Below are 58,781 nucleotides of genomic sequence, written 5' to 3'. Positions count from 1 at the left end.
AATCAGAAAGCTGATGATAAAAGGAACCACTTGTGGAATGAGACAAGAATTTGGCTTGCACCTAGAAATGTGTAAAATCAAAACTGGTTTTATTTCATTGAACTAGACATTGAGATGATTTAGGAGACTGGAGTGAAAGATATGCCTTCCACATGTCTCTTTCTGCTGTTGCTTTCCCACTCTGGCTGCCACTACTGCCTTCTCCTTCTGGCTTTCAACTTGGCCATCATTCTGTCTTCTCTATGGTGATATCTGGACTTGTCTACACACAGAGCTGCCCAGCCTAACTAGAAGTTATTTTAAACTGAGCTGGTTAAACCAATGCAAAAGGCACATTTATTCTGCTTAAGAGTGGCATATCTTGCTTTATCTTAAATAGATTAGGAACAGATGTTAGCTAAACAGAAATAAGTCACTCTTATCTGAAATAGGGGTATGTCTACACTACGGAATAAGGTCGAATTTATAGAAGTCGATTTTTTAGAAATCGGTTTTATATATTCGAGTGTGTGTGTCCCCACAGAAAATGCTCTAAGTGCATTAAGTGCATTAACTCGGCGGAGCGCTTCCACAGTACCGAGGCTAGAGTCGACTTCCGGAGCGTTGCACTGTGGGTAGCTATCCCACAGTTCCCGCAGTCTCCGCTGCCCATTGGAATTCTGGGTTGAGATCCCAATGCCTGATGGGGCTAAAACATTGCCGCGGGTGGTTCTGGGTACATATCGTCAGGCCCCCGTTCCCTCCCTCCCTCCGTGAAAGCAAGGGCAGACAATCATTTCGCGCCTTTTTTCCTGAGTTACCTGTGCAGACGCCATACCACTGCAAGCATGGAGCCCGCTCAGGTAACCGTCTCCCTATGTCTCCTGGGTGCTGGCAGACGCAGTACAGCATTGCTACACAGTAGCAGCAACCTCTTGCCTTGTGGCAGCAGACGGTACAGTACGACTGGTAGCCGTCATCGTCATGTCCGAGGTGCTCCTGGCCACGTCGGCTGGGAGCGCCTGGGCAGACATGGGTGCAGGGACTAAATTTGGAGTGACTTGACCAGGTCATTCTCTTTAGTCCTGCCTGCAGTCAGTCCTATTGAACCGTCTTATGGTGAGCGGGCAGGCGATACGGACTGCTTGCAGTCGTACTGTACCATCTTCTGCCGAGCAGCCATGAGATGTGGATGGCATGCAGTCCTTCTGCACCGTCTGCTGCCAGCCAAAGATGTAAAAGATAGATGGAGTGGATCAAAACAAGAAATAGACCAGATTTGTTTTGTACTCATTTGCTTCCCCCCCTCCCCTGTCTAGGGGACTCATTCTTCTAGGTCACACTGCAGTCACTCACAGAGAAGGTGCAGCGAGGTAAATCTAGCCATGTATCAATCAGAGGCCAGGCTAACCTTCTTGTTCCAATAAGGACAATAATTTAGGTGCACCATTTCTTATTGGAACCCTCCGTGAAGTCCTGCCTGAAATACTCCTAGATGTAAAGCCACCCCCTTTGTTGATTTTAGCTCCCTGAAGCCAACCCTGTAAGCGCCCCTCCCGGCGTCAGAGCAACGGCAAACAATCGGGCATCTGAGAGTGCTGTCCAGAGCAGTCACAATGGACCACTCTGATGGGGCTAAAACATTGTCGCGGGTGGTTCTGGGTACGTATCGTCAGGCCCCCCGTTCCCTCCCTCCCTCCATGAAAGCAAGGGCAGACAATCATTTCGCGCCTTTTTTCCTGAGTTACCTGTGCAGATGCCATACCACGGCAAGCATGGAGCCCGCTCAGGTAACCGTCACCCTATGTCTCCTGGGTGCTGGCAGACGCGGTACGGCTTTGCTGCACAGTAGCAGCAACCCATTGCCTTCTGGCAGCAGACGGTGCAATACGATTGGTAGTCATCCTCATCGTGTCCGAGGTGCTCCTGACCACGTCGGCTGGGAGCGCCTGGGCAGACATGGGCGCAGGGACTAAATTTGGAGTGACTTGACCAGGTCATTCTCTTTAGTCCTGCCTGCAGTCAGTCCTATTGAACCGTCTTATGGTGAGCGGGCAGGCGATACGGACTGCTAGCAGTCGTACTGTACCATCTTCTGCCGAGCAGCCATGAGATGTGGATGGCATGCAGTCCTTCTGCACCGTCTGCTGCCAGCCAAAGATGTAAAAGATAGATGGAGTGGGTCAAAACAAGAAATAAACCAGATTTGTTTTGTACTCATTTGCCTCCTCCCCTGTCTAGGGGACTCATTCCTCTAGGTCACACTGCAATCACTCACAGAGAAGGTGCAGCGAGGTAAATCTAGGCATGTATCAGTCAGAGGCCAGGCTAACCTCCTTGTTCCAATAAGAACGATAACTTAGGTGCACCATTTCTTATTGGAACCCTCCGTGAAGTCCTGCCTGAAATACTCCTTGATGTACAGGCACCCCCTTTGTTGATTTTAGCTCCCTGAAGCCAACCCTGTAAGCCGTGTCGTCAGTCGCCCCCCCTCCGTCAGAGCAATGGCAGACAATCGTTCCGCGCCTTTTTTCTGTGCGGACGCCATACCAAGGCAAGCATGGAGGCCGCTCAGCTCACTTTGGCAATTAGGAGCATATTAAACACCACACGCATTATCCAGCAGTATATGCAGCACCAGAACCTGGCAAAGCGATACCGGGCGAGGAGGCGACGTCAGCGCAGTCACGTGAGTGATCAGGACATGGACACAGATTTCTCTGAAAGCATGGGCCCTGCCAATGCATGCATCATGGTGCTAATGGGGCAGGTTCATGCTGTGGAACGCCGATTCTGGGCTCGGGAAACAAGCACAGACTGGTGGGACCGCATAGTGTTGCAGGTGTGGGACGATTCCCAGTGGCTGCGAAACTTTCGCATGCGTAAGGACACTTTCATGGAACTTTGTGACTTGCTTTCCCCTGCCCTGAGGCGCATGAATACCAAGATGAGAGCAGCCCTCACAGTTGAGAAGCGAGTGGCGATAGCCCTGTGGAAGCTTGCAACGCCAGACAGCTACCGGTCAGTTGGGAATCAATTTGGAGTGGGCAAATCTACTGTGGGGGCTGCTGTGATGCAAGTAGCCCACGCAATCAAAGATCTGCTGATATCAAGGGTAGTGACCCTGGGAAATGTGCAGGTCATAGTGGATGGCTTTGCTGCAATGGGATTCCCTAACTGTGGTGGGGCTATAGACGGAACCCATATCCCTATCTTGGCACCGGAGCACCAAGCCGCCGAGTAGATAAACCGCAAGGGGTACTTTTCGATAGTGCTGCAAGCTCTGGTGGATCACAAGGGACGTTTCACCAACATCAACGTGGGATGGCCGGGAAAGGTGCATGATGCTCGCATCTTCAGGAACTCTGGTCTGTTTCAAAAGCTGCAGGAAGGGACTTTATTCCCAGACCAGAAAATAACTGTTGGGGATGTTGAAATGCCTATATGTATCCTTGGGGACCCAGCCTACCCCTTAATGCCATGGCTCATGAAGCCGTACACAGGCAGCCTGGACAGTAGTCAGGAGCTGTTCAACTACAGGCTGAGCAAGTGCAGAATGGTGGTAGAATGTGCATTTGGACGTTTAAAGGCGCGCTGGCGCAGTTTACTGACTCGCTTAGACCTCAGCGAAACCAATATTCCCACTGTTATTACTGCTTGCTGTGTGCTCCACAATATCTGTGAGAGTAAGGGGGAGACGTTTATGGCGGGGTGGGAGGTTGAGGCAAATCGCCTGGCTGCTGGTTACGCGCAGCCAGACACCAGGGCGGTTAGAAGAGCACAGGAGGGCGCAGTACGCATCAGAGAAGCTTTGAAAACCAGTTTCATGACTGGCCAGGCTACGGTGTGAAAGTTCTGTTTGTTTGTCCTTGATGAAACCCCCCGCCCCTTGGTTCACTCTACTTCCCTGTAAGCTAACCACCCGCCCCTCCTCCCTTCAATCACCGCTTGCAGAGGCAATAAAGTCATTGTTGCTTCACATTCATGCATTCTTTATTCATTCATCACACAAATAGGGGGATGACTACCAAGGTAGCCCAGGAGGGGTGGTGGAGGAGGGAAGGAAAATGCCACACAGCACTTTAAGCACAGCACTTTAAAAGTTTACAACTTTAAAATTTATTGAATGACAGCCTTCTTTTTTTTGGGCAATCCTCTGTGGTGGAGTGGCTGGTTGGCCGGAGGCCCCCCCCACCACGTTCTTGGGCGCCTGGGTGTGGAGGCTATGGAACTTGGGGAGGAGGGCGGTTGGTTACAGAGGGGCTGCAGTGGCAGTCTGTGCTCCAGCTGCCTTTGCTGCAGCTCAACCATACACTGGAGCATACTGGTTTGGTCCTGCAGCAGCCTCAGCATTGAATCCTGCCTCCTCTCATCACGCTGCCGCCACATTTGAGCTTCAGCCCTGTCTTCAGCCCGCCACTTACTCTCTTCAGCCCGCCACTTACTCTCTTCAGCCCGCCACCTCTCCTCCCGGTCATTTTGTGCTTTCTTGCACTCTGACATTATTTGCCTCCACGCATTCGTCTGTGCTCTGTCAGTGTGGGAGGACAGCATGAGCTCGGAGAACATTTCATCGCGAGTGCGTTTTTTTTTTCTTTCTAAGCTTCACTAGCCTCTGGGAAGGAGAAGATCCTGTGATCATTGAAACACATGCAGCTGGTGGAGAAAAAAAAAGGGACAGCAGTATTTAAAAATACACATTTTATAAAACAGTGGCTACACTCTTTCAGGGTAAACCTTGCTGTTAACATTACATACATAGCACATGTGCTTTCGTTACAAGGTCGCATTTTGCCTCCTCCCACCGCGTGACTACCCTCTCAACCTTCCCCCCTCCCTGTGGCTAACAGCGGGGAACATTTCTGTTTAGCCACAGGCAAACAGCCCAGCAGGAATGGGCTCCTCTGAGTGTCCCCTGAAGAAAAGCACTCTATTTCAACCAGGTGACCATGAATTATATCTCACTCTCCTGAGGATAACACAGAGAGATAAAGAACGGATGTTGTTTGAATGCCAGCAAACATACACTGCAATGCTTTGTTCTGCAATGATTCCCGAGTACGTGTTACTGGCCTGGAGTGGTAAAGTGTCCTACCATGAAGGACGCAATAAGGCTGCCCTCCCCAGAAACCTTTTGCAAAGGCTTTAGGACTACATCTAGGAGAACCGCAAATGCCAGGGCAAAGTAATCCTTTCACATGCTTGCTTTTAAACCATGTATAGTATTTTAACATGTACACTCACCAGAGGTCCCTTCTCCACCTGCTGGGTCCAGGAGGCAGCCTTGGGTGGGTTCGGGGGGTACTGGCTCCAGGTCTAGGGTGAGAAACAGTTCCTGGCTGTCGGGAAAACCGGTTTCTCCGCTTGCTTGCTGTGAGCTATCTACAACCTCCTCCTCATCATCATCTTCTTCGTCCCCAAAACCTGCTTCCGTATTGCCTCCATCTCCATTGAAGGAGTCAAACAACACGGCTGGGGTAGTGGTGGCTGAACCCCCTAAAATGGCATGCAGCTCATCATAGAAGCGGCATGTTTGGGGCTCTGACCCAGAGCGGCTGTTTGCCTCTCTGGTTTTCTGGTAGGCTTGCCTCAGCTCCTTCAGTTTCACGCGGCACTGCTTCGGGTCCCTGTTATGGCCTCTGTCCTTCATGCCCTGGGAGATTTTCACAAAGGTTTTGGCATTTCGAAAACTGGAACGGAGTTCTGATAGCACGGATTCCTCTCCCCAAACAGCGATCAGATCCCGTACCTCCCGTTCGGTCCATGCTGGAGCTCTTTTGCGATTCTGGGACTCCATCATGGTCACCTCTGCTGATGAGCTCTGCATGGTCACCTGCAGCTTGCCACGCTGGCCAAACAGGAAATGAGATTCAAAAGTTCGCGGTTCTTTTCCTGTCTACCTGGCCAGTGCATCTGAGTTGAGAGTGCTGTCCAGAGCGGTCACAATGGAGCACTCTGGGATAGCTCCCGGAGGCCAATGCCATCGAATTGTGTCCACAGTACCCCAAATTCGAGCCGGCAATGTCGATTTAAGCGCTAATCCACTTGTCAGGGGTGGAGTAAGGAAATCGATTTTAAGAGCCCTTTAAGTCGAAATAAAGGGCTTCATTGTGTGGACGGGTGCAGGTTTACATCGATTTAACGCTGCTAAATTCGACCTAAAGTCTTAGTGTAGACCAGGGCTAGGAGTCTCTACACTGCCTGTTACATCCATTCAACTAAACTGGTGCAAGTTTGTGTAGAGACAACTCCTTTATCCTACTTTCTTTTTCTTCCCTTTATCCTCTTTCACTCCTTGGGCAGATCAATATAATGGCAGGGACACACACAAAAACGAGGGCACTGATATAATGTGCCCTTTTGGGAGGGGGCACAGTGGCACTAGTACAGACAGCAACTACATTATGAGATTTTAGGACCAGGTAAGTAACTTTCACATCAGTAGGAATTGGTCCTTCTGAAGACTACAACCCAGAATGCATTTAAATGCATTGTGTAGTCTCTTCCCTGCCCCCCAACACAGCACTAATGGAAGTGAGTTGTTAGCATTTCACACCATCTGCAACAGTCTTTTATCTAGGGGTGTGTGCTAGGTCAGTCTCTGTCGTATCGAGTTTTCCAGTTACGTTCCACATTCAGGTTTCAGAGAGGCAGCCGGGTTAGTCTGTATCAGCAAAGAGAACCGAGGAGTCCTTGTGGCACCTTAGAGACGAACCCATTTATTTGGGCATATGCTTTCATGGGCTAAAACCCACTTCATCGGATGCACGCAGTGGAAAATACAGTAGGAAGATATACACAGAGAACATGAAAAAATGGGTGTTGCCATACACACTATAACTAAACCAATCCATTAAGGTGAGCAATTATTAGCAGGAGAAAAAAAACACCTTTTGTAGTGATAATCAGGATGGCTCATTTCAAACAGTTGACAAGAAGGTGTGAGTAACAGTGGGGGGTGGGGGAATAAACATGGGGAAATAGTTTTTACTTTGTGTAATGACCCATCCACTCCCAGTCTCTATTCAAGCCTAATTTAGTGGTGTCCAGTTTGCAAATTAATTCCAATTCTGCAGTTTCTCGTTGGAGTCTGTTTTTGAAGTTTTTTTGTTGGAGAATTGCGACTTTTAGGTCTGAAATTGAGTGACCAGGGAGGTTGAAGTGTTCTCCAACTGGTTTTTGAATGTTATAATTCTTGACATCTGATTTGTGTCCATTTATTCTTTTGCGTAGAGACTGTCCGGTTTGGCCAATGTACATGGCAGAGGGGCATTGCTGGCACATGATGGCATATATCACATTGGTAGATGTGCAGGTGAATGAGCCTCTTATGGTGTGGCTGATATGATTAGGTCCTATGATGGTGTCCCTTGAATAGATATGTGGACAGAGTTGGCAACGGGCTTTGTTGCAAATCAGACATCAAGAATTATAACATTCAAAATCCAGTCCGAAGAAGTGGGCTGTAGCCCACGAAAGCTTGTGTTCAAATAAATTTGTTAGTCTCTAAGGTGCCATAAGTACTCCTGTTCTTTTTGTGGATACAGACTAACACGGCTGCTACTCTGAAACCTGGATCTCTAGTGCTTACCTAAAAGTCACTGAGCTGGCCCTAAAAAACTCCATATCGTAGCTGGTACTAGCTCAGCAGCTTTCTTGTCATAGTGATGGGCAAAGAGACCTATTTGGCAGGACCAATTCAGAAGCAGCAGGCCTGGCAGCATGACTGATAACTGCAGAAAGAAAACTGTTTGAAAATCAGACTGAGTAGCAAGCTTCCACCAATATGTTTCTCCAAAAGGAAACTCAATAGCACATTGTCAAGCTGCTCCAGCTAGCCGGTCTGCCCCCGTCTCTGACACATTCTCCAGAATTCTGTAATGAGTTCCATCTGGAGCTTTCTTAGGCTGCAGATGTTCTGATTAATCAGTCTCCAGTACTGACATCACCCTGATAGCCGTCGGTATGTCGGATTCTTCACTTTGGGAGAGCTCGCTCTTTCTGGCACCTATCACCATCACATTCCCTTCTCCCTGGTGACCACTGAGGCACATAGTTCACCATCGAGTTCATTTGAATTAGTAGCTCAATAGAGAGAGAGAAAAAGACAGAGGATGCTGCTGCACAATCAACAGTTGAGAGGGGTCCAAGAATATGGCATGACACTGATCCCTGTGCAGAGGGCCAACACAGGGATAATCCCCCACTTAAGACTTCAAAGTAATGGTTAAATGAGACTTAAGTGTTGCACAGGCCTGCTGCGGGCCTTCTGCACAGGGGTGAAATTCACCCACTGACTACAGCACAAGATGAAGGCTGCTCAGTACCCTTGTAATAAATTCCACTTACTGAAGCTTTGCAACACTAGTAAGGACCCTGTTTTCTTGGCCTATGTAGGCAGTAGTGACTTGGGAAAAGTGAGATCAGAACTTCTGCATCATTTATGTTCCTTGTGAGTGAGTTAAGCAGGAACTGGAAGCACTATACCCGAGTGGATGGGGAACTAAATAGGGTCAAACTAAGAAGCCCTGGGTTCAATTCCCAACTCTGCCACTCGTCTGCTGGATGACTTTGGGCAAGTCACATCTCTCCTGGTACCTCAGTTTCCCCATTTGTAAAATGGTGATAATGATACTGATCTCCTTTTATAAGGCACTTTGAGCTGTAAACATGAGATGAACTAGGTTTTATTATTATATGTCTGTCCCAGAAATCCTGTCTATGCTTGGAGAAATTACTGCCAGACAGGGAAATTGGGCTCTTCTCTGCACGTCTGACACAGAAGGGTTTTAGGTGCTAATAAATCCCTTATATGCATAGGTGCTAGAACTAGGAATGCTGGGGGTGCTGCCATACCCCCTGTCTTGAAGTGGTTTCCATTATATACAGGGTTTACAGTTTGGTTCAATGGCTCTCGGCACCACGACTATAAAAATTGCTGCAACACCCCTGCTTATATGGTACTTTACTGCACGGGAGATGCATATTGTAGGTTGGAGGAGGCTATGCCTCCCCAAACAGCTCCACATGGCCCCACTCACACTCCACCCCGAGGTCTCCTCCAGCTTGCCGCTTTCCCCTTGGCCCCAGCCCAGGCAGGCTGCTTCTCTTCCGGGGAGCGTGCTGGGGCTAGGACGGCCGCAGCCACCCTGCAGCCAGGCCTTGGGGTGTCTGGGACTGCCCAGTGCTGAGGGGCCTCCAGGTGCTGGGGCCATGGCGCCCAGTGCTCCAAGGCTGGGGGAGCTGGGGCCATGGTCCCTCGCGGGACTGGCAGCACTGGGGCTACCCAGCCTGTGCTCAGAAGGAGGGGTTGAGGGGGCTGGGGCTGCAGACACGGCACCCAGAGCTAGGGGGCGCTGGGACCACCCACCCAGTGCTTGGGCCACCGGCGCTTGGGGGCTGGGGGCATTTGGGTGGCCCGGGGCTGGGGTGGGGTGTGGCTGGGCTCCGGTGTGGGAAGAGGGGCAGGCTAGCATCTCCAAGCCCCCGGTTCACCCGCCACCCATGCTTTACTAATACTAACTCAACCTCACAAATTTCCTCATTCAATGGGAGTTAGGCACCTAAATACCTTTGAGGATCTGGGCCCTCGTCCCTAGATTAATAAGAGAAATGGCTAGAATGCTGCTAGCAACAACTGTGTTTAAATGTAGCTGGAGCTAAAATAATTCTGATCCCATTGTGAAAAGAACTTTGGTTCTAATCATCTACACACTAAAGAGAATAATCATAAGAACATAAGAACGGCCAGACTGGGTCAGGCCAAAGGTCCATCTAGCCCAGTGTCCTGTCTTCCGACAGGGGCCAATGCCAGGTGCCCCAGAGGGAATGAACAGAACAGGTAATCATCATGTGATCCATCCCCTGTTGCCCATTCCGAACTTCTGGCAAACAGAGGCTAGGGACACCATCCCTGTCCATCCTGGCCAATAGCCATTGATGGACCTATCCTCTATGAACTTATCTAGTTCTTTTTTGAACTCTGTTATAGTCTTGACCTTCACAACATCCTCTCACAAGGAGTTCCACTGGTTGACTGTGCATTGTGTGAAAAATTACTTCCTTTTGTTTGTTTTAAACCTGCTGCCTATTAATTGAATTTGGTGACCCCTAGTTCTTGTGTTATGAGAAGGAGTAAATAACATTTCCTTATTTACTTTCTCTACACCCGTCATGATTTCATAGACCTCTATCATATCCCCCTCCTTAGTCGTCTCTTTTCAAAGATGAAAAGTCCCAATCTTATTAATCTCTCCTCATATGGCAGCCATTCCATACCCCTAATCACTTTTGTTGCCCTTTTTGAAACCTTTTCCAATTCCAATATATCTCTTTTTGAGATGGGGCAACCACATCTGCATGCAGTATTCAAGATGTGGGCGTACCATGGATTTATATAGAGGCAATATGATATTTTCTTATTATCTATCCCTTTCTTAATGATTCCCAACATTCTGTATGCTTTTTCGACTGCTGCTGCACATTGAGAGGATGTTTTCAAAGAACTATCCACGACTCCAATATCTCTTTCTTGAGTGGTATCAGCCAATTTAGACCCCATCATTTTATATGTGTAGTTGGGATTATGTTTTCCAATGTGCATTACTTTGTGTTTATCAACATTGAATTTCATCTGCCATTTTGTTGCCCGGTCACCCAGTTTTGAGAGATCCTTTTGTAGTTAAGTTGTGCGTACCCTGTGAAAAATGTCTAGCGGCACCCTTGTTCTTTCCTACCATTGTAAATTATAAAGAAAATCAAACCAACTACTTCCCATCCTAACTTTTAATGAAATGCCACAGTGATAAGCATAAGGAAAAGCAAATACATTGTCATGAATGGGAAATGGCTTTTGGAAAGTATTGTAAGATTTGATGCATATAACTGTCTGATCACTATGAACTCAAACCAAGTTCCTCTGTAGAGTATATGACCAAGTTTCATACTTCAGCCTGATTTTTCACTTCATTGCACCTTGTGTGGTGCTTCTCAGCTGTGCAAAGAGAGAATGTAATGTTACCATTCTGATTTGGTAGCATTTTACACTCATTTTAGTATAAGTATTAAAATACACTACCAGGTGCTAGGAGCTGAAAATTCAAGCCCCTTGGTAGGTACTTTCCCCCCCTTCCCTCAGTTCTCTGGTGACACAGGCAGTTAGTAGTGCACAATCACTGTCTAGACTCCAGTACTTCCTTCTTAAGAACACTGTCATAAGTAGAAATAGATGGAATACTACAGCAGGAAAGAGCACACAGTTTTAAGGAATTAGAACTGGTAACATCAGAAGCCTCTCTGTGTTAGCCTCATGGGGCCCCAGCTTGAAGTCCTTACTTAGTCCAAACTCCTATTGCAATCAAACTGAATAAGGAATTCCAAGATTTAGACTTCCCATCCCCAGTATAAGCTAGTCCTCTGTTGCTGAACATCTTGGAAAATGCACTCTCAGAACTATCATTTGTGCACTGTCCCTTCATATAACAAAAGGGTGAACACATGGGACCAACCCCACATAGAAGTGGGTATGCAGGTGTATTTGGACTCTCTTTAGTAAATACTATTCAGATCACTCATTTTTCAAGCAGATAATCAAAAATGCACAGGCTCAAGTTTAAACCAGTGGAAAAGAGCTCTTTTATCAGATTAAATGCTAGGAAATGTATAGAAAGAATGTCTGAGTCTTACTAATAGACTAGCTATGAAGCTTAATGATGGGTTGTAATAAAACAATCCATGCTCCACTTGTGGTTATTGTGTATGTAAGGTCACATTTCTGTATTTCAGTTTGCACAACAGCACAGATACAAAGGGCCTTTCCACTTCACCACATCAATTTGAAAAGAATGAGCAGAGCTTTTGTATTGTTTTGTAAGGCAATTACAATTTGCTGGCTGCTAAATCAGATTACAGTGTTTCCTGATGAAACCCTCATTGTAAGCATATGAAATCTAATTGATACATTATGGTTAAAGACTAAGGTGATGTTCTAAAATACAGCATGAGCTCTGCAGCAAACATTAGTGTGCTCACAACACCATCTAGTGTTAATTTTTGGCAATGTAGCTAGAAAATGCCTCTAGTCTAGACCAGAGGTGGGCAAACTATGACCTGCCCAGCCCTTGAGCCCCCAGCCCCTCCCCTGCTGTCCCCCTTCCCCCACAGCCTCAGCTCACCATGCTGACAATGCTCTGGGCGGCGGGGCTGCGAGCTCCTGACGGGCAGCGAGGTGGCGGGGCTGCCAGACATGCTGCTCTGAGCAGCATGGTAAGGGGGCGGGGAGCGGGGGGGTTGGATAAGGGGCAGGGAGTCCTGGGGGGCAGTCAGGGGACAGGTAGTAGGGGGCGGTTGGGTAGGTCAGGGGTTCTGAGGGGGGCAGTCAGGGGGCAGGAATTGGGAGGGGGCGGATGGGGGGCAGGGGCCAGGCTGTTTGGGGAAGCACAGCCTTCCCTACGCAGCCCTCCACACAGTTTTGGAACCCTGATGTGGCTCTCAGGCCAAAAAATTTGCCCACCCCTGGTCTAGGCCCAATTCAGCCCTCTTCCTGTTTCTCTTTCCCATAATTGCTAAGAGCAAAATAAGCCTCAACATGTGAAGTGATCCCTCTCTAAGAGATGATATGACATGAATAGCATTGTGGTGGGGCAATTATAACATGTCTTTTAAAAAGGACAGTACAGTTTATTGGAGATAATTACACTTTAGTGTATGGCAAAGTGCAATACAATGTTTTGAAGTATCCTCACACATGGAAGTTCCTTTGATTGCAAATGTCCTAATTAACTATATATACGATTTGGGATGTGCCTCTTATGTTTTATTGGTGGATACTAAAATAATAGGGGGGAGAAGTTTTGAATGTGTTCAGGGGATTGTCGTCCTCTGCAAGAGGCGGGAATATTGTAGAAAAAGCACTGAGAAGGGGGAGAACGGAAGAAACTAGCAAGAAAAAATAATGGATTGGTTGATTAAGGATAGTAAAATGAAAAAAGATAAAGTGAATAAAAATCATCTTGTAGTAAAGATTGTAAACTCTGATCCTACAAACACTTTGTAAGTGTATGCTTAACGTTACTACTGAGTTAGCCCAAAGACAACCTTAAGTCTGGCATTCTTGGAGTGCTTGGCTTTGTAACTTTAATATAGTTTTTGTGCATGTAACTACTTACACTGCAGTAGCCCCGAGAGCCCCAGTCATGGCCCAGGAGGACCCCATTGTGCAGTACACCAGCTAAAAGGACAGTCCCTGTCCCAAAAACTTTACCAGCCCAGAACAAGATGAGAGAAAACAGGTGACTAAAGAGTATGATGACCAGATAGCAAGTGTGAAAAATCAGGACAGAGGGTGTGGATGTGTGTGGGGGGTGTAAATAGGGGCCTTTTAAGAAACAGCCCCAAATAAAATCGGGAAATCTGGTCCCCCGACTACAGAGCAGCCCACTGGGAGGGAAAGAAACCAGGAGCCTGCATTGCTCAGGCGCCCAGGGTTGCCTTTGGCCCTGCGGCTGGCCATAGGGTGACCAGATGTGGGGGGAGGAATAGGCGCCTATACAAGACAAAACCCCCCCGCAACCACTCAGGACGGTCCCGGTAAAGCCAGGCCAAAGCCCGGCTGTTATGACTCGAGCCCAAGCTCGGCGGGGCAGGGGCGGCCTCGGGCCTGGCTGGGCTCGGAGCCGCCTGGGCGGGAAGCCCCAGGTCCCTCCTCCCTGGCGAGGGGCGGCCCCTGCTGGCTGCTCCTCCCCGTCCCCGCTGGCCGCTCAGAGGCAGCCCGGCGAGCCGCGGAACCAGCCGAGCCCATGGCCCAGGAAGACGAGGCGGCGGCGGCGGAGGAGGGCGGCGGCGGCGGCGGGGGGCTGCTGCTGGAGATCCTGAGCTCGCCGCTCAACCTGAGCCTGCTGGGCCTCTGCCTCTTCCTGCTCTACCAGATCCTGCGGGGCGAGCGGGCCCCGCGCCAGCCCGACGACGCCGAGCCGCCGCCGCCGCCCAAGCTCAGGCGCCGCGACTTCACCCTGGCGCAGCTGCGGCCCTACGACGGGGTGCAGGACCCGCGCATCCTCATGGCCATCAGCGGCAAGGTCTTCGACGTGAGCCGCGCCAGGAAGTTCTACGGGCCCGGTGCGTGCGGGGGGCGGCTGGCCCTGGGGACCGGGAGCTGGGGTGCAGTGTGGGGACCGGGGGGGTATTGTGGGAGAGGGGTGCAGTGTGGGGATGAGGGGGATGACTTGGGGTGCAGTGGGGACCAGGGGAGGTGGCGGTGAGGAGAGGCTCTGGGGAGCTGTGGGGGGAGGTGCTGCGTGCAGCGGCCATGAGGGGGTGTAGTAGGGATGAGGGGGAGGTACTGGGGTATAGTGTGGGAGAGGGGTGCAGTGGGGACCGGGGGAGGTGCTGAGATGTAGTGGTGGAGGTGCAGTGAGGGTGAGGAGAGGCTCTGGGGAGGAGTGTGGGGGAGAGGCCTTGGGCTCTGACTCTCTCAATATGTTCCCATCTACCTAGCAGAAATCCCCAACCCTTTCTCCCTCCATTTGCTGCTTGTTTCCCTATGTAACTGGGATCCAGTCTGTGGAGAGGATTATACTGGGGGCACTTAATTGTGGGGGGGAGAGGCCCTTGTGTCCTCTGTCTGCAGTTCAGAAGCCCAGCCCCTCAGGCAACTCCCAGGGCCTGATTGAACACAACTCAGATCACTGCCTTACTCTGTAATCTCCGTGAGTGTAGTAGGCTACACAACACTCAGTGCCTCTGTCCAGAGCACAGGAGACACCTAGGTAACAAGGCAAAACTACCAATGTGAGGGAAGTTGGTGGGGGGCAGGGGCCAAAGTAAAAGGCAGTGGTGGTCTCTGAGGGGGAAAGTACCCCGCCCCAGGACTTTGCAATATATGCTGTCTGCCGGAGTTTCCTATTTGAAAAACACTTTTTCTTCTGAGCAGCTCTGGGTTTGGGTTGTCGTTAAAGTTGGTGAACTTATGCCTAATTGGAGGTGATAGCACTACAACTAAAAGAAAAGGAGGACTTGTGGCACCTTAGACTAACAAATTTATTAAAGCATAAGCCTTCATGAGCTACAGCTCACTTCATCGGATGCATACAGTGGAAAATAGAGTGGGGAGATTTTATATACACAGAGAACATGAAACAATGGGTGTTACCATACATGTTGTAAGGAGAGTGATCAGGAAAGGTGAGCTATTACCAGCAGGAGGGGGGAGGGCGGGACCTTTTGTGGTGATAATCAAGGTGGGCCATTTTCAGCACTTTACAAGAACAATGGGGGGGGGAATAAACATGGGGAAATAGTTTTACTTTGTGTAATGACCCATCCACTCCCAGTCTTTATTCAAGCCTAAGTTAATTGTATCCAGTTTGCAAATTAATTCCAATTCAGCAGTCTCTCCTTGGAGTCTGTTTTTGAAGTTTTTTTGTTGAAGAATCACCACAACAACAACTAAGTAATAATAATGCGGTCATGAAGTTGGGAGCCAGTCCTGCAACTCCTACTCACCTAAACTAATTGGCATAACCAGGGCTTCTCCTGTGAGTAAGGGTTTACTTGTATCATTAGGGTTACAGAACCAAGTATTTTAGTTGTGTACACTCAAAGTATATCTACTTCTTTCACTTTTTTTTGTCAAGCTCCATGCACATTTATAGTACTCTTTAAATCAGCGGTTCTCAAACTTTTGTACTGGTGACCCCTTTCACATAGCATGCCTCTGAGTGCAACCCCCACCTCTTATAAATTAAAAACACTTTTAATATATTTAACACCATTATAAATGCTGGAGGCAAGCGGGATTGGGGTTGGAGGCTGACAGCTCGCGACCCCTCCCCTGTATGTGTGTATGTAATAACCTTGTGACCCCCTGAGAGGGTCTCGACCCCCAGTTTGAGAACCCCTGCTTTAAATGATTATACTGATGGGGCAGGCAGTTTTGTTTACTTCATGCAACTCACCTGGCACCTTCCTTTGTAATGCCATAGGTCGCAACACGTGAAATCTTTTGTTGATTTCATCATTACATTCCCTTTTGATAGAAACAGTTCTATTATTTAATATTTATAATATAGTAACACAGAGGTATTTTTATGATACTTGTTCCCAATCAAAATCACAGCCCCACTTGTGCTGTTCAAACACATGCAAAGATGATCCATGCCCCATAGGCACTTGAGGGCGGAGGGGTGGTGTAAAGAGGAGTAGGGTTTTAAGTTCTAGAACAGTAAGGTAATATACATGATTGATTTGAATGTGTGGTTCTCTATCAGCAGAGAGATTTTAAAAACCTACTCGTGAGTTATATCTGAGAACATGAGAGGCTGTGTACCATGTCTAATTTATTAATGTAGTCATGAAATTGCGTCTCTGCTTGTATGAAAAGGAAAGTGATTCCATTTATTGAAATCTGAAAAGGCTTCTTCCCCCCCAGTGCAAGTGGGCACTAAAGTAACCAGATTTTGGTGTTACATTAATGCCTCCTAAGAGAGCTGAATCATTGGAACATGTGCTATCTTAAATTTTCTGTTACTTCTGTACTGATAAAACATTCTGCTTACTATTGCACATAAGTTAATGATTGATGAAGTGTACCAGCAGTCCCTCTTGATAAGATACTTCTGACCCACTGTGACCTGTACACATCAGTCCCTTGGGATCATTATGCATTACATGCATTTTGTGTAAATTTTATATTTACTAAGCACCTGCTTCCAGCCTGATTGCTATCCTTGGAGTAGGGTCCTGTTAAGATTCTCCTCCATATCTCAAGGCAACTAATCACCTTTCAGGTCCTCCTTCTTCCATGGGTCAACTCTCTAAGCCAGAAGGATTTGTCAGAAAGCTATACGCTTGCCTTGCACTCCATCTCATCAGACTTCCGAATCCTTTCTCCTTTCCTCTTCCCACGTAACTGACTCCTGTTTGCTGTCTTTACAGGTGCCACCCATATGTCTCGGGCTTGCTCCAAGAAAGCCATTTGCTTCTTGTCATCTTGTGCATAGCTCCCTTTTGCATGCCCTCCACACACCAGCACTTGTCTCTTCTTCCTGATGTCCCAGCATGCTCAGTATCTTCTTTAGTGATTCTGTTTTCTTGTAGTGTTTCTTGTTTTTGTTTTGGGGGGGGGGGTTGGGTGTGTATGTACTGGAAAATATCTGGCTCAATATTACAAAATAGGGCAAATTTTACAATACAAATCTTATTTGGGGATTTCAACATAAGATTCAAGTCAGGGGATCAGCATGTCATTTGGTTCTTGGTACGTGGTCCTCAAAGAAACAGCAATGTTGTAATTATCCCGACATTTTTTTATTTTAAAGAGGGCCCATATGGAATTTTTGCTGGAAGGGATGCATCCAGAGGTCTTGCCACATTCTGTCTGGATAAGGAGGCTCTGAAGGATGAATATGATGACCTGTCTGATCTCAATGCTACGCAGCAAGAGACCCTGAGAGACTGGGAATCACAGTTCATGTGTAAGCAATTTCAAATCCACTCTCTGTGAAGTAGCTAGCTTCTGTGTATAATGGTGAAGACATTCAATACGGTACATCACGTGTCTAAGAGACAAGGTGGGTGAGGTTAATATTGTTGTTTACACCAGCTTCTGATGGGGAAAGACCTAAGCTTACAAAAAGGCCGCCTTCTTCCGGTCTGACCCACACCTGAAGAAGAACTGTATAAACTCAAAAGATTGTCTCTCACCAACAGAAGTTGATCCAATAGAAGATACTACCTCATCCATCTTGTCTCTCTAATATCTTGGAACCAACGCTGCAAACAAACTTCTGTCTGAAAATATGGTACCCTTTATTGCAGTGGTTCCCAAACTGGGGTTTGCGGAACGTTACAGGGTGTTCGCCAGAAAAATGTCACTCATGGCAGCCAGAGGACCCCGGGCATTGGAGGCAGCAGGTGGGACCTGGTTGCAGGGCTGGCAGCCCGAGCCCCAGGGAGAGCAGGGCCAGGCAGTTGGGGCTGGCAGCCCGAGCCCTGCCCCCATTAGCGGGGGAGCCGGGAATCTGAACCCCAGCACTCCGCATGGGGTTGGCGGCCCGAGCCCCAGGGAGAGCAGGGCCAGTGGTCATCGGGACCTGCAGCCTAAGCTCAGTGGAGCTCAGTTGACCGGGGCGGTCAATGGGGTCCAGCGGTAAGAGCCTCACTGAGTGTGGAGGAAATTTAAACTTAAATCCCTGGAAATATTCATTTTTAGGAGGGGGTTAATGAGATTTTACAATTTAGTGAGAGGGGTTCGCAGGCTGTTTAAAGTTTGGGAACAACTGCTTTATTGTAACACTTAAGTTTTCTAAAACTGAAAGATTAGAGAGAAAAAAATGTCAGTTTCCCCCATTTGGGTGGTGGTATTTTTGTTTGGTTTTGATTTTTTACAGAGAAAGAAGAGATTAAACCACTTTTTCCAATAGTAAAATCTGACTGTAAAACTACCAAAAAAAAAAAATGGCAGGGAATGAAACTGCTTTTAACTTTTTAATTAACCTGGTTGCACATGGAGAGTGTTCCTATAAGGCAGTTAAGCTTAGTTGGCATTGTATGGGAGCATTCTGTATTTTTAACATCCTGAAGAATTAACGAAGCTTATTTCTGGGGAAACTAGATGTTTTCCACTTGGTACTCCTTGTTTCTCCTATTCTTATTTTGAGCATTTACAAAACAAGGTTTGGAGAAGTAAAATTTGCAGAAGCTTCTAAGTGACTTTCAGAAGCCTAATTTGCATTTTGAAAAATCATTTAAGCACCTTTGAATACTGAGTGAAATTAATAAATTCTGTATATGTCAAATTATCTATGCAGCATTATTCAGGAATGGCAGCCCCAGATTAGGGGAGACAGGCTGCCCTTTGCTCACATCCGGAGACTTTGCCAACAAAATAAGTTTAAAGCAGTTATCCCTTTTGTTGTCTTTTGAGGCTTGGATATAAATATACAATGATCTAAAAAATCTGGGCAGTATTCTTCTGTTTTGAACTAGGGGTCACCAAATGAAATTAATTGGCAGCAGGTTTAAAACAAAAGGAAGTATTTCTTCATACAATGCACAGTCCACCTTTGCCACAGGATGTTGTGACAGTCAAGACTATAACGAGGGTTCAAAAAAGAACTAGATAAATTCATAAAGGATAGGTCCATCAATGGCTATTAGCCAGGATGGGCCGGGCTGGTGTCCCTAGCCTCTGTTTGCCCGAAGCTGGGAATGAGCAACAGGGAATCGGTCACTTGAGATTTCCTGTTCTGTTCATTCCCTCTGGGGTACCTGGCATTGGCCACTATCGGAAGACAGGATACTGGGCTAGATGGACCTTTGGCCTGACCCAGTATGGCCTTTCTTATGTTTTGCAGCTCTTAGTATTAAAGGCTTCCAATGTAAATATAGCAGCTCTAGCTGCTCTGTGGTCCCGGTTTTTGTTTTTTGTCTTTTTTTTTTTTTTTTTTTTTAACAGTACTTTGTAGGTTGGAAACTGCTCAGCTAGCTTCTTCTATCCAGGAGTTTGATTATTATATAATGATCCACTACAGTAATACCTTCCTGGTGAAGAATATTAACTGCACAACACTTAACCTGGGTTTCTAGACCAGGAAAGCGCTATGTGGGTGTTTTTTTTCATTTACATAAAACAGACTGTAAGTGTTGTTTATATAACAAGCATTTCAGTAAGAAACATGTAATGGAAATTCCATATACACTTGGTCTAGAAAATGACCATTAAAGTTTACTAGGAGTCTGGCTGCATGGTGGTTAGTGTTAAAACAAAAACTTCAGACTAAATTTTAAAGTCTAGAACCTGAACTGATTCAGTGTTTCCACTATTAGACTGGTGTAAGATACTTACAAATGCATATGGCATATAACCCTTAAGTCTTAAGATACCTACATTCAGACAACATTAAGTGTAACTTGTCTGTCCTTTCACAGCTGCGGTTTCTGACATGCTCATTGCTAGCATGGTCTTCACACCAGAAACCTATACAAACTTTACATTAAGCAGTCAGTCTGGAGTCAGATGTAGACAAGACATTTTCATCATGATCAACTTGTGAAGTTAACTTTCATATGTTCCTGTTGTATATTGTGTTTCTGTCAAGGAGCTTTCTAAAGAGTACATGTGAAAATAATCTATTCAATGTGCCTAAATGTAATGAAGTTCTTTTAAAAGACATAGTTGAAAAGGAAATAATCCTCTAAGGTTAAAACCTTTCAATGGAGTAAAAAAAAATGTAGGGGCAAATGTAGACAAGGATATTTTTCCACAGTATCACTTCCCCTAGTCATAAATAATCAATATTTTGGGAACAACGTATTTTTTGTGCAATGAGAACTAAAAGGTGGTTGTTTTTTGTTTTTGTTTTTAATTTGGTGTCCAACATGAACAGCCAAGCTTTCCTCAGATAATGTTATTGGGTTTTTTTGCTCCTAATTTGCTATTTTGGGAAACCTCCTCATGTAGACACAGCTGCTATTTTGACACTCATCCTGTCTTGAACAAAGCTGTTAATCATATCACGTTGAATGGTGGTTTTATGATAAGTGTGTCCTAGACACCAGAATTACACTACCATATGTCGGGTTTCAGAGTAGCAGCCATGTTAGTCTGTATCCGCAAAAAGAAAAGGAGGACTTGTGGCACCTTAGAGACTAACAAATTTATTTGAGCATAAGCTCATGAAAGCTTATGTTCAAATAAATTTGTTAGTCTCTGAGGTGCCACAAGTCCTCCTTTTCTTACTACCATATATGACCAAAAACCAGCATTTAAATCGGTCTTTCCAGGAGTGAAGCGTTAGTACTTTGCAGTTGTTAATGTAGTTCCCAAACTTCTAGCAGATCATGCAAATATTCACCTTTAAATTCATATAATTTTAAACTATAATATAGGAGAGAGTATAGGAAGAGATTTCCCTTCACTTGCTAAAAGGCTTTGCGTCAGATAAGGAGAGCTCTGATTCATAACCTTCCTCCTTATGCATATGTCTTACTACTTAGATATTTCCTTGTGAAGTATTTTAACAGGAGTAAGGCTTGTCTGGGTGCACAGTGGGAGAATTCCACTAAAGAGTGCCATCTCTAATGCTGGTGGGAAGAACATTTTTCCTGTTTCCCAGTGCCTGTTCACAGCATGAATCTCTGAAAATCTAAACCTTTCAAGGTTTTCTTGACATTCCCCAAGAACATTCTCAGGATGCCAGCTTCCAGAACTGGCATAGGCAAGTATAATGGGGGGGGGAGGGGGAAACGGGGGTGTTATAATTTCCCACTCACCCCCAAAATGGTGATTTCATTTCTTCACTGTGATAGCTGGCTCCCTTTGAACATGAGACCTGAGGTTGTGGGTAACAAAAGTATCCGCGAATGGCTTTACATTGTCACTCCTGGTTTTGGCAATAGGAGAAGAATTGTATTGTTTGCATTTATTTTGCCCATTTCTCACATAAATATCACCTGTTATGACGATAGGAATAGTTTGGCAAGTCAGTCACTTTTGTCAGTGTGCAAAACAAAGGTAGAATTGGTAGTTCTTGATTTTAATTTTAATGCTATGTTAACCACTGTCTGTTTTAGTGAAAACACTAGGTTGCACAAGGTAAAGGAATGATCTGTATTCTGTGCTTTTTCTCAATTTACAGTTAAGTATCACTACGTTGGCAAACTGCTGAAGGAAGGAGAGGAACCCACCGTATACTCAGATGAAGAAGAAAAAGAAGACGCTAAAGATCAAAAGAGAGACTAGAGAATGCAGTGAGGAACAATATTTTTGTATCTTAAGGGACCATTTGTAACATTCCAGTTCTGTTTTATAAGTTGTAATATCAACAGTAATTAGAAAAGGTACAGACTTGCTGTGATTGGATTGTTTTTAAAACCGTTCTTAATCTAAATTTACCAGTAACATAAACAAGATTAAATTTCTTACATAAAAACTGCATGACCTGAATGTTCTGTAGGACAAAAAGCACCAGGACAGTGCAAAAGTGAACTGCAACTTTGTACTAAAGTTATTTCTGCTTTTCTTCCATCAGAGTCGGTTGAAATAAAAAAAGCTTTTATTTAATGGCTAAGGCCCCAATCCTGCGAACACTTAAGCCTAAGAGTAACTTTACACATATGAATAGTTATGCTACACTGAACTCAATGGAAGAGCTTGCAGGATGTGGGCTTTAGATTATAATCTCTATGGGGCAGGGACCATGTCCATAAAGCATCATACATATCTATGGTGCTACATAAATAATAATTTTAATAGCAGATAAAACTGACATTTTAAAGATTTACCGCAAGCTTATAGGTGAATTACTGAACATGAATACTTTTAAAAAAAAAAATCCTCTTTTTGTTCAGAGAGGCTATATCATTTTTAGGTACTCATGTCATTATTCAAGGACTGATGAATGGCTAGGCTAATTCCCAGCTCGGGTAGACATGATAAAAATAGCAGCGTGGCCACAGTGGCTCAGGCTAGCTGTCCGAGTACAACCCCATCCAAGATCCTAGTTGTGTATTTGAGTAGCTAGCCTCAGTCACTGTCTGTGCCATGGCAGCCACGTTATTTTAGCATGCCAGCTTGATCAAAGCCACCATGTATGTGTCTGCCTGGTACAGAAATACACCTCCCAGCGACAGCGAAGACGTACTCCATGTTTATTCACAGCCACGTAACTGGATTAATGATTTTTGTTGTTTACCTCTAAAGCATATCTGAAATGTTACAGAAGTTTTGGTATTGATTATAAATTGCCCCTCCCACCTTGGGAGGAGCATGACTCAGCTATGACTGTTTGTTCACTTTTCTTCTTAGCAAAACTATTCTAGGGACTGATTCCAAAATTTAATCCAGATGAAATTAAACCAGAGAGGGGTGTGTGTGGCACAGTGTTGGGGGAGACTGCTATTGATTCCTTGGCCTAGTCTACACTAGAAAAGATTTGTTGGTATAGTTTTTATTGTCAAACCACCTAATGTAGACAAAGCTTATCCCGGCAAAAGAGTGCTAAAGCTGGTACGGTTCATACCAGTTCCCAGAACAAAATAAGTAGTACCAGCAAAAGCACTTTATTGCCATACAGCTGCATCCACACCAGTGCTTTTGCTGGTATAGAAGTATCATTTGAAAAAACATGGCACCCCTAACTGATATTACTATACCAGCAAGTTTCTAGGATAGAGCAGGCCCTAGAATTGTATTTAGCCTGTTACTTTGTCTTATAACTCACATCCAGGCTTCTTTTTAGCAGGTTCTTCCTTACTGAGTAACCAAGTCGCATACCAGAAGGGGGAATTGAGAATGCCTTTGCCCAGTGAGGAGGGTCAACATGCTGTTAGGATACTGAAGAAATATTTCAGCTTGTTAGTGGAAATTTCGAGGAGTTAATGGCCCACTGATCCCTCATGGAATGCATTCCTTGCCGAAACACTTTTGCTTGCATGTTGGGCGTGCTCTGTAGTTCTCCATCGTTCCCGCTCTGTCAGATGCTGCTGTTGGATCCAATTAAGCAAGTCAGTGTAGGTCCTTGCTTTTTAGCTTGTTTCCCTTCTTAGTCCAACAGACCCTGAGTTCACTGGCCTTTAGGACATGTTTCAAGTTATCTATTCACTTAGGCCTCTGCCTCATGAGAGGCACTTTCCCCCTCAGAGCGCTTTTTTGTTTTTGAGTTGACTGTTGTTCAATGGTTCTTTTTTACCTTGTCTGGTTTAAAGTTTGTGATTTTTGCAATAGGCTGACCATGCAGAACTCTTGCCCACTTGCCTGCAGTATGTATGTAATATATTTTAAGCAAAAGTAATGTTTTAACTCTTTAGTACCATGGTAAAGGGTGGGCAAGTGGGTTTTATACTTAGGCAGTAAACTTTCAAGACAACATTGCAAATCTACAATAGGTACATTCCTACACTGAAAGGTTAATAGTGCTCTGAGGGCTTAAGCACAGGCCTAGAGTCAGACTTGCTCTGTAGGCTTAGCCAAATCACTTTATCTCTATGCTCCAGTTTCTCCATTGGTAAAAGGAGGAGGATATCTACTTCACAGGGGATTGAGCCTCAGTTCTTTCATGTAAAGTGCTTGTAGATCCTCCAGTGGAAAGTGCTATAGAAAGGCAAAGTATTATGTAGTTTCTTAGCTGTTTTCTTCATGGTGCCCATGATGTGTGTTAGCCTGATGTGTGTTGCTGCTACTGTGTACTTTTTGAATGAAAACAAGCTCCATGGGAGCTCAAGCCTCTTGCAAAATCCTTTGTTGCCGATGACCCTATTTGCCAGAGCAAACCAATGTTTTATAAAACTTAGGAAAATTTAGACAGAGCGTAGCTGCTTACACCAAATAAAAAGGGAAACAGTCCGTAAAGTAGACAAAATTGTTCTTAAATAGGAAGTGTTCCATGAGGTCAGCAGCTTTTGTAAACACCAACTAGTGCACTGTATAAAAGTACCTGAGACCGTGTGTGTTCAGAATGACTATTCTCAATCCATACCCTGAGAACCACTTTGATGGCATTTGTCTTTTTGTAACACTACGCATTAAAACAAAGAATACAGTTGTTTGCACAGGTAGCTTGCTAAAATATTATTATATGAACCACATAGGGAGGGGCTAGGCTAATGCAAAACTAGTTATAGGCTTTTTGTTGCTTTTTAAAGCCATTTATACTCCTTTTAGACTATTTCTAATGGTTTTACCTCAAATCAGAAAAGTGCTTTTACTTCTTACAGGCAGACAATAAAATTCTTACATAGTGGTGGTATTTCTTTATTTTATCTAAAGGGACCAAATGCAACTTTCTAGTCCCTAGCATTCTGAATTTCAGGTGTTTTGTTTATATATTGTTTCCAGTCTGTCATGTGAACAGGAACAATGCTTAATATACAGTCTCCCCTTTGGATGCTCCATATTCACCCTCAGCCAGTCTAAATTGAATGCCTCTGGAGGGGATTTGAAACATACTAATTTTAACTGAACATTTGATTAATGACTGTACAGTTGACAAGATTATACTCTAGCACTGCTATAAAATCTGCTTTGCTGTTGTATATCTGCAGCTGTGCAATAAAGGCTCAAGTAAGCATTAACGGTGGATAGCAAGAAAAACATAAAGTTGAAGGTTGGGATGCCTTCAAGTGAGCTTAATAAGATTAACAAGCTACACTTCTATGTGATCTAATGTGCTTCTTATGCCATTGCTAAGCTATTAATAAACCAAGGGCATGTCCACGCTACAATCTTAAATCAACCTAGGTTAGTACTAACTGCAGTGGCTGATGTCCACACTACCCTCCTTCTGCCGGTGGTACATGCACTCACCACGAGCACTTTCATCAACTGAAGCGGGGAGTCGGGGGGGGCTGAGAGCTAGTGCTCTTAACTCCACACAAATCCCTGCCGGGACCTCAGCTGCCCCCTGGTCTTCTCGCCTTTCTGCTCCCGGTTGGGGTACCTCACTTCCAGGGGGGAGATCCATGCCTGGAGTCTGGTTGGCTGCCATGCTTCCAGCAGGGAATCAAGACTTGCCACTGTCCAAAGTGGATTTTGGAATGTTAAAAATTGTCTGACAGCCCCTAAAAAACCTTCATGGTCCCTGGGGCCCCCTCCACAGAAGTGAGGGGTGGGCAGATTTTATATGGAACTCAAGGAAAATAATTTAACTAAACCACCAAAAATCAGAATGAACATTGCTAACACAATGTACATATACATCCACCCTCCACCTCCCAAAAGCCAGTGATCTTCCCCCCACCTGGGCATCACAGCTATGCCAACATTTCAGACTGAATCACCTGTAAAGATGAGTTTCCAGTTGTAGCCTGTCTGGTTAATATAAACTTTAGGCAGAGCTGACAGGATTGACGTGTGCAACTCCCTGCTCTGGCACCAGAGCTTGCCTAGCGCAGAAGCTGCACTGGGCCTATTATTTCCTTGATTTGAAGGTCACCCTTTTTAAGAGTTCAAATGCAAAAAACATTATTTTGGCTTTAATGTTGTCCCTCCAAAATTAACTCCCCATCTTTGCTCCATCATTTCTTGGGTGGGAGACCCTTTGAGTTCAACCTGTGGCTGCATGTAAGAAGCTTTTGAGAAATATTCCTAAATTGTATACGTTCTATAGAAAAACATTCTACATTTGGCACATGTGAATTGACAAAATTCCAGCATGGGGGTATCTGCAACAGAATTATAAAAGCACCTGAATGGTGGTGTACATGAGAACAAGCTTTGTGACTAGCATCCTAAGAGTGTAATGTACTGTCCATGAAAAGTAGTTTGGTCTAGGATTGGATGCAGAAACCTGACTTATTGACTCTCTTTAGATCCTTACACAAGTCACGTAACACTTGTGCTTTAGTTGTCATGTCTATAAAATGGAGATGATACTTATCCTCACTCTGTAAAGTGCTTTGAGGAACTAAGCACTTATTTAAGAATTGATCCATCTAATGCAAAATGAAGGCAATTTAACAGAAGGAAGAAAGTGTACAATGTTGTGGTATGGGTAAGGTACCGCTTCTAGTAAAGACAATGCCTGCTGTAAGAAATGAAGGGATGTTACAAATTTTTACTGGGGAAGGGAGAGGAGGAAAGAGAGAGTTGCTTCATAAAGTGGCTTTTGTTTTCTCTTTCTAAACACAGGGCTAGGGGCAATGGACAAACAAACTATATCTGCATTTGCTGTGGCTTAATCCCCTTTTCCAACCATTATCAGCTACTGTGACTAAGCACTAAGAAACACACCAGGTAATTTAACAGATTTCATATTAGCAGAGCATCACGTGCAGAATAGCAGTTGTTGAGTCTTTCCAATAATCACCCTAGTCTGAACTGTCGGGGAATGGGGACGGAATTGCTGTGGGCATGTATAATATAGAGAGAGCTGTAGAATTCTGGAAAAAGAAAAAAACCTACCTAGTCTCATCTCCAAGCAGCCTTGGTTCACTACCAGCCGCTGTGTAAAGTCCATAAATCTCCAGAGGCTTTGAATCTACCCCTTATCTAATTATCTGTAACTAGGCATTACTTTAAGTTCTTTATGTAAGAAAATATGCTTCAGTAATGAATGTTCACAGCAAAAGTTATGTAAGAAGTCACACAAGACTGAGGTAGGGCTGAAAGGCTTGATGTTTGTGCATTGTTTAGAGCAGCGGTTCCCAAACTCGTTCCACTACTTGTGCAGGGAAAGCCCCTGGTGGGCCGGGCTGGTTTGTTTATCTGCCACGTCTGCAGGTTCGGCCAATCACGGCTCCCAGTGGCCGCGGTTCGCTGCTCCAGGCCAAAGGAAGCTGCTGGAAGCAGCGGCCAGTACATCCCTTGGCCCGCACTGATTCCAGCAGCTCCCAGTAGCCTGGAGCAGCAAACTGCAGCCACTGGGAGCCGTGATCAGCCAAACCTGCGGACACGGCAGGTAAACAAACTGGCCTGGCCTGCCAGAGGCTTTCCCTGCACAAGCGGCAGAACAAGTTTGGGAACCACTGGTTTAGAGTGTTTGGATTTTTTTTAAAAATCTATACGATGAAAGGGGATTTACAGCTGAATCCTTATATTTACTCGATCTTCCAGTAGGTTGTGTGCTATGATTTCAATTTGTAACCTGCTACCCTTCAGCATTTTGCCCCTTGTACTCTGTACGCACAATTTGATACCAGTTTGTTAAATCAACATAAAGTGGCAGAGTCTGAATGCAAGGCAAATGTTTGTCAAATGGTACTCGGTCATGTGGAAAGGATCTGGATTATTTCTTTCCTCTTTTCTACTGCCTAAACCAACCCAGAGAGTGGTTGTTAAATCATTGATAAAGAAATCTTGCCAGTCATTCTCACATTAGTCATTTGGATACAAGTGGGGAAATTTATGTAAAATTTTGTCTAGTAAATGAGTGCTAAATGCCACACCCATAATCAGCCTTACTTCCTAGATATGACTAAGTTTTCCCTTTTTCAAACAAGTGGAGCCTTGGTGCTTTTTCACACCTCTAGTCCTCCTTTCTTTTGCATTTTTTTTCAATACCTAGGCTGCTCCTCATAAGGGTGACATGATCATCTTACCTGGAAAAATGAAGGCAAAGGTTAAATTCTCTTTCTATGGATTCACCTACCTTTGAGCCACGCGACATCCTTTCAGAGCTAGTATGAAAGTTAAAAGGAAATGTCTCCTCAAGCCGTGCAGAAATGCAGTAAAAATAACACTATTCTTAGATTATATTTCTTGGTTTTAAAATACGCGGTGGTGAGTTGTAGCTTTGTCAGTCCTAGGATAGTAGACAGACAAGGTAGGTGAGGCAACATCCTCTGTTGGACCAACTTCTGTTGGTGAGAGTGACAAGCTTTCAAGTTTACACAGAGCTCTTCTTCAGGGCTAGGAAACTAACTGTCACAGCTATACAAGGTGGAACAGATTTAGCAGTGACACTTTGAGCTAGGTTCCCAGACCTGCTCTGAAGAGCTCTGTGTAAGCTCGAAAGCTTGTCTTTCACCAACAAAAGTTGGTCTAATAAAAAAATATTACCTCACCCACCCAAATGCATTTTAAAAACTAATTTTAATTGTCTCATTTATTTCACCTGCTGCCTTGCTGTACCATAATATGCAGCAACTGCTGGAAATTTAAACTGATAATTCAAGTAGAGCTGTCCAAGAAGGGTAAGTGGGGGTTTGCGGAAGACAGGTTCTCTCACTTCTCCTGTAGCTGAACACCAGCTCTCCCCCTGAGGAGTTGAGTGCTGCTTGTTGCAATAGAGGTTACAATACAGGTGGAGAGCAGCTGGCTGCTTGGTCCTGGAGTACTGCAGTCACACCTTTGCAGGTGTTTGTCAGAACCACACTAAGCATTTTTGTCCTTCAGGTTTATTGAACTCCCGATCTCAAATCACATTATTTATGTACCAAACACATTTGGTTGTTTTGGTACGTGACTAGCTTTATTTCAAAGCAAGTTGGGCAAGTATGTAATGGGCTTGGTTCATTTCCACTTCGAAAAAGGGCCTGATCAGCTACAATCTCCACTGACTTTACCCTTTCAGGATTTGACCTTAAGCATACCTGAGGCACAACCCACTAGCCAGGTACTGTGTAACATGGTGTATTAGCCTTAAACTGGGCTATGATCTTGCTAACACATTTGAGGCAGCTGTCCTAAAACGACTTATACCTGTGCCTAACATTACACTCTAAGTAGTCCAATTGACTTCAGTGTGACTACTCATGGCATGTAAAGTTAAACATATGTAAATCTTTGCGGGATAAGTACCCTGGCTATTACAGTAATTATGCAGTAGAACACACCATTGTTAGGGAAGTGCTGAATAGTGGAAACTCCACCTGACTACAGTAGTGAGTGGCAAACCCTCAGCATCTGGTCCTTAATGCCCATTTTGTAACAGGAGTACAAGTATTCTAACTATGTTCATGCAAGTATCTTACTGAGATTGTAAGCTCTTTGGGGACAGGGACCATCTTTTTGTTCTTTGTTTATACGGGGCCTAGCAGATTGGGATCCTAGTATAGATAGGCACTAATGCAATACAAATAACTAATGGAATTATATAAGCAACTGTCATGCGTGCCTGATCATTAGACACCTGAAAGTTACTTTTCATAGTTTAATATATTATACATTAACATTTAAGAGATTTACATAAAATAAAAATACATTTTATTCTTTAACTTTCATAATTAAGACATTACATCTTATTTCTGAGCAACCTCAATATACAAGTTTAACCAAAAAACACCAACAGTTCTTTTGTTTTAAGTTTAAAAGCAAAGTCTTAGAAAATTCTGTAGTTATTTTACAAAAGTAATGTAAATAAATATTGGCCCATGAAACAAATCATGCTGAACAGTCCAAAATATGAAACTACAGGGGCTCAGGTAATGTGTGTCTGGGAAGAAAGGTAAGGAAATTAATAATAAAAAATACCTGGGGGTAGGATCTAAACAATTCAATCTATAAACTACTAAGGAAAGAGTTTGCTGAAATTATGTCTAAAGTTATTTCATATCTCAATATGATGAAGTAAAACCAATCAGATTGGCATTTTCATTTTAAAGTGCACATATTACATTTTATTCACTTTATTTGTGTTTTATTATCTAAATTGGACATTTTAAATTCAGGATTTGCTTGTTTGTAAATGAATCTAGGTGGTGCAAAAAGCAAGTATAGAATCAGTATATTTATTTGCTTTTAAGTAGGATGACAGCATGGTGCAAAACTATCATAAAATTACACTTAAGAAATATTTCGTTCCAGTTCTAGATAAAGTCACTTCCTTACCTGTGTGTGAATTATATAATGCAATGTGCCTAAGCCTATGTACATAAATAGCCATTTCAGGATCAGTGGGGGAAAAGTTTGCTTTTTGTGGCTGTAAATATTGCATAGAGGAAAAACACTTATGCCACTACAGTGGAACAGAGATATTTACATGGTAAACAATTGCAATAGTTGGTCTTCATTACAACTATTTAAAAAGCAGGGGGGGATACGTTTTCCAAAGTATATAGACGATATTCTCAGCAAGAAGCTGTCTTCAACCAAAAAGGTGTCATACATAACAGTAGTTTGAGTAGCAACCATTTGTCATTGATTACTGTGAACCTGAAAAAGGCACTCAACATATGAACATGTTTTTAACAATAAGAATAGACTGGGGTAAAACCTGGCTTAGAAGGCTGCAGAAGTCACCACTATTGAACAATGCAGTGGGAAACACAATATAACATGAATGATTAACTGCAAACATTTTTACGACTACTTTATTAGAGCAGAGGTTACAAACATGAATGATATGCTGTGTAATGAAGGCAGCTACATTACATTTAGTATCTTGACATGTAATAAATAAAGCATACTAAAATGAAACCTGAAACAGTAAGTATGTTGGTCTAAATTCAGACCAGAATCTGTTCCATTTCCATCTACATCTTCATGAGGGACTTTGTCCAAGAGCAGCTGTGGCTATCTGCTAAAGAGAGAGAACTGAATAAATGTAGATACTAGGTCAAGCTTCTAGTCTGCATTTTCACATGTCTCCATGCAGCAGAGATTTATAAAAGTTAGCAACGTTTTGAAAATGAAGTCTTCTCTGGGAATTATCTGTAAGCTACCTTAAACTAAGTAGCTGTCTCACTGCTTGTGCCTCCAGAAAGGCCCGTCTTAGAAATCCTGCAAGCAATTTTCACCCTGTATTGAAGGTAATCTTTCATGCTGATGGTCAGCATGCTGAAATCATCTCCTTTCATTGTTCAACGTTTAGAGCTTTGTTTGGAATATCCTCACTCAACATCTCAGGAATGCTAAATCTAGTGGCAGTGTAATGATTTAGATCAGCCCAGGAAAATGTCAAGTTTTCTGGCTCATTCCTAGAATTTTAACGGAATGCTGAGGAACTTTCTCAGTGTAGCTGCTCGGAGAAGGTTAAAATGTACTAGGGTGTATTTTCTCAAATTTAGAAATACACTGTGCAAGTTTTCACCCCCCACCCCTCTCCCAACAACTGAATTGCAAGGTTGCCATACCCCACCCTCTTGCCATCCCATCATATTAACAATATGACTGAGGAGGCACTCTGAATATATGGGTACTTAAAAGATTTATTCCATCTGTGTATAAGTGGTTTGTGCACAATCAATTCAACTGTATAATAATTACTAGATACCAGAATGCAAATGTTTTATGGCTCCCCTGGACTTAGCTGGGTGCCACTCAGAGGCTTCAACCCATTAAGCTTCAAAACTCTCAGCAGTTGGTTCACAATAGCTTTGGTCTTGTTTCATATCAATGCCAAATCCTTACAGATTCTATTTTTGGAGCTTATACTAACTTGATTGTTTCACTGTCCTACCGCTCCAGCATGCATTAAAGGAGTCTAAACAAAATAGACTATCTTAGACTGCTTATAATCACTAAAGACCTGGCCTTACAGTTCACCTCTTAGAGCCATATAAAAGGCCTTTTTGGGGGGAGAGCCGGGGTAGAAGCTTTTGTGAGCAGCTTCAAAGTCTCATTGCCATTAGCTAGCAACTAATCAGCATTCTCTTTTGGGTTCTGCTCCACAGACAGCATCAGAGCATGGATTTGTTAACTCAACAGGAAACAAGACATCCTCCAACATCTGCATCCATCTCTTTCCTCAGTGTTAATTTCCTCTCATCTCCTGTAGATAAGGAGAAAAAATAAGTTATTTGAAGGAGATTTTCCCAGAAAAAAGATGCTGGAGTGATGCAGCCTTGTAGCTAAAGCATAATAGACTGAATCAAGATTCAAAGGGGAAAGCCAAAAGGGAGAATTATTTCATTCCTGTTGGGAGATCAGAAGGCCAATTGTATAGTGCCTCAGTCAGTTCAAACAATATTTTCATCCCCACCTGTGCTGTACGCTGTGTTCTTTCCCAGTTAATTTTTCTATAGTAATATGTCTCTAGAACTGGAATTTTAGCCACCACATTATTTTACTGATCTTCAGAATTGCACATATTCTCCTTCCAAAATGTGATGAGCTGGTGGCTGTGCACAATTTATCCCCAACAAATCTTAACAAGTGTAACAGGACAGGCATATATTTGCGATAGATACACTGCCATCCAGTTTGGTGGACAAATACTACTATTCAGCTTTTACATAGTTCTTTGCAAATCTTTCACTGCCAAGAGAAGACTGCAACTCACCCAGCTCAACAGGTAGAAACTTGATGGCAGTGATTGGGACAGTCCCAGAGGCATGGGGGGAGCAGATACTGTGGAAATGCAGGATGGCCCCTCCTCCAAAGGCTCTCATCTATTAGCCAGCCAGAGAAGGAGGGGAGCTGATTGGTCCCTCGCTCTCCCCTTTTATTAATTTAAACCTTAGACCAAGTCCTTGGGAGCCTCTTCTTGCTTCACTTCAGCAGCAGGATTTCTTAGGTTCCCAGGTCCAGGATAAATAAGAATGACGGTGGCTTCTGCCACCAGGAGAAGCAGCACCTAGACAAAGGTATCATCTCCAGGCCACTTTTAACCTGGCTGCTTAGGTGCATAAAGACAGGAACCCTGCACAGGGGTGTAACTACAGCATACTCTCACAGCCACTCAAATGCAAGTAGGCACCCTGCAGGGCCCAGGCATGGTGCTGCGGTCCAGTCTCCCACCCCAAAGAGTGCTGCTGAACTAACAGACTGTCAAGTCCTTTAGGTGTCAGAGGAATCAGCGTCTCCTCCTTCTAAACTACTTTCAACAGTTAGGTGAGCTTGACTGCCAGAGTGATTGTGTCAGTAACCATAATTTTGCACAGAATCCTTAAACCTGTCAAATTGAGGAGTGTCATCTTGGTTCTATTTCACTTCCCCCACCTCACCTGCCCTTTGGCGAGATCTCTGCAGCAGAGAGGCATCAGTATGAATGGCATCTTTTGATGATGCTGCTGCCATCACATGAAGTGTTTTGAATTTCATCTTATGGTGGAACATTTTGCTACATTTTCTCTGTATCTTTTTTAGAGATTCCAACTGTCTCCAACTATCCATTTCAGAGAAGCCATGTTCATCAGGTAAAATGTTAGGGGAGAGCTTTTTTCTCTTTTTCTTCTTTTTGTGGGTATTTATCACCTCTTCATTGGATTTCCACTCACTTTTTCGCCCTTCATGTCTCAATTTACTACTGCACCTCTTGAATGATTTTTTAAGCTTATGTCTACAGTGCTTTGTCAAGCCACCATGGGTAGAATTTGAACAGAAGCCACATTTGCTGGATTCATTTTCTGAATAACTTTGACCTACATTTTTAACACAGACAAGGAATTTTCTCTCCATCTCTCTTGGGAGGGAGCATGCTTTATTGCCATCACTGTAAACATCTTTATATCTTCTTTCTGTTCTCTTTGCCTCACTGAAATACTCAGAATCACTACTGATCTCTTCCATTAAATCCTTTAATTTGTATGCAGAGCCTGAGGGTTTATATGGTGGGGCAACTACTCTTCTGTTATTGTCTTGATTGGATTCTTTATCATGACTAGTATTAATGCTTCCAAAAGAAGAATTTTTAAATTCAGCATATGGTAAATTAGCAATGTCAAGTGAATCATTCCACTGTACTTGGAACTTTTTTGTAAACCCTCCAGCATAGGCCTTGTTTTTTGACACACTCTCTGTAGGCTCAGATTTCCGAATTGTGATCTCCCATCTATAATTATCATCCCCGCTACAATTTCCCTTGTCAAGGTTTTGTACAAAACTCACTTCTGTAAAGCGTTGCCCATATTTGTTCTTCAAGTTGATCTGAAAGCCATTCCCATTATCAGACACTATCCTCTGCCACCAAGACTTGCTAACGGTGCTTTTTGGCTCTAGGCAGACACGTGCGTAGCTTGGAGTTTGATAATAGTTTAATAAATAATGTATAAACTCATCAGTTTCATAAATCTTTTGCTTTTTGGAGTACCCTGTACCAGACACTTTTCCAGAGTGTAATGTCTTCAAAGGGGGAAAGTCCTCTCTCTCAAGAGATTCTATAACCTTGCAGTCTTGAGTAACTGTAATCTGTAAAGACCCACCGTCAGAGGAGCTGTAATCATCCCTGCCAGTTAATTTACCAGTGCTTGCTGTTGCAGTTGGATCATTTAAGATCGTTCTTACAAGATGACAAGGTGATGCAGGCAGATTAGTTGGCACCTCTTCCTCACTAAAAGAGGTGTTAACTGTTTGGAAGAACTGACTCCTAAATTTTTTCTTATCCTTCAGTTTTTTGTGTAGAAGATAATGGGATTCTCTCTGCTCTGCTCTGTCTGCATTTTGTAACTCTGTCTCAGGAAAGCAATCCTTTCTTATATCTTCAGGGTGCAGCAAGGGCTCCACTTTTTGGCCGGTCAACTGTGCAAAATCCTTTAAATAAAATCAAAGAGAAAATTACAATATGAATGTAACAGACAAAATTTGTAGCGAAACTATACCAAGCTAAATTGTGAACTAACTTATAGGCAGTGCAACTTTGCTCAAGTCAGGGCAGCTGTCCAGGTATAACGGCAGAATCTGACCTACTGTATCTAATGCAGGCCATGATTATATAAGGTTCTGCAGCTCTTCTGTGAAAGTTGAGGGTACTCACTATGTCACAGGATTAATTATCTAGAATATTGCCCTTTCAATAAAAGTCATTGGCTATATTGAGCTAACCTTGCTGCTTTTACCTGATTTGCATCCACTACAAAAATCATTTTATTCGCCCACTTTGACTATAGCATGGCACTAACTTTGCTAATTCCGCTAAAGTAAAGTGCTGCGCTTTTGTAAATTGAATATCTTATCTAAGAATTATTAGATAAACTGCTTTAAATTACACTATTTTGTAACAGCTGCAAATGTAATCAAGGGATTAAAAGGCCCTACATCTCTCTCCAAATCTTTTCTGGCTAGTTCCTCACCCTTTAAAAAAGGTTTGTTTAAGACACCCGCACCTTCTAAAGAATTTAAAATGTTCTGCTGCCAGTTAGTTTTAAAGAGCACTAACTCACACAGATTGGCTGGTGTGGCCTCTAGCAGGTGCTTGTTGATGGGGGTTCCTAAGTACTGTAAGAAATATTAAACATCAGGGGTTGAAAAAATCCACTTGTCAGTGGCCAGTAGTAAGCTTTCCCTGGCAAGTGATGTAGCCTACATTAATAATTACTGCAGTATTTAAGCTTTCATTTTTAAAAGTTTCTAGTCCATGTAGCTAAGAAGATAATCCTTCAAATACAAATCAATACAGTGAGCAGGTAGACAAACACCTCCAGTACTGCTTCTCTTGCTCTGATTATCCCAAAGCATCAGCAGAGTGAAACTGACAAAAGGTGTGTTAGCCTTACTTTGGATATGCTGTATTCCCTGGGCAGCAGTGAAACTGACAGGATGCATGTCAATTTTACTCTGCTGTTGGGGAAGCTCTGAGCAGTAGGGCAATAACTGGAGCTATTTATGGGACAAGAGGGCCCAAAAATAGAAGAGACTATCTCACAGGATGCTGGGGCAGGATTATAATAGAAGTAGCCTTTCTTCTTTTCAACATGACAATGAGAACCTGGGAACTGATTCAATTTACCAGACACCTACTGGACAGAGACTGATCCAAAAGATGAAGCCTCAAGCAGGGACTGAATCCCAACACCTTTTCCCTTATATTTATATGTGAAGAAGGGCTAGATTATCACTAGGGGTTTGCTATTAGGCCTTGCTAGCATTTCCCCAACTCCAAGTCATCCTTCTCATCAGCCTCTGGCCATCAGCTATCTGGTAAATTTTTCAAGCTCTACTAAACATCCTTTAAAACAGAATATTTTTTAAAAATATTCTTACTTTTACTCGGCTTAACAGCACGGTAAGCAGCCTTATAGACTCCACTCTTCTCTGAGCTAGTAGATATTTCCTCTCTTCCCATTCAGGCATATTCTCTGGCCACTGCTCTTCTTCAGCTGTTACCTTCTGCTGCTTTCTTGGGCGTTTCTCATCCCGATCTATCTGCCTGTGTTCTCTCCTCTTGAGCTTAGCCTTCCTTTTTCTTTCTCGAGCATTTTTTTCATCATCACGTCTTTTTCTAGGTAATTATTAATATGGGACAATTTAGATGACACTCATTTTACATGTTAACCCCTGGAGGGTGAAAAGTAGGATTTTAGTGTGCTAACAGCAAGTGACTCAATGCTAGGAATCCATTTGCTGTTACAATCAAGAAATCCTTGTGCCTAGGGTAGCACGTTTTAAAGTTAATGGCATACAACCAACATACATCCAATAGATGCAAAGATTTAGGACAGTTTGAGTTTCTCTTGTACTCTTAAGACTCTTCTAATAATAATCTACCTCTCGCTAAAGAACACAGAGGTTGTTCATATTATAGTCTCTTCCAGGTCACAGCTAGAGAATGATTTGCCCCCTTCTCCTTCATCTTCAGTTAACACCAATAACTAAGGTTCACAAACTTTTGGACCTAATCCTGCATTCCTTATGCACACAAAACTGTCCTAGAAGTCAATGTATAAAAACTAAATATTTTGAAGAAAAATTCAAGTAATATGGGTATTAAATTTGGTGATAGATTTAGAGATATTGCATCGGAGTTGCTAGATTTAGCATTTCGACTCTCGTTTCTACATCAATGGATATATTCATGGAATAATTTCCAGTGGCAGATAGGGTAGATGCTAAACACTCCCTATAGAAGTAGGAACTTAATACAGTGTGATAGTTCAGATACATCTGACAACACTGCCTTCAAGATAATAGCAATGAGGAGGGATCGCTTACACACTGGGACTCTCCAGCCAAGGCTGAGGCATGTGGAATCCTTCCTATGTTCTATACTGTATATTAATTTTACTTCAGGACACAGCTAGGGTGCATGACACCACTACTTTGTGGTGTTACAGCAATCATGAAATACTACAAACAAGATGCCAACCGGCTCCCTGGGTTTCCTCAGGTCCCTTCCAGCCCTACCTATCTAGGATTCTATGATTAAGCACATATCCAAACTGACTGTAGGCTACCCTCGCTGTTAAAACTGTTAAAATATGCTGTTTTGCTGCCCTTTCCACTACAGGGCACATTGTTAGTGATCTGGTGAGGACCGCTTTGAGTAATACAACTGATCTAAGATTTACCTTTAATCTTTGAGCAGTCAATACATTTCTGTAACCATATGTTCAGCCACTGGAAACATGGCCAGGAGGATGATTTGCCACCTTCCTGGGCTGATCTTGTCTCAGCTATTTACCGATCTACATTTCCACTGCAGAAAGGACTCCTTAGGCCAGGGATCAGCAACCTTTGGCCCATGGCCTGCCAGGGTAAGCCCCTGGGTGGGGGGGCTGTTTACCCGTCACGTCCGGGGTTCGGCCGATCGCGGCTCCCACTGGCCACAGTTCACTGCTCCAGGCCATGGCCAGCACATCCCATGCCGCTTCCCGCAGCCCCCATTGGTCTGGAGCAGCAAACCATGGCCATTGGGAGCCACGACCGGCTGAACCTGCGGACACGGCAAGTAAACACACCAGCCCGCCAGGGGGCTTACCCTGGCAGGCAGTGAGCCAAAGGTTGCCGATCCCTGCCTTAGGTCTTCACACAGTTTAAAACGAACTTTTAAACTGAATTTGATAGATTACTAGAGTGACTGAAAGAAAAACAAACCCTGGATCTGTAAGAGGAGAGATACAGGAGAGGGAGCAACAAGGGCACATAGTGTTTTTAATTGAGAGGGTCTGGCAGATGTCTAGACAGCTCAAGACCACTTCTCCAATCACAATCCCCTTTTTCTATACACTGTGTAGGTCTACTACTCCTCTCTTAATTTGATGAAGTGAGCTGTAGCTCACGAAAGTTTGTGTTCAAATAAATTTGTTAGTCTCTAAGGTGCCACAAGTCCTCCTGTTCTTTTTTCTCTTAATCTAGTTCCGTTTATGTGACACCTACATAATTGAAGATACTATGTTGTTGGTTTTTTTTGTTACACCATATGAATTAGACAATATTCAGCTTTCATTTTAACATTATCTAACCCTTAACATTATCTAGGTTTGGGGCTATTGTATTGGGTGTTCCTCTCTTGAGATTCTGTTGGGAGCAAGACGTGGAGTAAATGTAAAGAAAGTAGAACACTCCTTCAAAACAAGTTTCTCACCTTGCAGCCTCCTCTTCCTCTTTCTTTTTTTCCCTTTTTCTTTCTTGCTCTAGCTCTTGCAGCTTTTGTCTTTCCAGCCTTCTCTTTTTGATGGCTCCTTTGCTGAAATGTTTGGTTGTATCAAAAGTCACCTGTTCCAGAAGAAACAGAATTAGAAGGCAGGATTGTTCATGAATGATGAAGAGACTAGGGCTGTCAAGCAATTTTAAAAAATTGTGATTAATTGTGCAATTAAAAAAATTAATTGTGATTAATCATGCGATTAATCGCACTGTTAAACAATAACAGAATACCATTTATTTAAATATTTTTGGGTGTTTTCTGCCTTTTCAAATATACTGATTTCAGTTATAACACAGAATACAAAGTGTACAGTGCTCACTTTATATTTGATTACAAGTATTTGCACTGTAAAAAAACAAAAAAAATAGTATTTTTCAGTTCACCTAATACAAGTACTGTAGTGCAATCTCTTTATCATGAACTTGAACTTACAAATGTAGAATTATGTATTAAAAAAAACTGCATTCAAAAGTAAAACAAAGTAAAATTTTAGAGCCTGCAAGTCCACTCAGTCCTACTTCTTGTTCAGTCAAACACTCAAACAAGTTTGTTTACATTTGCAGGAGATAATGCTGCCCGCTTCTTGTTTACGTCATCACCTGAAAGTGAGACCAGGCATTCTCATGGCACTGTTGTAGCCGGTGTCACAAGATATTTACATTTCAGATTCGCTAAAGATTCATATGTCTCTTCATGCTTCAACCACCATTCCAGGGGACATGCGTCCATGCTGATGGGTTCTTCTCAGTGGTGCAAGTAAAATCCATGTCTTACCAGTACGGGGGGGGGTGGGCCACCAGCTAAGGGGAGCATGTTACCTCCCTCTGTGACTCCTCCCAGCCCGGGACCCCCATGCTCTCCCCGTCCCCTCCCCACATCCATCCCATGGTACCTGGAGTGAAGGCCGGGGGGGGGGACACGGGACGGGACGGGACTCTGTCCTTCTCCTGCTGCTGCGCCAGAGACAGGGCTGGGGGGGGGGGTGTGACACTGGGGGTCAGCAGTAGAGCCTCCGGAGGAGCTGCTGGCGTTATGCTCCTTTCCCTGCTGCTACCCCTCCCAGCGGGGAAAGGAGCAGAGCCCCCAGCTCTCTCCTGCTGCTGTGTTTTTTGGGGTATGCTGTACTGGCTATAAATAGCTTGCCAGTATGGCGTACAGGAGCGTACCAGCCTACTTGCACTGCTGGTTCTGCTCAATAACAATCCAAAGCTCAGTGGTTTGAGCATTGGCCTGCTAAACCCAGGGTTGTGAGTTCAATCCTTGAGGGGGCCATTTAGGGATCGGGGCAAAAATCGGGGCTTGGTCCTGCTTTGAGCAGGGGGTTGGACTAGATGACCTCCTGAGGTCCCTTCCAACCCTGATATTCTATGATACTGAAAAAAGCAATGCGACCAACGCATGTTCATTTTCATCATCTGAGTCAGATGCCACCAACAGAAGGTTGATTTTCTTTTTTGATGGTTCGGGTTCTGTAGTTTCCGCATCGGAGTGTTGCTCTTTTAAGACTTCTGAAAGCATGCTCCACTCCTCATCCCTCTCAGATTTTGGAAGGCACTGAAGATTCTTAAACCTTGCATCAAGTGCTGTAGCTATCTTTAGAAATCTCACATTGGTACCTTCTTTGCATTTTATCAAATCTGCAGTGAGAGTGTTCTTAAAATGAACAACATGTGCTGGGTCATCATCCAAGACTGCTGTAACATGAAATATATGGCAGAATGCGGGTAAAACAGCAGGGGACTTACATTTCTCCCCCAAGGAGTTCAGTCACAAGTTTAATTGACATTTTTTTTCAACGAGCGTCATCAGCATGGAAGCATGTCCTCTGGAACGGAGGCCAACGCATGGAGGGGCATACGAATCTTTAGCATATCTGGCATGTAAATACCTTGCAAGGCCGGCTACTGAAATGCCATGCAAATGCCTGTCCTCATTTTCTGGTGACACTGTAAATAAGAAGAGGGCAGCACTATCTTCTGTAAATGAAAACAAACTTGCTTGTTTTAGCGATTGGCTGAACAAGAAGTAGGACTGAGTGGACTTGTTGGCGCTGAAGTTTTACATTGTTTCGTTTTAGAGTGGTTATGTAACAAAAAAAAGTCAACACTTGTAAGTTGCACTTTCACAACTAAGAGATTGCACTGCACTACTTGTATGAGGTGAACTGAAAAATACTATTTCTTTTTATCATTTTTACAGTGCAAATATTTGTAATCAAAAATAATATACACTTTAATTTCAATTACAACATAGAATACAATATGAAAATGTAGAAAACATCAAAATATTTAATAAATTTCAATTGGTATTCTATTGTTTAACAGTGCGATTAAAACGGCGATTAATCGTGATTAATTTTTTTGAGTTAATCACGTGAGTTAACTGCAATTAATCAACAGCCCTAAAAAAGACCACAAACCTGTCAATCTACTGGGTCACCTTATTTACACAAATAAAACACAAACAGCCTATACAACTTAGAAAGTCTCTAATCTATTTCTGCACAATTATATTTGAAACATGAGTTTCTTTCTGCCACTTTCTAGCTGAGGAGACTGGAATATGACCTGCAGAATTCACACGAATAGCTATGTCCTGTTCTCAAATGTTACCATGAGCATTACTCACAAATGTCTCCTTACCCTGTGCCATTAGAGGCTCATAAACTGTGACAATACACCTTTGACAGCCTGTAAATGTTCAATTTTGGGGATTGGAGGCTGGGCATTTTCAGTGGAGAATTCCTGGCTGTTGCATTCCCTCTGTCTGACAGGCTGACTTATTTTAAGTGCACTGTGTGAGCCACATCTTCTTGGTCAAGAATTTGCCTGACTTTAAACCATCAGTGGATTACGGTGGGCTGGTTGGTACAGCAGGGGAGACTGTCTGTTGAGAACTGTTTAACTCAATGTGATGCTGTGGTGACATTAAAAGAAAACATCCACGCAAACAGCACTTTATCCAAGCTGGGAAACCAAGTCATTTGGAGCATGATTTCTAAACCACTGTGTAATGACTGCTACATATTCAAGAATCAGAGATAATTTAAATGCTTTGTGCTGAGCAAAATTCTTGGAACCAGGCTTATCTCAATGACTAAATCTGACTTTTAGATGAACGCTGCTAAGCAGCTATGAGCTTTTGTGAGCATGCAGCTCTCCAATTTCCTTTCACAGCGTGACCCAGGGTATGCCACAAACAAATCCATCCTCCAACATTATTCACTATATCCACCTTAATCAAAGCACAGTGCCAAGAGAAGCAAGGATACATCCTGCTAGTACAGGTTCAAAGTGACTGCGAACATTTTTTGTAAAAAGGCAGAAAGGAAGGCTATTGCTGACTCTGCTTGGGGTTTACCAATGCAGAAACCAATGTCTTCAGAACAACTCCTCCAAGTCTTGACTGCATTCCTTTCAGCTCCTGTGCTCATCTAATTGATTCATAAACTTGGTAACTTTTCACTTTTATTTTACCAGTGGAGAAAAAGGTTTCAGGAAATCAACAAGCAAATACTTTTTCCAGGTCACAGTCATAATAAAGGGTGAAAATCTTCACTAAAATCTGGATTGAGAGGTCAACAATACTCAACCAAGCAGCAAATCCATACAAACCAAAATCTTTATGCAAACAAACCAGAGTGAATGCTGCTTCTGAAGAGACAGCCTTGTGGCTGGCTCATCTGTGAACCTTAACTCAGTGAGAATGGACCAGCAAAAAAGTCAGAGCTTTATTTGCTAGGTGGGGGACTATGAGCATGAATAGCTGTGAGAGCCATCCACCTATTCCCTCTCCCAAACAGCAGCGCTCCAGGTCTAAATTCCCACCTCAAGTATCCATCATTTAAATGTTTACACTGGCTAGCAAAAAGTTCCCAATTTGTCTTTTTTTTTTTTTTTTTTTAGATTTCAAATAGCAGTGATGACCTTCATGGCAGTCTCAGCAGATAAGTCTTGGTTGGGCCAGGGAATTTTACACTTTTCTGCTGTACCGTTTCTGATATTTGACTATGGAAGTCTTTATGGTACTGTATTTGGGCAAATATAGCATTGGCAGTATCAAAAGATATAGCCAGTGATGCTTACCTTCATGTTACATGCCAGAGCTTTTCCATCATCCCCTTTAAACATCAGCTTCATTCCCCTAAGTGACTCCATAGCTTTCACAAAAGCCGTATACTCTTGGTACTGGATAAAAGCTTCAAATGTCTGTAGACCTCCAAAAAGGAAGTTATTTAAATTTCCTCCCACCATTTCTTCTCTATAAGGGTCAAGCATAGGGATATCTATGTTCTTGATCTTTCCAAAGCTTTCGAACACCACTCTTAAAACATCTTCACTTGGCTTTTCATTATTTGAGCCCTTTAGTGCAAACCATTTGCATGGCAAACCTTCAAAATAGATGCAATCAGGAATATCAGCGGTTTGCTCAGTAAGGTCTTCATTCGTAATCTCTCTTTTATTCAGGTAAGATGCCCACTCCTGTGGAGTTGGAAAGTCAGTGTGTGCCTCGGTGGCCATCACTTTCAAGTCATCTTTGAAACCATTCAGTTTTATTACCTTTCCATGCAGTTTTTCCTTAAGTGTGAGGATCAACCTTTTAGTTTCTGCCTCTCCCTCAAATCGAATGAAATCCTTAGTGCTCTTTGAAACCCTAACAGTAGTAAATTGGTCTGGACAAATCATGTTCTTCAGCTTGTCCATCACTTCCCACTTAGAGAAAGATCGAGTAGATTCTGTGTGTTCTGGAAACACCACATTGATAGTCAGTTTTGCTACTGGTTTAAGATACAGATGCTGAGAAGCACAGAGCTCCATAGCTTCAGAGTTATCATACACTACAGTGATTGTCATTGTGTCCAATACCCTTTAGAAAAATAATTAAAACCATGTTAAGCTAGAAGACATGGAGTAAAAAGGGTAAAAATATCCTCTACTGCAAAATTTAAGTGACTATCTTTGGATATAATTTCATTTAACATTCAGAGGAAATTATTAAGAAAAATTATACTGTAAATTTACACTAGTCTATAAATTATAATGCAAATAAATTGTGTGAATAACCATACCTAGTAAATGTATGATCAAAAGATTCTAACTCCAGCTTTTCTATCATCAAACTAATATAAAAACAAGAGTCAACATTCTACTGCAACATGTCTGTCAGAGCCTCAAGAGAGATCAGTAAGTCAAGGCAAAACCCCTGGAATACATTCTCCCACATCAGTGTACAAACAGCACAGGAAGGAGTTAAAAACAGTAACCAAACAAAAATGAAGTTAAATACATTCCTAACAGCAATATTCTTTTCCAATTAAAATAAAAATGCAGTCATTACTTGAACTAGGTTAGATAAATTGCTAAATAATAATTTGCTCTATGTATTATGACCAGGTATAAATTAATCAAATCTAAGAGCAATCTGGCACAATTGCTGGATAGCCTGTTCTTAAATGGCCTTGTTTCCGATGGACAAGTTTTACCAGATTTGACTGAAATATGTCAGCAAGCACCTCGGCTAGGATTTTGCAATCTTTATTAGGGAAGTCAGGTGGTCGTTCATCCATCATTCAGGGTCCTTTTTAAGCATCAGAATCAGTGAGATAAGATGAGTTCTTACACTCTGTGCTAATAAATTATCCTTCACTGCTGATTCATAAAGGTATAATAAACTGATTATTAACTGTTCTTGTAACCTTCTGGAATTCCACCAAGATGCCATCAAGGCCGGGGTTCTGACAAGTTTGTACAGACTAGTTTGTCTTCAGTTCTTTCCTTATCTAACTGAATCTTCTCTTCTCACAAAGGAGAAAAAATAGGTTAATTTACTGCTGGTTGAACCAACCGCTAAATCAGCCTAAAACTTTTTTTTAATCTATAATTTATCTTAAAAATAAAACTGGAAATGCTAATTATATCTTTACAGTTATATATAAACATCCTGAAGCAGGAAGTGAAGAAAAGATATTGTTTCCCCAATGACATATATCACAATGCTTTGTACTAACATACAAACCTTATACTGGCTAAGGAATAATACCACTGAAATGTGTGACTGGTGAGGGACTGAGAAGAAACGTCTAAAACCTCTACCATTAAAGTAATACAATCTATTCACACAAGGGAAATCGATCTCATATTGTCTAAATGCTTGCAATTTAGCTTGTATTAATATATAAAATCATCCATGTGGATGACTCCAGAAATCAATATGAACAGCACAAAATATGTTGTCCTAATTGAATTCATGAGCGTATTCTGGAGACCGGACATTTATATGCAGATGGATTTTTATAGAATATTCCAAACTTCAAAGGAAATGTAATATTGCTAGAATCTATCTATGCCAAGAAAGAAATGCTGTTAGTCAAGCTCTAGATCTTAACCCAACCAAATTTACCAGATAAACCACACAATCTTAGCCAGTTGGGAAGATTAGGCTCGAAGCAATGCAAAAGCACCGTTTAACAACAAAACACTGCCTGGAGTGAGGAGATTGGTGTAGAAATCATTAATAAGGTGGGCTCAAGACTGGGGCCACTGTTGATAAAAAATTAACCTTGGATCTCAGAATGAGGTTAATACAAACAGGAAAGGCTGGATTGGACTCTGAGGAACGATGTTTTAAGACATGTCCATAAATTTAGCAAATATGAAGAAATCACACATGTTATGACAGTGGTATTCAGTGAATGATTTTTGGATATTCACCAGATTCAATGAGAAAATTAAATTAAGCCTAGATACAGACCTATTCAGGGATCCAATAGCAATGAAGGATCTTTAAATGGGATATCCGACTTTCACTTTTAAAATTCCTTCTAACAGAAGAACTGCATGGAGTTATTCTCCAGAAATGGAACTCTACTGCAGCTGGAAATATCAAACTGATACAGCAATCTAAAATTTGCCCATTTGGAATGGTTGTCAACATGCAAATTGAAAGTTTCCAGTACTTGGTTAGCATTATTTTTAAAACTATAAAAACAAGATAAACTCAGGATCCCTTAGAAGGAGGAGGATTCCATAGCATCATAATGAACAACACATATATAATTTGTCACCCAACCTTGAAAAACAGCTCCAGAGTAGTGGGAGAGCAGCTGCTGAGCGAGAGACTAAAGCAATGGACTGCGTGACTGCTGGACAGGATGTGGAGAAATAATTCCCTAGATGAGCTACGAGAAGGTGCCGCCAAGCGATGAATAGCAAGATCCTGTAAAAATTGTCCAGGGCCTCCATTTTTCTACACAGTAGGAAGTGTTCCTTCCCCAAGGCTCCCAAAACTGTCTTCCTGCTCTGTACTGGAATTTAGCAAACTCTGACTTACTTATACTTTGTATGATTTCTTCTAAAATATCAAGCTTATGTGCAGTCTTTACACACAACACAGATACATTGATCTTCTCAGGTTTTCATCAAGTATTTAAGTGGCTAGAAGCTTTCAGGGAAATCTTAGCCAACTGTCTCACTTCTGAGATTCCACAACCCACATTGCAAGAAAGGGGAAAAGAAAACAGGAAAGTAGGCAAAACCACCACCTGTGTCTCTATCCCTTACAACAAATGCCAGCACCTGATCATATAATCAGGTCCATAGGTCTTGCTGCAGTTAGAAAAAAAATTCTCAGCTATTATCTTATCAGAGATACAGCTCAAACCAAGAGAAAGATATACACAAAGAGGGGCTCAAGAAACTCAAGAGACTGTACAGTTTAAACAATATTCAAAAACCCCAAAGAGAATTGTAGCAGAGCACTTCCATGCAGCCATTATTCCTGGAATGCTTCTTTGCCTCCAGAGTGTGTATACTTTGAAGATGACGTAGACTTCAGTGCAAGAAATGGCCTAGTGAATCAGAGTACCAACAAGAAGCAGGTCTTGCGTGCTCTCTTAGAGAAGTTAGCATGAGGGCCCGATCTTGCAGGTAAAAAGATCAGTATTCTCATGGAGCAGTAGCTAGAACAGAGGCTGGAGCACTGCACTGCTGTTATTGAGGAATTGTGCTAGATCAGAACCGAGCAAAGCTTTGTCAGGCAAAGCTGACTGTATTGGAATTCATCTCTGAAATTAAAAATGTGTATAGTTTTGGTACATTATACAGGTAAGGCTGAATCCCATTCTTGTTAGAGAGCCAAGGTATTTATTGCGTAAACCAAAACTACTGCAAAAAGCAAACACTGTTGATGTGTTCACAGCTATATTGGTCCAGTGTTCTTTGAGATAAACTACTATTTTCTAAAAAAAACTATTTTCTGTCGTTTTGCTACATCTTGCCTTGGCACAGAATGTAATTTTCCACAAGACTAAGGTGTGGTGTGCAGCAGGCCATATAATCTAGAACAGTCCAGTGCATAACCATGTGCCATTTTCCCACAAATTGCAACATTCTGGTCAATAAAACCTCAGAAAAGTAAGGCCATGTCTACACTAGAATCTTCTGACAGCATAGCAATGTCAATTAGAAGTGTTCCATGACATTTCTATACCAGCATAAAAGTGCTTTTGCAAGTACACCTTATTTCGTTCACTGAATTGCTATAAGCCAGTGATTCCCAATCTTGTTCCGCCGCTTGTGCAGGGAAAGCCCCTGGCGGGCCGGGCCGGTTTGTTTACCTGCCGCGTCCGCAGGTTCGGCTGTTCGCGGCTCCCAGTGGCCGCGGTTCGCTGCTCTAGGCCAATGGCCCACGCCGCTTCCAGCAGCTCCCATTGGCCTGGAGCAGCGAACCGCGGCCACTGGGCGCCGCGAACAGCCGAACCTGCGGACGCGGCAGGTAAACAAACCGGCCCGGCCCGCCAGGGGCTTTCCCTGCACAAGCGGCAGAACAAGACTGGGAACCACTGCTGTAAGCCATACTATCAAAAGAACCTTTTTGATGGTATTAGCTTCATTTTCACTAGAAGGGTATACTGATATAGCTATACAAGCAAAACTTTTAAGTTTAGAATAGGCTTAATTGGCCTATTTTACTGGGAGTTGAGTCCTCAGTACCTCTGTAAATCAGGTCTAATACTATTTCTTGTAGGTAGTATAGAAAAACTATATAGTTTTTGGATAATCATCCAAATATACCAATGGACAAACAAACCTGACTCTTCCATCAGGGTCCTAACCTGCACCAATACCAACTATAAAACACTACTGCAGGAAGATAGTGTGGCCCAGAGGCCAGAACACTAGACTGAGCCTCAGATGACCTGGGATCTACTCCTAATTTTGCTGCAGGGTGGCCCTGGGTAAGGTGCTTTATCCATGGGTGGGGAATGGGGATAATGATATTTACTCAGCTTTGTGAGGTGCTTTGATGAAAAGTGCTAAGCAAGACCTGGTGGTATTATGTATGCCCTTTCTGACACTACACAAAATGAGGTTTTTATATATCTGGCTCCCACCTCTGAGTGGTCTAACCACTGAGCTATGGGATATTCTGATGCTTGTTTGGCTTAAACAGTCATTGGGCAGAGTGAAAATGAACTTGCAGTCTGGTGGTTAGGGCATCCATCTGGGAGGTGGGAGACGCAAGATCCATTTCCCCTGGCCTAGCCATGCTTTCATTATTTAACCACACTGGAATAGCTTCAACAGGAGAGCCCCCACATCAGAAAATCTCACAGCCCAGTGGATCAAGCATTCTTCTGAGAGGTGGGAGACCCTGTTCAAGTTCTTTCTCCCTCTCTGGTAATTAGGAGGGAATTGATCCTCAGTCTCCCATATCCTCAGTGAATGCTCTAACTACTAGGCTCAAAGTTATAAGGTGGGTAGCAGCAGCACCACCTCCACTGAAGAGACACTGATTGGGATCTGGTTTAGTAGGAGGCCTCTGAGTACACCTACTGGATCAGGCCCTGCATGTGATTTAAGCATTTGGTCACCTATCTTCCCCTGGTTTGTGAATCACTGTGGGGTTTAGGCAGAAGACAGGAGTCTGGCTGCCTAGAGGGAGGCAGCAGAGTGGATGCCCAGAGGCAGAAACTTGGTGCCTTGGAAACTTTTACCTTGACAATTTCAGTGCTGAGTGAGTTTAGGCGCCTACAGGGTTTGGCAGGAATTTTGTGGGTCACGATGGAGCCAAAGCAGGGACTTAGGTGCCTATACCTGATACTTAAACACCTAAGTATCTTCATGGATCTTAAAGGACAAGAGGAAGAAGGCAGCTCTTGAGAGAGGGGAGAAGCTGCCTCACCCACAGGCTACCCTTGCAACAAGGAGAGGAAGGATGCACAGCCTAGACATGTAAGCTATTACATATTTCACTGTAGCAGCACAAACTGTACCTAGAGAGCTTAATTCTTGCCTTGTACAGGGCTAGATGTGTTACATGTGCTGTCTCCTTGGTTTTAGTTTGATTTATCTCTGTATTCTGAGAGATTGAGATGTTTGAATTTCAGATTGTTGTGAGGCAAGGTCATTGTGATATGTCCATTCAGGAAAGAGCCTGCTGCCCCCTTGTGAGAGATGACTGGGGAGAAAGCAATACCTATTCTGGAGCACTCCATTGAGAAAGCTGCTAAAAAGTGTAATCCTTGAAGAGGAATGGGGAAAGCCAGTCGACCACAAGTAGTGGCAAAAATAGGGTCTCAAAGATTATGACCCCAACTTCCAATGTGTTTTTTTAGTATATACCTAAAGTGTTCCAGGTTGTTGCTGGTGCATATGGACTCCCAGGTGATGGGGTTGTTTTTAATAGTAAATCATGTTTTTAGATATGGTTTGGATACTATGGAGATGGGTACTAAAAGAAAACTACATTTAGTAAGTGGCAGTCATGGCACACGTCAAAATAATTCCCTCCTCCAACAGCATAAGGAGTTCATCTAGGGCATTGGAGTTGCCAGGAGCATTCATTTGATGAATCGTTTTAGAAAAGAGGTCTCGATGGTGACAGAGTTTCAAGAGACAGGGACAGTCCATACAAGTTGCTCTAAGAAAAGTTAGATAATTGTAAATTGTACCTATGGTTAAAATTATTTCTATCCACGTGACTGATGAGTATTCCACGAAAGGCACTCAATGTTGGACATTTTGGGGTAGGGAAAAAATTAGGGCTCTCAATTAATCGTAGTTAACTCACAAGATTAACTCAAAAAATTAATCTTGATTAATCGCAGTTCTAATCGCACTGTTAAAAACGATAGAATACCAATTGACATTTATTAAATATTTTGATGTTTTTCTACATTTTCATATATGTTATATTCCGTGTTGTAATTGAAATCAGCGTATATTATTTATTACAAATATTTGCCCTGTAAAAATGATAAGAAATAGTATTTTTCAATTCACCTCATACAAGTACTGTAGTGCAATTTGTCTTTGTCATGAATGTGCAACTTACAAATGTAGATTTTTTGTTGTTACATAACTGCACTCAAAAACAAAACAATATAAAACTTCAGAGCCTACAAGTCCACTCAGTCCTACTTCTTGTTCAGCCAATCGCTAAGACAAACAAGTTTGTTTACATTTACAGGAGATAATGCTGCCCTCTTCTTATTTACAATGTCACCAGAAAGTGAAAACAGGCATTTACATGGCATTTTAAGAACACTTTCACTGCAGATTTGACAGAACACAAACAAAGTACCAATGTGAGATTTCTAAAGATAGCTACAGCACTGGACCCAAAGTTTAAGAATCTGAAGTGCTTTCCAAAATCTGAGAGGGATGAAGTGTGGAGCATGCTTTCAAAAACCTTAAAAGAACAACACTCCGGTGCAGAAACTACAGAACCTGAACCACCAAAAAAGAAAATCAACCTTCTGCTGGTGGCATTTGACTCAGATAATGAAAATGAACATGTGTCAGTCCGCACTACTTTGCATCGTTATTGAACATAACCCTTCATCAGACTGAATGGACCTGCAGGCTCTAAAGTTTTACATTGTTTTATTTTTGAATGCAGTTTTTTTGTGCATAATTCTACATTTGTAAGTTCAACTTTTATGATAAAGAGACTGCAGTACAGTAGTTGTATTTGGTGGACTGAAAAATACTATTTCTTTTGTTTTTTCACAGTGCAAATACTTGTAATCAAATATAAAGTGAGCACTGTACACTTTGTATTCTGTGTTGTAATTGAAATCAATATATTTGAAAATGTAGAAAACATCCACAAATATTTTTAAATGATATTCTATTATTGTTTAACTGTGTGATTAATCATGCAATTAATTTTTTTAATCACAATTAATATTTTTTATCCATTAACTGGAATTGTCACAGGATAATGACAATGCCTTGATCCAACAGGACACCTGTTCAAATCCAGCTCGGGTTACCAGGGAATAGAAGTCAGACTCCTGACCGTTGGTAATATGTGAAATGAATTCAATTGTCACAGTTAGCAGCTATAAGACAAGTGTCCACAACAAATACCATAAACAGCACCCTATAGGCAGGCTCAGCAGAGAGTCAGAGACAGAATGGGTCATGGATACTTAAGTCCCTTCTTCTCCCATAGGTGGTCCCTCCTGGTCAGGGTTGAGGCAGATTGGTGAAACAGCCAGCGCTATCATGCCAGGACATTTCACAAGCCCCGCTCAAATTCACTTAAAAAAAAAAAAAGATGCTAGGGCAAACAAGAATAAAAAGTTACCCATAAGAATAGCATCCGATGAAGTGAGCTGTAGCTCACGAAAGCTTATGCTCAAATAAATTGGTTAGTCTCTAAGGTGCCACAAGTCCTCCTTTTCTTTTTGAGAATATAGGGAGTACCTCTGCTTTCACCACTACAGCTACCCTCGTCTTTCAGTTTCAGAAATCATCACCAGAGCAGACACTGAGCTAGTGGTCAAAGGGCAGGGAAGGGAGATTATTTGCTAGAGTCAAATACTGGAAGTCCTGTAGCAAAGGGGATCATTTTCCAGCCATTTATGGGTCTATTATTACTCCACCTGAAGTCATGGGCAGGATTCTCACTGAGTCAGTGGGAGCAGGATCCAGCCCTGTATTCCTTGGAGTTTTTACCTGAAATCTTGTCTAAACAAGGGTCATTGCTGGCCCATTTCCCACCACTGCTAGCTTTGTTTTGGATGAACTGGTGCTAGCAGCCCTGGAAGGGTTTAGTCGCGATGGGTGGCTTGCCATGCTGCGGATCTCACCGAGCATGCCCGCACGACATGGAGTAGAAAACGGTGTCTGCAGCCAGGGGCCTGTCCACGGGCGGGCTCCCCACCCACTTCCCCTCACCTGGGTGGGGGGCCTATCCACGGGCGGGCTCCCCACCCACTTCCCCTCACCTGGGTGGGAAACGTGTCCCGCTCCAGACAGCCCAAAGCGCCCCTTTGACTCAGCAGCGTCTGTCCTTAACCCTCCCCGAGTTACCCCCCTGTTCTCCCTTGCCGGCTGAGGGGTGCGCCCCCCAACCACCCCCTCTTCTGCTGACAGCACCTGGCCCTGGCCCCCGTCAGCTCCCCGCTCCCCAGCCCAGCGCTTGCCACAGTTGGCGGCCCCGCCCCACCGGGCCCAACCGCGCCGCGCTGGGGTCGGGCGGGAAGCGGCGGCCCGGTGCCCCCGCGCAGCGGTCGCTCTTACCCCTCAGGCCGCCGCTCCGCCAGCCCCCATCGGCCACATGCACTTCCGGGTTCGCCTCCCCTTTCTTCCCCCCCCGCCCCCCCCCGGGGCGGAGCCAGCCACCGAGCGGGGCCGCGGGGGCCGGAGCGGGGAGCTCGCTCCGGCCCCCGCATCCCGCCGCTACCCGGGAGGAGCCGCGGGCTGCCGCCAGGGAACTAAGGGGCCAGGGTGGTCAGAAGCAGCGGGAGCCATGGAGACCCCCCGGGCTCGGGCTCTGCACAGCCCCGGTAGCGAGGTTAAGCCACGGGGCCGTGCCCCGGGCGGAACTCTCCGGCCTGTGTTCCACCCGGGGTCAGACGAGAGCAGCTCATGGCCTGTCTGGCCTCCTAATCTGGGTCTGGGCCCAAGGCCCGGGTGGGACCTTGGGCAAGGAAGGGAAGGCCCGATTCATCTCTCCAGTGATGTCAGTGGCTCTGGCCCTTTATTGCCCAGGGGTCAAATTCTGGCCTGGTTTGTGTGTCCCAGAGGGATGCAATTTAGGGTAAAAGTTGGAGCTGTGTGCCTTGATTTCCTCCTCTCTAAAAGATCATTCATGTTTCCTACCTCGCCCAGGCAGTGGGAGGCTAATTTCCTTTGTGTTTTTTCAAAAGTTTTGAGCTCTTCAACCAGAAGGTGCTGTAGAAGTGGAAAGGAGCAGTATAATTGTTCTTATCCTTGTTAAATTGTTCAGAGGCTTACCCTACTGTAAAAATAGAAGGAAATAATTGATTTTTCAGGTCCAATCACATCCACCCATTAGTTGGTTGCTTTTCTCCTGCAATGTATATTGCAGCTAAACCCTACCCACCACCTCCTGTGTTCCTGTCCCATTCCTGCTCAGGTGATCTTACTTCATTTGTTCTTCACTCTATGAATATCAAGTATGTTTCTTATAAAGGACAAAAAATATATATATGTTCTTTTCTTCTTCTCTGCTAATCACCCTGTTAGGATAACTAGGCATTGTGAATGCTCAGTTACAGGGTTTGAATGTGAAATCAATAACCTTTTTCCTTGTGACAAAGACATTTAACCACATCCCAATCCTAAGAATACAGTGGTTTAGTCTAAACAATGTATATGCGAGAATTAATATATGCTTTCTTTAGCGCACTCATTTTTAGGCACTAGTGAATGCAAATTACAGATATACTCAGGTAAAACACGGTACCTGTACATACTCGTACAGAAAGTACTATACAGTGAAACCTGCACCTCCAATAGATGCCTCCTTCTCTTAAATGAACAGTTTAAAGTATTACCCAGATTTTCCAGTACAGTTTTGTTTATCCTTTAAAAGTCTATGAGGCAAGTAAGTTTAGTAGAGCCTTTGAATGGATGCTGAAGACTGTTTTCACTATATTTCTTCTGCTCTTCAAAACCCAATCACTAAAATATATGATACAGATAGTTAATAGTTGCAAACATTCTTGTTTTCCTCCCATACCTAATGGGAGATGCTATTTCTCTTCTCTGTAGTCACAGGTTTCGCTATTACATGCAAGATTTTTTAGGGATATGAATTGTGCAGTGAAAAGTGAAAATAAAATAATTATTTCCATTTTGATGTTAAAACAGGTTAAATTTCAAGGCCAGAATTTCCAAGCTTCATGTTCAGAATTTTTCCTTCATATTTTATAGTATTCCAAAAACACTGGAAGACTGGGAACTTGATAATACATTGCAGATGTATGGTTTTTTTCCATTTAAATTAATTGGTTCAGAACCTGCTGCTTCCCTGAACACAGTGCAACAATCCAAGAAGTTCTGATGTTTTGACCAATGGAGAAAGAAAATGTTTTTTGCCACTTTGCAAAAATATTTCTTACAAACCCAGAGACTACAGTGTGAGTAAGAGATAAGAAAATGATGCTAATATTAGCCTTTCAGACTCTGGGGGTTTCATGTAAGGTGTAACAATTTTACTTTTTCTCTCACTTCTACAGCAATGATTCTGTAATAATTAATCAGCCAATAGTAAATAGAGGTTTAAATCCCCATTATTTTGCATTTAACACAACTGAACTCTTTGCCACTAATACCTTTCTTGATTCCAGATCAAAGGGGTCCACTATTATAGGAGCATACTGTGGCTGAGCATATATTTTTCTAGAGTGGTGCTTGACATAAAAGTTCAGACTTGTTTAGCACAAAGAAATCCATGCCAAAAAAAAAGTCTTATTAAAGATCACCTCTACCAGAGCTTGACAGGGCTGACCACGTTCATGCAGAGCCCCCGTCAAACACCAGAACAGGCTGTTATACATGTAATTTCATGAAAACTACATCAATTTTAAGCCACATGTTCCACTAAGTAGGCTACTGGGAACTGCAGTCTCCTTACAGTTACAGGATGCAATTCCTCCCAAGGCCATCATATTGCAGGAGCAGGATGGCAAAGTTATTCTGGTGATGGTGAATGAACTATCATAATTGTAAGACACAGCTACTCTGGCAAAGGTAGACATGAACCTACTGGAATGGCAGAGGGAGTTACTCTGGCAGCAGTCTCATGAGAACAAGGGGCCAATCAATTAAATTTAAAAGTGGCAACTTCAACACTGATAAAAGAAAATACTTTTTCACACAATGCGTAATAAGAGTGCAAAATTCACGGCCACAGGAAATTGTTGAGGTCGAGAACTTAGTAGGATTCAGAAAGGGATTGGACATATAACTCGATATTCTTGTTATCCCCGTATAATCATTATTGCCAATAATTTTGAAAGGGATATTTAACTTCCGGGTTTAATCCATGGGTAGTCAATAGGAGGCCCATGGGCCAAAACTTGACCACGCTATACTTTTGAGTGGACCCCAACATCTTTTTATTTACTTATTATTATTTTATTATTTTCTCTGGAGTCTGGACCTTGATCAAGAAATTTGGACCTTGATAAAAAATAATTGACTACCTCTGATTTAAGCCAATATCTGACTACTAGAGATCAGGATGAGACCTAATATGGGGGTTGGATCATATTATATCTGCCTATTTCAGGGTTCTTACACTTTCCTCTTAAGTGTATAATATTGGGCACTATTAGAGACAGGACACTAGACTAGAAGGACCTCAGAGCTGATCCAGTTTGACAATTTCTATGCTCCTAAAAATTGACCACTGTAAAAGATGAGATTCTACATGAGAAAATCACACCAGTTTAAGGTGTGATTTTAAATCAGTTTAGTTAAACTAGTGCAGAAATCCATGTAGACACACCTACTTCAGTTTAGGTACAGTTGTCTTTTAGTTTAGCTTAAATCAATTAGGAACAGGTTAAAACCCAATAAACCACAGTTAAATGAAAATAAGAGTGTCTACATAGGGGTTTGCACCAGTTTAACTAAATTGGTTTAAAATTAATGTAAGTTAAAGAGGTGCAACTTGTGCATGTACACAAGGCCTAAGCTTTCTGTAGAAAGTTAGGGGAAAGGCAGCAGAGAAAGATGAAGAAGCAGAGGGACCAGATTTTCAAAAGCATTTAGGTGCCTAAAGATGTAGATAGGCGACTAGTATAATTTTCTAAAGCAGCTGAGCACATAAGTCCTATTGATTTCAGTGAGTTCAGCCCCTGGGCGCTTTTGAAAATCGCTTAAGGTTCCTATCTGCATCTTTAGATGCCTAAATGCCTTTAAAAATCTGGGCTGAAGTCAGAGGTGAAAGTAAGCCAGCACGGGCCAGTACAAAGTACCGGCAATAGCCAGTACGCCGTGCCAGACCAGACCGGCTTCCCCGGTGGTGATTTAAAGGGCCCGGGGCTTGAGCTGGTGTGGGGAGCCCTGGACCCTTTAAATCTTGATTTTAAAGCCCCGCCTCTTCCGGTTGAGGCCACGTCCCCCCTCAGGACTCCAGCATACCAGTAAGTCCTTTAAATTACTTTCGCCCCTGGCTGAAATCTATAGTAGGAGCTTGGAGGAAGGACAAGGCTGTGGGTAAGAAAGGCTTCAATTTTGAGAGGCTGTGGTTCTGGGACATGGATCTACGTGCTCTGAAGTTGTAATGCACTGTATATATGCTAAGAATTACTATCATATTAAGTTAAAAATGATCATTCTGAATTGTGGGATTATCCTCCTATCCCACACTACACAAAGCACCCAAGCTCCACCCTCCTGGTTTTTGATGTCAGAATGCCTTTCTTCTGTATTTAATAACAATTTTGTTTAATTTTGAAAGCACAGTGAAACTTGTACTACCTGGCCACTCAGCAAAAATCAATAGCCTAGTTAATGATGGCCTATAAATAATGGCATTGGAAACCCTGAGGTGATCCTTACTGTAAGTTTTACTCTAGCACTTTACATTCTACTGACTTCTGGACTGGCTTAAACTTCCTTATTAAAGAGATGTTGATTTTGCTTTTTAGTGATTATGAGTGGGAAGCAGGACACCTATAACAAATAGTTTTATTTCCAGAAGCAATTGAATGTTGAAATAAATACTGCCACCCTCTGGTTAGATGCACTGACAGATTTTCAGGCAAACTATTAGTGCAATTAAAAATACACAGTGTAGGAATCAGATACTGAATTTTAGTGATTAAAATATCCACTTGGGGGGGCTTTCGATGCAGACTGTACCACAAAGGGTTCGAGTTGAATCTACAACAAGATCACCTCAGAATTATTTTGGTATACAGGTAGGTGAGTTTTGCTATGGGAAAATCTTTCTCGATCCAGCTCTGTATTAAAAATAGAAAGGAAGTGTCTGTAGAAAGATTAGCCTTTACAAATCTAATCTAACACAGAGAAAATGATTATTTGCACTTAAACTCCAGAATGCTACAATCATTCTTCTTCTTCTCGATAACAACATAATTCCTGAGCTAAACTGAGAATTCGTATCGGTAATGTAAATTCTAGCATTAGTTATTATTAGGGACACTTGTCTAACAAGATTCCTGTTTTTTTAAAAGTCTGTTTTGCAAATGACAGTGCCAGCAGGCTCTGTTAATAGTGCTTACTGAGGAAAGGTGGTTTGGTAAATAAGGCACAGAAGAAGGCATTGGGAGACTGGGGTTCTGTTTCTTGCCAGTGATAGATTCCTTGTGTGAGCATAGGAAAGTCATAAAACTCTTCTATATCTCAGTAGGAATAATAATAGTGAGCCAAGATGCCAAGGAAGTGGGAATATTCAGGAGCCATCTGAGCACCCTGAGCTGGCTGCCTCCCACTTCACAGCCTCTGATTCAGGGGTAGGAAGCATGATACACACCACCTATCCTCAGCTAATGAATGGCTCCTAGGGGATCACAGCCCACTGAAAAGTTTAGGGCTGCTGTAAGTTTAGAGCTGTTCTATCCTTCACCTGGACAGGGATTTGGGCTTCCTGTCGGCCCTGCTTCTACCCACTTACAGGCATCTTGTGAAACTTCACATGTAGTCTCCTGAGCACCTCCTGTGGAAGGCAGCATGTAAATAGAAAGTATTTTTGTTTTCAACAATTGCGCCTGATTTCACTGTCATCTAATTAAATCACAACATCACAGACTCCAGATTTAGGGCCTGATTCTGTCTTTAGCTACTATAACCCAGGAGTAAATCCACTGATTTTAATTCAGGTTTCAGAGTAGCAGCCATGTTAATCTGTATCCGCAAAAAGAAAAGGAGGACTTGTGGCACCTTAGAGACTAACATTTATTTGAGCATAAGCTTTCATGAGCTACAGCTCACTTCATCAGATGCATTCAGTGGAAAATACAGTGGGGAGATTTATATACCCAGAGAACATGAAACAATGGGTGTTACCATACACAGTATAAGGAGAGTGATCACTTAAGGTGAGCTATTACCAGCAGGAGAGCGGGGGGGTGGGGTGGGGGGGGACCTTTTGTAGTGATAATCAAGGTGGGCCATTTCCAGCAGTTGACAAGAAGTCTGAGGGAGGGGAATAAACATGGGGAAATAGTTTTACTTTGTGTAATGACCTATCCACTCCCAGTCTCTATTTAAGCCTAAGTTAATTGTATCCAGTTTGCAAATTAATTCCAATTCAGCAATCTCTCATTGGAGTCTGTTTCTGAAGTTTTTTTGTTGAAGAATTGCCACTTTTAGATCTGTAATCGAGTGACCAAAGAGATTGAAGTGTTCTCCAATGTTATAATTCTTGACGTCTGATTTGTGTCCATTTATTCTTTTACACAGAGACTGTCCAGTTTGACCAATGTACATGTCAGAGGGGCATTGCTGGCACATGATGGCATATATCACATTGGTAGATGTGCTGGTGAATGAGCAGCGGGATTGTCTGGCTATGTAGACTCCCTCCTCAGGCCCTACACTACCAGTACTCCCAGCTATCTTCGAGACACCACTGACTTCCTGAGGAAACTACAATCCATCGGTGATCTTCCTGAAAACACCATCCTGGCCACTATGGATGTAGAAGCCCTCTACACCAATATTCCACACAAAGATGGACTACAAGCCATCAAGTACACTATCCCCGATAATGTCACAGCTAACCTGGTGGCTGAACTTTGTGACTTTGTCCTTACCCATAACTATTTTACATTTGGGGACAATGTATACCTTCAAATCAGGGGCACTGCTATGGGTACCCGCATGGCCCCACAGT

The 58,781-nt window shown here is 43.1% G+C and overlaps 2 protein-coding genes across 6 annotated transcripts; one reads left to right on the top strand and one right to left on the bottom strand.

Moving 5' to 3' along the window:
- The first annotated feature begins 13,715 nt into the window (after positions 1 to 13,715).
- On the top strand, positions 13,716 to 24,716 carry PGRMC1 (progesterone receptor membrane component 1). 3 transcript variants are annotated; one of them, XM_048862972.2, is made up of 4 exons: positions 13,716 to 14,094; positions 17,295 to 17,450; positions 21,615 to 21,726; positions 23,220 to 24,716. In XM_048862972.2, exons 1-3 carry the CDS (start codon positions 13,776 to 13,778, stop codon positions 21,716 to 21,718), a joined length of 579 nt encoding a protein of 192 aa, XP_048718929.2. In that variant the 5' UTR covers positions 13,716 to 13,775; the 3' UTR covers positions 21,719 to 21,726; positions 23,220 to 24,716. The 3 variants fall into 3 exon arrangements, with proteins under 3 accessions (XP_048718929.2, XP_048718928.2, XP_074988645.1); XM_048862971.2 differs by having other exon boundaries at positions 23,217 to 24,716; XM_075132544.1 differs by having other exon boundaries at positions 13,717 to 14,094; positions 21,615 to 24,716.
- A 4,884-nt stretch (positions 24,717 to 29,600) lies between these two features.
- LOC125642136 (A-kinase anchor protein 17B) lies at positions 29,601 to 52,353 on the bottom strand. Of its 3 annotated transcripts, none has more exons than XR_007358309.2 (6): positions 52,187 to 52,353; positions 42,740 to 43,520; positions 38,592 to 38,722; positions 36,272 to 36,509; positions 32,634 to 34,822; positions 29,601 to 32,123 (listed from the first exon to the last, which is right to left on the bottom strand). XR_007358309.2 is itself a non-coding variant. In XM_048862969.2 (6 exons), the coding sequence occupies exons 1-6, from the start codon at positions 52,336 to 52,338 to the stop codon at positions 32,053 to 32,055; spliced, it is 2,898 nt and encodes a 965-aa protein (XP_048718926.2). In that variant the 5' UTR covers positions 52,339 to 52,353; the 3' UTR covers positions 29,601 to 32,052. The 3 variants fall into 3 exon arrangements, 2 of the variants coding, with proteins under 2 accessions (XP_048718926.2, XP_048718927.2); XM_048862969.2 differs by having other exon boundaries at positions 33,298 to 34,822; XM_048862970.2 differs by having other exon boundaries at positions 34,181 to 34,822.
- Positions 52,354 to 58,781: the final 6,428 nt, after the last annotated feature.

This window comes from Caretta caretta, chromosome 9 (genome assembly GCF_965140235.1).
Source record: "Caretta caretta isolate rCarCar2 chromosome 9, rCarCar1.hap1, whole genome shotgun sequence".
Taxonomy (NCBI): domain Eukaryota; kingdom Metazoa; phylum Chordata; order Testudines; family Cheloniidae; genus Caretta; species Caretta caretta.
This window is presented reverse-complemented; position numbering and strand designations above follow the sequence as displayed.

Coding starts and splice junctions, on each gene's coding strand:
- LOC125642136 (XM_048862969.2), bottom strand. CDS start 52,338: ATGCGGGGGCCGGAGCGAGCTCCCCGCTCCGGCCCCCGCGGCCCCGCT. Junction 43,521..52,186: donor GCGGAGCGGCGGCCTGAGGG/GTAAGAGCGACC, acceptor ATTTTTCTAAAG/GGTATTGGACACAATGACAA. Junction 34,823..36,271: donor TGCTGTTAAGCCGAGTAAAA/GTAAGAATATTT, acceptor TTTTATTTAAAG/GATTTTGCACAGTTGACCGG.
- PGRMC1 (XM_048862972.2), top strand. CDS start 13,776: ATGGCCCAGGAAGACGAGGCGGCGGCGGCGGAGGAGGGCGGCGGCGGC. Junction 14,095..17,294: donor CAGGAAGTTCTACGGGCCCG/GTGCGTGCGGGG, acceptor TTTATTTTAAAG/AGGGCCCATATGGAATTTTT. Junction 17,451..21,614: donor CTGGGAATCACAGTTCATGT/GTAAGCAATTTC, acceptor CTCAATTTACAG/TTAAGTATCACTACGTTGGC.